Genomic DNA, 72,089 nt, shown 5'->3' on the forward strand with positions numbered 1-72,089 from the left:
GCCAGGCTAGAGGATATAAAACTAGCCCACAGTTCCTTGGCAGCCTTGACTTTGCTCAGGAATTTGTACTAACTCCAAAATAGTTACATTATTAGGCCAGATGGGGGAGGGGAGAATCTCTTGGAACAAGAAGGTATTATAAGTGAGATACTTTCTTATTAAAGGAGTTTCCCACAATCACTTCACTAATAATTACTTTTCTTTCCCAATCACCTTGTACTACCTTGTCTCTCTCATTTGTTCACACACATGTATACCCTTGAGATTTTCTGTATTATTATCTAAAGTGATCCTGTCTATTTTATATAACCATGGCATCAAGAAACTCTATCAATCAGATTTGTTGTGGCTTATTTAAAATTTTCCTCTCCTCTATCCCCAATTTAAAAATAAAAACCTATTCTTTCTGGGCCCAATCAGACCATGTTACCTACTTACAAGATGGTATGTTGGACCAATTGAACCAGCCATGTCCAATTTCATGTTATATCTTCAAATATACACAGATATAGTCTTTGTTCACACAGTTTCTATGGGAAAACCCTCTTCTGTTCAGACTTCCTTACTGTATCTACTTCATGCCAGTGACAAAAAAAATCCCTATTTTGTCACTCATCTGATATTAATGATTACATAATTGTTGAACAAGATTACCTCTGTTATATCTTTCAAGGAATCTTGTATAATTTTGAACACAAACAAAAAGCACATACATACAAACAAAAAAGCACAGGGGAATTTTGTATTTTCCACATCTTACAGTCACTTTTGTGATAGTAAACATATAGCCTACTGTGGAATTGCTTATGAAATCCTATAATTCCTCTAAAATAAAAAACTATATTGAATAAATGGAAAAATATTAAAAAGCAATCATGAAAAATAGAAAAGGACCCACATGAACAAAAATATTTGTAGTAACTCTCATTATGATGACTAAGAATTGGAAATTGAGGGGATGCCCATTAACTGCACATTGTCTGAACAAATTGTGGTATATAAATGTAATGGAATATTATTCTACAAGAAATGATGAACAAGCAGATTTCAGAAAAACCTGGAAATACTCACATGAACTTATGTTGAGTGAACTGAAAAGAATCAGAAAAGCAGTAACAGTAACACTGAATGGATGATCAACTTTGATGGACTTTGCTCCTCAGCAATACAATCATCTAAGATAATTCTAAAAAGAGCCATGATAGAAATGTTATCCACTTCCAGAAAAAGAATAATGGAATCTGAATGCATATTGAAGCATATTATTTTCATTTTTTGTTAACGCCTTTTCTTTCTTGTGATTTTTCCTTTTTGTTCTGATTGTTCTTTTACAGCATAATTAATGCAGAAATCTGTTTAATATGATTGTGTGTATATATATATATATATATATATATATAATCTACATCAGATAGCTTGCTATCTTGGAGAGAGGTGAAGAAAGGGAAGGAGAAAAAAATTGAAATTAAAATCTAATAAAAGTAAATGTCAAAAACTAATAATTTTTTTAAAGAAAAAAAAAAGAAATATATTAAGTGGTAATGATAGCCAGGGACTGTTAAGTGCTGGTTTAAGCAAATACAAGCAAGCAATTCAGTCCTTGCCCTCAAGGAGCTTATGTTTTAATGATGAAAGACAGCACAGAAATTTAAAAAGGGAAGGGAAACTATATATACATTGACACAATTTGGAAATGATCAAAGGGTGGTATCTGGGCTATGAACAAGACTAAGAGCTCATCAAAATCTAGGATTTCAGGATGGTATCCAGCTTCTCAGAAAAGATGACTGGAATGGAGACAGAATGATTTGGAGATGAGAGGAAGTATATGGTGAACTAGGTTCTAGGAAAGGTAAAACAAAAATTCACCTATCAAACCTTAGAGAGAGTCCAACTTCTGGGAAGAGGAGTCTGAGAAGGATGATGAGGAAAAGTGGCATGAATATGAAATATTCATGAATATGAAATATCACCACCAGCCCTTGTAACAAAGAAACATAGTTTGCCACAAAGATTTTCCTGATTAACAAAAACTAATCTTCTTTCCTCTGAATTCTTGTAGTATTAAAAAAAAAAAAAAAAAAAAAAAACCCTATGGTGTCAGAGCAGCTAGATGGTGCGATGAATAGAGCACTGACCCTGAGTTCCAGTCCAGCCTCAGATCCAATCCAATCACACTAGCTATGTGACCCTAGTTGGGTCATTTAACTCCAATTCACACACACACACACACACACACACACACACACACACACACACACACACAAAACCTATGGAGTGAGCTTATATACTAAAAAGATAGTATTTGATTATATGGTCTTTTAGTATCCTACAGGGTTTTTTTTTTCCATGTGTTGATAGCATCATATAGTTAGAAGAAATCTTAAAGATTAGTTAAAAGTTATTTGATCTAAACCCTCATTTTACAGATGAGAAACCAAATCCTAACTTGCCTAAGAGTTCATAAGTAGTTCAAAGCTAGAATTGCACCTCTTACTCCAAATCCATTATTCTTTCCACTATACATACCCCTTGTTATTCCTAATAAACTTCGTGCAAGCTCCTGAAAACAGAAAACTTTTGTCCACACAGCCAATGCTTAGTAAATGTATCTATTTCTTGAGACCTGAATTCTGCATATGAAATCATATCAGGACTGGTAGGATTTCCTGTAATAAAATTCTGAGCTCTATAGAAAAAGAGTTTTGTGACTGTGCAGATCTTTATATCAATGTGAGGGACAAGAATGGTGCCTTTCCAAACAGGTTTCTGCTGGAAAAATCCAGAAAAAATTGAACTTTTTGACAGCAGGAATTATTCATTTTTCTTTACATTTCCACCTAGCAGAATATAAAATCAGTAATCTGGTTTCTAATGAGAGAAAAGATCGGGGACTTTCCAAGTTGGGAGGAGGAAAATGAACAGATGCATTCCCCGAAATCAGAAAAAGAGATGTCCCATTCACCCCAAATGTCTGTCAAAGGAACATGAAAGTGATAACATTAAAATAAATTAGTACAGGGACAGTTTTCAGATAAAACATATGGGTTGTTTTAGATGTATAAAATTGTGAAAAACTACTTGTAACAATCTGTCTAGGGGCATAACCTAGATCCTTAGTTATGAGTTTCTAAGCAGCAGGTAAAGGTAGTACAGCTTCCTAACTACACAGGGGAAGATTCAAACAGTGCAATAAAGTTGTTTTGTTTTGTTGTTTTTGCACAACTCCAACAATTGAATAAAGTTTTCTCATAAGACAGAAAGTAGACTAGACCCATAATTCAATAAAAAGGAAATTGAACTAGCTCCAGAATTGAGTCACAAGATAGAGTCAGCATAATTCACTCAATTCCTACTATCACTGTTTTCATCCTCTCAGTTCTACTGGTCTTAATGTGGACGTCTGGAACCTAACTGAGGCTTACTGACCTCAGGGAGTTAACTGGACCAAAAGGTCCTTATAAACAGCCTAGAAGATTTCTCCTGATTTAGCCTCAAGATGTGATTTTTAGTTTACTTTAAAAAGTTTACAACAAACTGTCATGTTCCTTTGATCTGGAGCAATCTTTAATCTGTAAGTGACTTCCAGATTCCCTTTCGCAATCTTACTATCTGGTATTGTTATTTCATTCTGCCTACTTATATACTTACTATACTAACTATTGGAGGGGGCAAATCAGGGGCACCAGAGCAAGATATAATTTAACAATTAAATACTACCATTCAGTAACTTCTAAATTTTCTAATTAAGATAGTCTCCAAAGTACCATTGATGAATTTTTAAAAAGACATTGGGAAGGAAATTTCAAAGTTCATCTAGTTGAACTTCTCCCCTTAATTTTTACAAATAAAGAAAATGAGTCCCAGATAGCTTGCCCAAGGTCATGCAGATAATGGATGGGAGGGTCAAGATTTGAAACACAGATTCCTTTACTTTAAATGTGGTGCTCTTTTTACTGTATTGTTTTGCTTCCTTTCTGTCAAATTTGAAAAAGTCTACTGATGTTAATGCTTTTATATTACAAAAGAAATAAGATGATGATGATGATTGTAATAACAAAACTGTTTTGCAGGAGTCTTGTTAGGGAATTAATCAAATAGAATTATAGATATTTAGTAACTTTTAAAAAATAATAGCTTTTCAGCTACACCCAAAGAAAGAACACTGGGAAACGAATGTGAACTATCTTCATTTTTGTTTTTCTTCCCGGGTTATTTATACCTTCTGAATCCAATTCTCCCTATGCAACAAGAGAACTGTTCGGTTCTGCAAATATATATTTTATCTAGGATATACTGCAACATATCAAACATATAAAGGACTGCTTGCCATCTAGGGGAGGGGGTGGAGGGAGGGAGGGGAAAAAAATTGGAACAGAAATGAGTGCAAAGGATAATGTTGTAAAAAAAAAAAAAAATTACCCTAGCATGGATTCTGTCAATATAAAGTAATTATTAAATAAAAATTAAAAAAAAAAAAACAAGAGAAAGAAATTAAACACTCAAAAAAATAGCTTTTTATTTTTAAATTACATGCAAAAATTGTTTTCAGCATTCACCCTTGCAAACCTTGTGTTCTAAATTTTTTCTCTTTCCCTTCCCCCATCCCTCCACTAGACAGCAAATAATTCAATATATATTAAACATATGCAATTCTTATATAAATATTTCCACATTTATCATGCTGCAAGAAAAATCAGCTCAAAAAACATAAGAAAACAAAAAGCAAGCAAACAAGAAAAAGGTGAAAATACTATGTTGTGATCCACATTCAGTCCCCAAAGTCCTCTTTCTGTATGCAGATGACTCTCTCCATCACAAGTCTATTGGAATTGACCTAAATCACCTCATTGTTGAAAAGAGCCAAGCCCACCTTTTGATCCAGTAGTGTTTCTACTGGGCTTATACCCCAAAGAGATACTAAAGAAAGGAAAGGGACCTGTATGTGCCAAAATGTTTGTGGCAGCCCTGTTTGTAGTGGCTAGAAGCTGGAAAATGAAAGGATGTCCATCAATTGGAGAATGGCTGGGTAAATTGTGGTAAATGAACGTTATGGAATATTATTGTTCTGTAAGGAACGACCAGCAGGATGAATACAGAGAGGACTGGCGAGACTTACACGAACTGATGCTGCGTGAAATGAGAAAATGAGCAGAACCAGGAGATCATTATATACCTCAACAACGATACTGTTTGAGGATGTATTCTGATGGAAGTGGATCTCTTCGATAAAGAGAGCCTTAATTGATCAAAGATGGACAGAAGCAGCTACACCCAGAGAAAGAACACTGGGAAATGAATATAAACTGCTTGCATTTTTGTTTTTCTTCCCGAGTTATTTATACCTTCTGAATCCAATTCTCCCTGTGCAACAAGAAAACTGTTTGGTTCTGCACATATATATTGTATCTAGGATATACTGCAACACATTCAACATGTAAAGGACTGCTTGCCATCTGGGGGAGGGGGTGGAGAGAGGAAGGGGAAAAATCGGAACAGAAGTGAATGCAAGGGAGAATGCTGTAAAAAATTACCCTGGCATGCGTTCTATCAATAAAAAGTTATTTAAAAAAAAAGAGCCAAGCCCATTAGGATTTATCATCATGTAATTTTGTTTCTGTGCATAATGATCTCCTAGTTCTATTCACTTCACTTAGCATCATTTCATGTAAGTCTCTCCAAGCCTTTCTGAAATTCTTCTAGTTCCTTGCCACTACAAAAAGGGCTACCACAAACATTTTTGCACATGTCAGTTCTTTTCCCTTTTTTATGATCTTTTTGGAATTTATTAATGTTTTTAAAGAGGAAATCTGGAGTTTTTAATTTAATTTAATATTATGAGAATCTGTGAATTTATTGCAATGGACAGCCCCACCATTGATATAGACAATCTGACTTTATGTCTTGATATACTATTTCTAAAGTTTCAAGCCATTAATCGAATTATTGCTGCCCTGTTGATGAGCCTCCTCAAACTCAATGAGACTGGTCTTGACATAATATGTATACAGTCTGTTATAGGATGAATACTCAAAATTTTTCTACCTTGGAAGGACCTACCACATGAAGAACCTTCATGAGCTGTTGCGTCCATGCCATGATGAGATATAAGAATGGAAGTCTAGTTAAGGCCTGGAAAAAACTAAAATGACTAAATGCCTTAAAAAGAATAGAATAAAAACAACGTATGGATTTGAGAATGGCTATACAAATCTCGATATATGAATAGAATGGATTATCACTGTGCTGTTAAGAAATTACTAATATGAAAAGCATGGAAGGATTTACATGATCTAATGCAGAGCAAATTAAGCAGAACCAAGAAAACAAGATACACAGTAACTATAACAACTATAAACAATCAAAAGTGAATGCTGCAGAATTATAAATAAAAAGCATGACTCCAAAGAAGAGAAATGAGAGAATTCCCCATCACTTCACTCCTTTACAGATGTGGGAGATCCATAGTTGTGATGAATTGCAAATATTTTCAGACTTTTTCAATGTATTTGATGAGTTTTGCTGATTTTTTCCCTCTTTTTCTTTCTTTTTTTTTCCTTCTTAAAAAATGATTGTTATATGAGATAGCTTTTTATGAAAAAGAAAAGGAGGGAGGGCTTCAAAGGGGAAAATTGTGAAGTTAAAAACAAAAGATACCTATAAATTTATTTTTTAAAAAAAAAGAAAGAAAAATGAGATAAGTTCAATGGCTCATCATCTAATACCTTACCTTACCAATTAGAATTCAAGTTTACTATAAAAGTCATACTTATTATATATGGCTGGCCCTTAGGCAAAACTCTGAAATAAGCAATCATCTTTCTTTTCATTGTGGTCTCCAAACCTACCCACCAAATTGCCTACTCTATTCACATTAACTTGTACCTTAAATGTACTACAGCATATACATGTGTGTACATATTACAATATAACAACATACATATATACATATATATGTATGTATTATATTGTATACACATATCCCAAAACCTTATGGAACAATGAGATTTTTAATGTTATCCATTGCAAAGGAGTACTGGTTTGAAACCTTTGTCTCAAAACTTTGAGGACCTGTAGATAAAGATTTTTGTTTTGTTTTTTTAGAAAGACTTAGTTCACAAATCCCTCTATATATGAATTTTATAGCATGCCAGATTACTCCTTTATTCTCAGTATTATATCTTTAGACTATACAGAGCTGTTTCTACCTTTTTAATAAGTTAAGAGAAAAGAGGTCTAATTCAACCAAAAATAGTGACACGAACAGTTATCATTCAAACTTTTAGAAGGTTTTTAGTAAAATGCTTTTAAGTTGAGTTGTCCAATGTGAGTGAATCAGTCAGGAGCTGTTTGGATCTTTTCAGAAGCAGCAAAAACATGCCCTTCCTCATTTCCATTTTTTCCTGCAGTTTGCTTTAGCCCTACGAGGATCCTTCCATTATGTGCCTCCTATTTACTAGGGCATCTGGCAACATATAACTGATGACAGGAAACAAATTCTTTTAAAAGCAAGTTATTAATCACTGTAGCAGACCTTTGGCATGGATCAGTGGCTGACTTGGGAGAGAAACCTGGCAGCACACTCTAATGGCTAAGCTTGTAGAACCAGAGCCATAAAGAACCCCCCAGATTACTGTTAATAATCAGCTACCCAAAAGAGCTTAATTAATACATAGCTCTGAAATTCTGGACTCAGTTATATCACTTAAGAACATAAATTTGCCTTAAATAAAATAAACATTGGTCTTTGTGCAGTAAAAACTAGAGATCTCTGCACAGAAATTGGAGCAAAGGGTAGATGTGTCATTGTGATCATGGTGGTGATATTAAATCACCTAGTAGTACTCTCTAAGGGATAGAAAATGCCTCTGAAACAATACCAGCATTCCACATTGGGAGGAAAGGGTGGGCAGAAAAGCAAGTGCCTCCAAAATGTTTCTGTTTGTACCCTTTAAATTTTCCATTATTAGGTCAAAATGGCAATCAGTCCAACTTAAGTTTAGCTCTGGCCGTGTACAAGTATGAAAGACCAGCTACTGAAAGTTTTAAGCACATTTTTTTTTTTTTAAACCAGGTAAACATCCAACTTACAATATGTTACAGACTGTGATTACAACTGACTAACATTGCACCTGTTTACTGTGGCACTGCCAGTTTGTATAATCTCCAAATTGGTCATAGTAATGGATCACACTCTTCAATTCAGTTCAGTTCAATTCAGTTAGGAAACTGGAGAAACCAAATCAAAAATGAATTAGTTCCTGTTTTCAATGATATGATATTTTGCTGGATGTTAGAAAACCTCTGGAAGAAGTATTTGTCTCTACCATATTATTGCATTCACGTGTTTTCTCATCTAGCTCCTTCCATATCATCCTCCTTTCTCGCCTCAAAAAAGTCCCTGCCTATAGATTCCTATTACAACAAGGAACCAACCTCCAGCCCATTTGTGCATAGTAAAGCTTAGAGAGCTTTTTTCCTCTCTTTATAATCCACCTCACCTGACTCTGGAGCTATTTCCCTAAATCTTTTAGCCTAGTTTTAAGTATTAAACTATATTTGCTTGCTATTATTATCTTTGACTCAGAAATCTTTCTAACTTTTTGCACAGCAAATACCCCTCTTCTGTGACTGAATGATCTTGACTTAGTGCCAAATAATTAGCCCAAAAAAATCCCTGAAAAATTGAAATTTTTCACTGGGAGGCAGAGGGGAGAGGGGAAAGTATTATTTGAAGGAGGAAGAGCAATGGGAAAAATGTTCCTTATAACTTCCTTTAAGTCATAGGCTCTGTTATCAAAATTTACATCCTTGCCTCCAAACCAGTTCTTGCTCAGATCTATCTTGTTCCTTTAGGCCCTTCAACCAGTTTAACCTCTTGATTGTCATCTAAATGTAGTAGACACTCCTCTGTTCTATTAATTCTTTTCTGTTATTCTTAATAGTAGTACCCATTTTCTGATGCTGATAGAAGTTTGAACCTGTGGACACTCTCAAAGTATATAGCTTAGAGAAATGCCTAATTTTAAAATGCTTTGGAGGAAGAATAGATGAACCATAATTCTTATAGATTCTGAATACTAAAAAAAAAAAACAAATAAAAACAAGGTAATGTGGCATTTCTTTTTTTTAATTTAAAATGTTTTATTATTCTGAACATTGGCAAACATGATCAAAAGAGTGTGTTTGTATGAAATTACAAGTTTAATTGCATAAGCCTGGGTTATTTTGCTATTGTAAGTATATGCTAAATTCAATGTGTTACTTCTAAAAGCTGTTCCACTTATCAGTGTTTTCCCTCTGAATTCCTTTTTGTTCTTTTCTGTACATTTAAAAATATTTTATATTTATTGTTTCCTTCCATCCTTTCTTTCTTCCTCCCTAATTCCCTTCCTTCATTCCTTTCTTTCCTTCCTTCCTTTTTTGACATTTGCATCTCTAAACTTTTTTCCCCACCAATTTTCCCAACTTCACCCACAATAAACTTTCCTTGTAGCAAGTTAGCATAGTCATGCACAGCAGATCCACATATTCTTCATTTACACAAAAATGTGCCCTGTTCTATACCTCTAAACCTGTTCTTTGTTTAAGAGGTAGGATGAATTCTTTATTATCAGTCTTCTACAATCATAAGTCTGTCCATCAATAAGAATTCTAAAATTTTCAAAGTTGTTTTTCTTTATGTAAAGATGTACTCCCTTTAGATTTCAGTAACTATAGTGAAGTCAACTGTTGAGTGCAGTGCCTTGAGAGGAGCCAAAGTAGAGGCACTCATTGATCACCAACACTAAGCCTTGTCCATCAGAGACCTTCATGGGAACTCTTCAGAAAAAGAAAGGACATCAAAGTCGTGCTGTTCCAGTTGTGAGCTGATTTGGCCATGGGTATTGTCTACATATATACCTCACTATCATTATACTTTAAGTTCATACCCACTATCATTCTCTAGACTCTTTATAACAAGATTTTGGAGGGAAATACTTTATAACTATTGTTTTTTTTTTTTTTTATAACTTTTTATTGACAGAGTCCATGCCTGGGTAATTTTTTTTTTTTACAACATTATCCCTTGCATTCACTTCTGTTCCGACTTTTCCCCTCCCTCCCTCCACCCCCTCCCCCAGATGGCAAGCAGTCCTATACAAGTTAAATATGTCTTAGTGTATCCTAGATACAATATATGTGTGCAGAACCAAACAGTTCTCTTATTGCACAGGGAGAATTGGATTCAGAAGGTATAAATAACCTGGGAAGAAAGACAAAAATGCAAGCAGTTTACATTCATTTCCCAGTGTTCTTTCTTTGGGTGTAGCTGCTTCTGTCCATCTTTGATCAATTGAAACTGAGTTAGATCTTCTCTTTATGGAAGAAATCTACTTCCATCAGAATACATCCTCAAACAGTATCGTTGTTGAAGTACATAATGATCTCCTGGTTCTGCTCATTTCACTTCCTCTCTGTATTCATCCTGCTGGTCATTTACTACAGAACAATAATATTTCATAACGTTCATATACCACAATTTACCCAGCCATTCTCCAATTGATGGGCATCCACTCAGTTTCCAGTTTCTAGCCACTACAAACAGGGCTGCCACAAACATTTTGGCACATACAGGTCCCTTTCCTTTCTTTAGTATCTCTTTGGGGTATAAGCCCAGTAGAAACACTGCTGGATCAAAGGGTATGCACAGTTTGATCACTTTTTGAGCATAGTTCCAAATTGCTCTCCGGAATGGCTGGATGTATTCACAATTCCACCAACAATGTAGCAGTGTCCCTGTTTTCCTCCAACATTCCGCATTATCTTTCCCTGTCATTCTAGCCAGTTTGACAGGTGTGTAGTGGTATCTCAGAGTTGTCTTAATTTGCATTTCTCTGATTAATAATGACTTGGAGCATATTTTCATATGGCTAGAAATAATAACTATTGTTTTTATATAACATTTGAGTAAATGTCTTTTCTAGAAATCAATTCAGGTTACTAATTTATTGTTAAGGAAAAGCACACTGTTGGGACTCAGGAGTTAAGAGTGTTAAAAGTAACAGACCATAGGGTCCTCCGCATGACCTTAGGAAACAATTGCCTCTCTAGGTACCTGAGCTATTAGCAGCATCACAAGGCAGGTTATAAGCCCAGAAAAGGAGATATATTTATAGTGTTTAAGTCTTTGTATGAAAAGTTTTCATCAAGTCAAGTCAATAAGCATTTGCCAGGCACTATGCTAAGAGCAGAGGATATAGAGGAAAGCAAAATACAAAGAAACAACAACAAAAAAAAAGACCGTGGCATTAGAGATACTTATAATCTAATGGAAGAGACAACATTAAAACAATATACAAATAAGATAGAGACAAGATAAACTGAAAATAATCTCAGAGGGAAGGCACTAGCAGTAAGAGGGTTTGGAAAAAATATTTCTTGGAGAAGGTAAGAGTTTAGCTGGTAGCTAAAGAAAATCAGTAAGGTCAGAAGGCAAATGTGAGGAAAATGAAAATTCCAGGCATGGAGTTATAGCCAGTGAAAATGCACGAAAGAAAAAAAAAAAAAAAAAAGAAAATGCACAAAGGCAGGAGATGGAGTATCTTCTGCCAGAACAGCAAGGAAGCCAATATCATTGGATTTGTGAAGGAGAAAACTTTTAAAAAGGTGAAAGGGTAGGAAGGAGCCAAGTTATGAAGGATCTTAAAACAGAAAATTCTTATTTCATCCTGGAATTGATAAAAAGTTATTGGATTTTTTTTAATTGGAGCTGGAGCAGTGACAGCATTAGACCTGCCCTTTAGAAAGGTCACTTTGGCAATTGAGGGAAGATGGAGTGGATAGGGAAGAGTCAAGGATTCAAAGAGGTGAGAGCCACCAGCAGATTGTCCTGGCATGAAGTGATAAGGGCTTGCACCAGGGTGGCAGCAATACCAGCAGAGAGGAAGGCATATGCTCAAGGTAGATATCCCCCAGGGCTTTATTCTGGGCCTCTTCTTTTGCTCCTCAGTACTATTTCAATTAGTGATCTCATTAGCTACCATGATGATTCTCAGATATAGTTATCCAACCCTAATCTCTCTCCTAACTTCTAGATCTGCATCTCCAAATGCCTCTTAGATTTGAGTGTACATGTATAACCTATATTAGATTGTCTTGGGGGGGATAAAAAAGAGAAGGAGAAAAAAATTGGAACTTAAAATTTTACAAAAGTCAATGTTGAAAACCATTTCACTTATAACTGGAAAAATAATATGCCAACAAAATAAAAATTTTTAATAAATAATTGGGTTCTTCTTGGACAAATTGAACTGCAGAAATCTTAAGCTTAACAAATTATACAAAGACCACAATAATGGGAAAATAAACAATTTTGAATGACTCAATGACTCTGATCACATTAACCAATTCTGACTCTAGAATGCTATACCAATGATGAAGCACACTTCCTACCTTTTAAAGCAATGTGCTCACCTATAATTACAAAATAGGATATGTATTTTCAGACACAGCCAATAGATAGGTTTGTTTTGTTTGACCATACTTACTTCCTAGAAAGGATAGCTTTTGGGGGGAGAATGGGTGATAGCAAGAGAGGAGGACTAATGACAATGGTGTGAAGAAAAGAACGTCAGTGAAAGATTTATTTTAAATGCACAGAAGACATTGGAAGGAATTTTAGAGGGAGACGGACAAGCAAAACAGCTTTATGACTAACAATTTGAATTTAATGTATATATTTTAAAAATCTAGACCTAATACAAGTTTGTGGTTTTTATATTTCTGTTCCTATTCTTTTTATGTGGAAATGTTCACATTTGACAAGTTCATAAAATCACTTGAATAATAAAGTGAGGGGTTTGATCTTTAGGATCCCTTATTCCTCTCAGATTCTGTGAGCTTTGGAATATAGACCACAGCAATAGCTGCAACAGAAGCAAAGATACATAAAGACCTGCTAAAAAGGAAACAAGAGTCCAGAAAAATCAAGTGGAAGACCCATTTGTTATTAATCTGTCTGTCCTTAGTAGATGTGAAATGTCAAATACCTAATAAGCAGCTTTGTTACCAGTGACCCAATAAGACAGGAAACCTAAGCTCTTGATCAACTATAATTATTCTATCATTCTTTATAGAAATTGGATGCAGGGATAGAATTAAAGCCTTGAGGACAAAATTCCTCTATTGGAGACAACTATAAGCAATGATTCCAGGGCAAATCAGGGGAGTAGGTAAAGGTCAAAGACTAGTGAAGGTTTTGGCTAGCAGTAATGCTAACCTTATAATTCTCCTCACTACAATTACAAATAAGTCTTAGATTAATTTAGTAGCTGTTCTTTTGGCCAACACCCTCTACATTTCCGTCTTTTTTCTCCACTGTATTTACTATGAGAACATAGGCTCAACTCAATCTTTTGCTCAAGGACAACGGTTGTAAAATTGTGTAATGATATTGTTAGTTATTCTACTATCTAATGTGGGTGAAGACAAACATCTGGGCCCCCACCCTCACGTATAGCTATGAATCATTAACAATGCAGCCTAATATTGGAGACAAATGCATCCTGTGCAATAATTTATATTGCTTGTGAGCTTCCTACAGGAGAAAATTTATGATAACCTCAAAGTGAAATCTGGTTTCAACAGCTCCAATGATTCCCAGTCCTAATTTGTTTTCTACATATTTTCCTACTTCTGAAATGCTGCATGGAATACTTTTTTCTTTTTCTTTTTCTTTTCTTTTCTTTTTAGAAATTATTGCTATGAGGAAGGGCAGTGCCAAGATGACAAAGTAAAGGCAGGAACTTGCCCAACCTCTCCCCCAAACTGCTCCAAATTCCTTTAAATAATGACTCTAAACAAATTTTAGAGCATCAAAACACCCCAAAAGATGGAGTAGAATATTTTTCAACCAAAGGCAAACTTAGAAGCTCACAGAAAAGGGGGGAGTCCAGTGTACAGCCCCGACCAGGCCCGACCTCTGAAACAGAGGCAGTACTGGTGGCTTTCAGACCTCTTAGCCTAGAGGCACCAAACAGGAGCTGGAAGGTCAGCAGAAAGGGTTTGTGCAGCCAGACTGGGAACCCAATGCAAAATTACCACAGGCCCCGCCTGGCCCCCAGGGTCAATGAGGAGAAAATCTCTGAATCAGCAGCAGTAATGGAGGTTTCTGAACCTCTCAGCCCAGCACAACACGGAGGACTCAGAAGGTCAGTGGAGAGGGTTTGTGGGAACAGGAAGAGAGTCTGGTGTGCAGTCCCAGGGCAGCCCAGGACAACACACTAGATCTTACAGCTGGCAGAGGGGCAGCACATCTAACATCTCCAGGGCAGAAAACAGTGCTTGTGGTCAGATTCCTAGAAGGATTTCTGAAAAGAACTGCACAAAATCCCAGAAGCTTGGGACAGGGTACCCTCTACCCTAGAAAAAGAGCTACTTTAATAAAAAGTTAAAAGCCAAGTAATATGGTAGGAAAATGAACAGAAAACAAAAAAAAAAAGTTTCTGACCATTGAAAGCTATTATGGTAAAACACACTCAGAAGATGATAACAAATTGAAGCTCCTATACTCAAAGCCTCCAAGAAAAATAAGAATTGGGCTCAGGCCATGGAAGAGCTCAAAAGGAACTTTGAAAATCAAGAGAGTGAGAGAAGAAAAATTAGGGAAAGAATTGAGAGAGGTGCAAAAGGAAATACAAAAAACTAATGAGGAGAAGAATGCCTTAAAAAGCAAAAGTGGCCAATAAGGAAAGAAGGTACAAAAACTCACTGAGGAAAATGATTTCTTAAAAAATAGAACTGAGCAAATGGAAGCTAATATGGAATGCAAAAGGAAATACAAAAAGCTAATGAGGAAAAGAATGCCTTAAAAAGCAAAATTGGCCATTTGGGAAAGGAGGTACAAAAGCTCACTGAAGAAAATAATTCCTTGTTATGAGCCAGAACTCTGTACTTAAAACGAGGATTTTTACAAAGTGTTGATAAGACAATAGTTATCTAGTTTAGCATGGTGCTTAATAGTTCTCTAGTTCAATACATGTACTTAGTATTTAATATAATTTCACCAGATTGACACCTATTCTACAAGATTCACACTTATGATAATGTAATTAGAATAGAGCATATAAGCTGGGACAAACTCAGCCAGGGTGGGACTCAGAGACAGATTCACTCCATCTCACACCACCGTGGTAGCTGGCCTCCTGCACTTCTCCACTGGAACCAAGACTCTGGAAGGCTTCCAAGAAAGCTGGCCGGGCCTCCAGGCAAGGAGATAATAAAAGATTTGGACTTTAACACCTGGCTATTCTTGTAGTGATTACTTTGCTGAAACAAAGGCTGGTCCAGAGACCTCCAGAAAACCACCAGGAACACTACAATTCCTTAAAAAATAGAATTGAACAAATGGAAGTTAATCACTTTATGAAAAATCAAGATACAATAAAGCAAAACCAAAAAAAATTTTAAAAATAGAAAAAACGTGAAATATCTCACTGGAAAAACAATTGATCTGGAAAGTAGATCCAGGAGAGATAATTTAAAACTTATTGGTTTGCCTGAAAGTCATGATCAAAAAAAAAAAAAAAAAAGAGGCTGCACATCATCTTTCAAGAAATTATCAAGGAAAACTGTCTTTCTATTCTAGAACCATAGGATAAAATAGAAATTGGAAGAACCAAAATCACTTCTTGAAAGAGATCCCAAAATAAAAACTCAGGAATATTATAGTCAAATTCCAGAACTCCCCGTTCAAGGAGAAAATATTGCAAGCATCCATAAAGAAACAGTTCAAGTACAGTGGAGCTACAGTCAGGATAACACAAGATCTAGCAGCTTCTACATTAAAGTACCAGAGTGCTTTGAAATATGATATTCCAGAGAAACAAAGTAATAGCAATGTTCTGGGATGATCAGCTGTAAATTACTATGTTATTCTCAATAGCAAAATCATCCACAATTAAATTTACCCAGAGAAGGAACTGATGGCTTCAGAATACAGATCAAAGCATTCTCTATTTCTCTCTCTCTTCATTTTTAACTTAATTTTTTTGAGGTGAGAGATCCGTTTTCTTTCACAAGTTGTGACTTTTACATAACTTCACATGTGGTTTTTTAATTATGGGTGGGAATAAGGGAGAGAACCTAGAACTCAAAAATCTTAAAAATAAATGAAAAAATGTTTTGAATGTTACTGCGGGAAAATATTAAATAAATAAAAAGGGGGGGGAGAAAATTTTGATATCTTTTGTTTATATATCACCTTTATTTCCATATGTATCCTTTTGCCTTCCCAACCTAGAGCCAAATGCCTGTTGAAGAAGAAGGAGGAGGACAGGGAAGAGGAAGAAAAATTTTAAAAGCAGTTTGAAAAAAATGTACCAATATAACTACCAGGGCTGACAGTTCCTCATTCATAGGCTCTACCTCTGTAAAGAAGAGAGGGAAGTATATCTTCTCTTTTTTTCTTTGAAACAAAATTTGTTTATTATAATCACATAGAATTCTGATTTGATGTTTCAATTTATATTGTTATAGTCATAATAATTTAGTTTTAAGATTGAAATGAATAGCATTTAATTTGTCTTAGAAATGTCATGATCTTGACTGATATTGAGGACACTTGGAATAGGACAAATCTGCTCTATTGGCTCTGTCTCTATCACTTTCTCAAGTCTAGACAATCAACAAAACAATAAATCAAGCCCTGTTTTGTAGCATTTGCTCAGGTGTAAATGCTCAACTGAAAATTGAACAATGGGCCCTTTTCATCTGTAGGAGTTAGCTCTAAACCAGCTCTGTCCCAGTTCCTGATTTAAAGTGCAGGTTTTCTAAGTTGGAGACATTTATAGAATAGCACAAAGCAAAGGACTCTCACCAGAATTAAATTTTGTTTGAAATATGAGTAAATACCGATCTAAGCTATCAACTTGTTTGCTTCTTGGACAGAATACACTTAGTTAATAAAGAATTACCATTTAGAATGAAAACAGATCCTAACTTGACTGAGTTGAATTGAATAAATGGAAGAACTCTGTGATCAGCCAATTATGGGAAGAAATACCTAACAGAAACTATTTGACTTATATGTTAAGATTAGGATATTGCTTGCTTTTACTTTATCTTCTTTTGATAGACGTGGATAGTCGAGTAGTTAGAACTAGTAACATAGTTTTGTTGTGTTGTGTAATTGTTTTAATCATATTTTGCTTGCTACTTATCAGAAGTTGGGGTGGGGGGAATGTGCCATGGAATGGAAACCAACTTTTAGCCGCTCTAACCAGTTTCTATGAGTCATAGCAGTAGAAACTCAGAAAATATAACACATCCAAGGCCTACAACTTACTGCAAGAGATTAGTTAATTATGAGAATATTGTAAAATCTAAGAAGAAAGGAAATAAAACTGTTGAGCTGCTGTCAAAAATATAGGTCACATTTTTTTCAATAGTCTCTTTTTTGATGTAAAGGTGGGAACTGAGAATGTTTCCTTCTTTCATTATTCTCTCCACCTTGTCCAAGTAGCTTAAGACCTTTCCAGAGTGGTCAGTTAGTTATTCCTAAGAATAGTTTCATGCTGAATGTGAATATATAGCCAATCTCAATATGACTTCCCCTCTAGATCATATTCTTAGTTGCAAATAGAGCAAGGCTTCATTTCTGAATCTATGTTGATACAAGCTATGATACACAATGCATGAATCAACAGGTTTTTCTAGTTTTAAAGGATACATTTTAAAATATATTTTAAAAAATAATCTTTTTTATTTTTTAAAAAGTCATGTGATGTTTAGGTGGTAGATATTTCTGCATGGTGCTAATTCTGGTGACCTTAACATAAATTAGGTTCACTTAAAGTATTGTAATAACTAAATTGTGGATTTGTGATGATTTCAGATTAAACCAAATTTACCAAATTGACAAAAAAGAAAAGAAAAAGATGTTTTCTGAGCAGACTAAGTGTAATTAACTAAGTATAAATCACATGGGGGGGAGGGGGCACTGTCTAACCTACAAAAATAAAAGAACAATTTTCAAGTTATAATTAGCAATGTTGATACCTAAATCAAGAAGATGAAGGTGTAACCTGGTCAAGCTCACCAGGGCTATGCTCCCAGGGAGGAAAATCAGTCCAAAGATCTAAAAGTTTCTAAGCTGCTGAAGAGGAAGAGAAGGTAGAGAAATACATTAGAAAAATCACTAGATTCTGAAATCAAGCTATTTAGAGTCAATTCCAAGTTCTTCCTATGTGACATTGGACAAGTTACTTAATTTCCCTAGGAATTTTTGTAAAATAATGGTTTGGAATTACATAGTCTCTAATATTTTCCTACTGTGGCCAGCAACAATACTTCTGCTATAGAAGTTATTGTGAAACTCCCTAAATTTCCTGATAATATGCTAATTGAACCTACTACAAATTTATGCAAGCAGAAATCCAGACCCATCTGGATTTACCCAATTCACCCAAAATGGAAGCATCCTTGAGGGGACTTTGGAGGGGACTTTCAGATTATCTAACACAAAGGCCTCTACATCACCTACCATATGAATTTGGATGGTCTTCTTGGATTAGTTGGCTGAAATTTTAAAACTGGCAACACTGGGCCAGTCATTCTTTTTCTGTTATGCTTGTTTCTGTCATTTTTTATTTGTTGCATCGAAACAATGAGGCTCCATCACAGCATCCATGGCATGTTGCCATGAATTAAATTGGTCACTGCCCTCTCACTTTACTGTGGCTCCAAGAAGAACCTGTTTTTTCTTGTTTCTGTTGTTTATTTCTCTTCTGTGTTGTTTTATCCTGTTGAGTTTCAGGTGCTTAAAGGTGATCCTTGTGGGACCAGGAGTTCAAGCCACAGAAATGACCTCGGACCTGGAATTGCAAGTAAGATGGTGCAGTCATGGAAACCATGAGAAGCCCCGGTACTTGGGATTCAAAAGTAAGACCCAAGAGAGTTAATTTTTTCTCTACTAGGAATTGAGAATATGCTCTAGAGGAACTAAGCTGAGCTGTGAATCTTAACCTCTTCCCCTCTCCAGATATTGAAGTAGTTCAAGTGTATGTGTGGGGAAGTAAGTTTGTACAATTGTGATTATACCTTTTCAAGTAAATATTTCTTAGTTTAAAGAAATCCAAATATTAGTGGTTAAATGGAATTCAGGTATGTCGATTTGGGGAAATGCTATAAAAATGAGAGAGAGACACAAAGATAAAATAAAGGTCAAGAAGAGAATTTATTATATAAAAAGGGGGGGGTAGTAATCATGATTTCAGACAAAGTTCAAAGTAAAATAAATCAAAAGAAAAATAGGGAAACTACAGTGTATCAGCAATATTATTTAATATTGTTTTAGACCATTTAAAATAACTAGACAATATAAAAAATTTATACCTGCCAAAACAGACACAGGAACTGTATGAACACAAACACAAACATAAACATAAAATGCTTTTTATACAAATAAAATCAGACCTAAATGATTTAAACAATATTTATTATTCATTGGTAGGTAAAGCCAATATAATAAAAAATGATAATTTTATCTAACAAATCTATTTATTCAATGCCATCCCAATTAAATTACTAAAAACTTATCTTACTGAGTTAGAAAAAATTACAAAGTTCATATGGAAGAACAAAAAGGCAGGAAGTTGAAGGAAACCAGGAAAAAAAAGATGTAAAGAAGAATGAGCTATATCAGATTATAAGGTAAGAGTATTATTGAAGTATAAAATGGATAGTTTTGATTATTTTAAATTAAAGTTTTCTTGCATAAATAAAACCTATGCAGTCAAGAATAGAAGGAAAGCAGAAAATTGGGGTGGGTAGGTGAGAGGAGAACTTTCATAAATAATTAATTAGCTAGTATATGGTTGAGTTGGAATATTGCTGTGTTACAGGAAATGAGCTGGTTGATTTAGAAAAACATAAGAAGCCTTGAACTTATGAAGGAAGGTGATATCTATCTTCAGCAAAGAGATGATAAGAGTAAATAAGCATACTACAGTCTTACATATATGTGTATGAGTGTATATATGTTTATAGCCATCTATCTATATGTGTATATATAATATATATATATATATACACACACACACACACACACACACACACACACATATATATATATATATATATGTTTATACATCTGTGTTTAATCGTATACTTCTTGTAGACTGGGAGTGGAGTAGAAAATAAAGTAAAAAGTACACCACAGCGAATGAAAGAAAACCAAAAGGAAGCAAAAATAATAATAATAACCCCAACAAACTGGACAACTTTGAAAACAATGTATAGTGTTTATTATATAGATTTTCTGGGAATGGAAATTTATTGTTTTATATTGAATCCTCTCTCATGTTCTGTGTTGTACATGGAAATGTTTTTTCTTTTTCTTTTCTCATTTGTAGTGAAGCTTAAAATAAATAATAAAATTTGCCCCAAAAAGGTGGAATTCAGGTGCAAGGAGACCACCCCATACAAGTGAGGGAACAACTTCATTGGGGGCTGGCGCTATTTGCAGAGTCTAGCTATCCCTGATCCCCTTAAGGATATTGGACAATCCTGGGGGAATGCTGAAATTAATTTATTTTTTAAAATTGAAAGTATTGGAGGTAAATTAGATTTTCTTGATTACATTAAAGTAAATTATATAAAACAAATTAGTTATACACCAACTTACACACGCAAAATTATGCATAATTAAAAGAAAAAGAAAACCATTAGATTAGGGCAAAATATTGATAGTGCATATTCCAAATAAAAGATTAACCTGTTAAAACATCACATCAATTTGTCAAGGACCCGAGGTTTTGTTTGTGTAGGGAATTCCTCTTTGAATTAAATTCACAACCTTCAAATCTCAGAGTTGCCTGAGATGCAGAAGGGAAGTATGGAATTCTTTATTACATAGCTAGTAAAACACAGAGATAGGAGATAGACATAGAAACATACACACACACACACACACACACACACACACACACACAAACCTTAACCTTAAAAGGCTAAATTCTTCCATTGAATCCAGGACCATTTCCAGTCATCGTGATCTATATCTGGCCACTGGACCCAGATGGCTCTGGAAGGAAAAGTGAGGCAGGGTGACCTTGCACAGACCTCTCTCACTTAAATCCAATTAACTTGCATGTCATGTCATCACCTCCCTGATATCATGATCCTCTTCAAGAATGAAGGACAAACGTACATATATGTGTACATGTACAATCCACAAACATATATTTGTATATATACATATACTCATGTGTATATGTATACATGGAGTTCTTAAAATATGAAGAAAATTTTTATACGTATCAAGAATATGAATAGACACTTAAATAGTAACCATAAACAGGAATAGACATTTAAAAATAGAAGAGAAACAGACAAACAAACAAAGAACCCTTGAGGAGCAACAGTCTAGAACCAGGTAGGGTTCAGACAGATTGGAAGTAGTTGTTGATCCTGCCATCAAAGGATGCCAAGTTGGTGGGTAGGACTTCCACGAGTAGAAGTTTGGTTTTTTCCACCCTCCCATCACTCCTGTATTGGTACTCTGGCACAAAGCTGTAGACCTCCCCTATTACAGGTTTTATCTTTTTTTTTTTTTTTTCTGTGAACTCACCTTCCTTGACTTTATACAGCATTTCACAATGTCACCTGCCCTTCCTTCTTAAATCATTCTCCCTTGACTTCCTTGACAACATGTTATTTGCTCTCTTTCTGCTTCTCAGAATGCTCTTCTTTTTTTTACAGCTTCTTTCTCAAAAAGATAGTGGGTTTCTCTTCAGTTGAAATCTTAAAAAAAAAAAAAAATGACTGGATGAAGATTTGTAAAATATGTTGCATTAAGGATTCTTAGTCAGATATAGATTGGACTATGTGGTCAATGAAGTTGCTTCTAACTCTGAAATTCTGCAAATTCAAATATTTTTTAAGCAAGGATCAATCTGGGCTAGGTATCCCTCTTTTTTGTGTATGTGTGTTGCTGTTGTTGGTAGTAGAGCTACAGCAAATCATCTCTGTGCCAAAAGCAAGATTCTATTTAAAACTTTCTTCCCCGTTTAAAAATTTCACCATTTTTGGTTCAGTGGATAGGGTGCTGGGACTGGAGTCAGGAAGACTGCATTTCAAATCCAGCTTCACCCTGAGCAAGCCACTTAACCTCTGTTTGTCTTAATCTGCAGGAGAGGAAAATGGCAAACCTGTCCACTGTCTTTGCCAAGAAAATCCTGTGGACAATATGGAAGACTTGGACACAGGACACAACTGAACAGAAATAGTAAAGATTAAGGTAAGAATTAGTCCTAAATTAAAAAAAAAAACTTAACTGATGTACAAAAAGTTACCTACCTCCAAATAGGTAGGTGAAAGATTCAAGAGACTGCAGAGCATGAAATTTTTTTTGGATAGGGCCAATGTGGCAGTTTGTCTTGCTTAACTACACCTATTTATACCAGAGTTGGGGTTTTTTTTTAAACATTTAAAAATTTTTTTAATTTCATCATTCCTATTTGTTCTAGTCTTCACTTCTGTTATGAGGGCTTGCTGAGCTTTTTTCATCAGGTCTGCTCATACAATTGTCACCCAACTCTTACCTGTGGTTCCAAGAAGTTGTAACAAATATAACCGCCATACCCCAGCAAAATCATCTTGGAATATGGACTGAATATGGCTGAGGTAACCAACCTGCCTCAAACCTATTGGTGAGTTAAGGGTTGACTACCCCAAAACTGTAAAGACTCCCCCCAGTAGATGAGAACAATCTGTTCCAAAGGCCACAAAGATGGCTGAAGCAGATGTTGTGAGCACTTCACTTAAAGCTTGATCAGGCATTAAAGATGTCAAGGATATCCACTGCTTTCTTTTGTATTGCCATAATACTTTTATGACGCTGGAAGGGAGAGAAAGGCTAATGACTCTGTATAACTGTGCTTCACTTAAATCCAATTCACACACAAGTCAAGACATCATCCATGATGTTATTGGATCTCTTCAAAAACAGAAGACAGTCTTCCAAGTCATCCAGAAGCATTAGCTCTTCAGTATAACACATGCAATTTGACTTACCACAAAATTAATACATAATTGCTTTAAAGATTGACATTGTCTGGCATTTTAAATAAATTCATTTATTAAATGTATTAACCAGATTTTCAGCCCAGTCTGGGGCATTTTGCACGTTATAGTATATGTGGAAGAAGATATGACTCCAGAAGATTGAAGAGAAATTTGAAAAGTTGCATAAGGGATTTTACAAAGATGGTATCAAAGCTTCTTTGGGAGAAAGATGAGGTGAGAAGCAGTAGACATATAGAGAATCATCTTTTTGTTTCTAACTTGCCTCCCTAGAGACTCCTGGAATAGACTTCCTTAGCTAAGATTGGGTTCTCTTGTTTTAAACGAGGTTTCATAGCAGCTCCAGCTAAAGAATTCATTCACTCTTGTATATTTTCTGGGATACACTAATCTGTAAAACTTTTTCAATTTCTCTTGGTTGCTTTGCTTGGATAAGAGTTTACTTAATATTTATTATTGGCGATGAGCTTGTGTGTAACCACCATTTAGTGGGAAAGAACTATTTCAAGGAATACCTTTTCCATTAAGAGTGATCAGGAATCTTCTTTCACAATGTGACTTATATGGAAATATGTTTAACATGATTGTACACATAAAATCTTTTTTTATTAAGACTTTTTATTTTCAAAACATATGCATGGATAATTTTCAACATTCATCCTTGTATAACCTTGGCATACATATAATATAAAAAATGAAATTTTAAAAAGAGTGATCAGGAAAGTGGCTTTCTTATTTAACTCATAAACATCACACCCTTAGCTAAAGATATGCAGGGATAGGTAGATATAATTCTAGCTGGATGGCCCTCTCAGTGACAGAGAAAAGAGCACACAGCCTCAAGAGCTTCTAAGCTCTACTTGCTCCTCTCTATAGCTAACATGCTGGAGGTAGAGGGGGCGTCTCAGCTTTGCTCCTCCCTGCATAGGTGGGCTAAGATCAGATCATATCTGTCCATATCATTCGAGAGTGCCATTTATACATTTAGGTAATTCATACAGATACTACCTATCTTACATGGTCACATATTTTACAAATATAATATAAAGTGCTATTCCCCTGCTTTGTCTACTCAAGTCTTAGATTAGGTAGATAGTGAGAATGTGCTGAGCTCCTATTGGCCATGGAAGAAATCACTGATGTTGCTTTCTACTCCATACTGCCCTCTGACCATCATTCCCAAAGTATACTAGGGCCCAAAGCTTCACTAGTTGATTTTGTTTATTTGTTTTAAGGTATAAGACCTCTCTGTCCCTAAGCCAGAAACATAATTATCTAGGATTTTCTCATTGCCACACTCAAAAACAATACTTTAAAAAAACAGTCAAATATTAAGTAAATTTAGTAGCAGATCTTTTTCCTGGAAAAGACATGAGAAAGCACCTCCCTATTTTGGGGAGGGAGAGACAGAGATAGGGAATGTTGCATATATTGTCAGTTGAGATCATTGTGTTTCATTCTACTGAACTGTTTTTCTTTGTTACAAGGGAGAGCTCATTTGGCAGTGGAAGATATATACAGAAATGACTATGATGGAAAAACAAAAAGCATCAGCAAAAATTCATTTACAAAACCAAAACAGAACAAAATATAGTGAACTAAGTTCTCATCAGTGTCATAAGAAATCATCCAGGTTGAGTTTATGTGAGGCTACAGAATCAAAAATTTGTCTATAGCTTTCTCCCCTTCTACCACCCCTTCCCACATCAGTAGTGTATTTCAGTATCAGTAGTAATATTATCTATTCATTAGTATTCTTGAACTAATGTGTTTTCCTAAGCATCTAACTGCTCACCATCTTAGACAATGTAGAAACTAGAATGCCTAAAAACTGAATATGGAAATAGGTTTAATTTAAGCACTAGTTCTGAAAAGCTGCTCATATGACCTCTTTATTGAAAAAAAAAGTCTCTGAGAGAATATTAAACATTCTTCACTAGTGACATTGTTCTTATATAATGTTCATGAGTTGCCCTCGATTCTGCATTTAGCCCATTACCTCTGATTCTCCAATTCATAGTATAACAAGTAAATTGTAGAATAGAAACCAAAATGACTTTGGTTGAAGATCAACAACAACCAAAAAAAAAAAAAAATCTTTCAAATAGAGTCAAGTCTTTCTTAACTTATAGAACATTGTTAGAAAATTTCTCCATTTTTCAAAAACAACGCTATCATTTTCTCTTTCCAGAACAAGACTAAGAAAGTTGCTGGAAGAAATTATAGAGATGTTTTACAGAAGAATGTAAAGAAAATTATTTCTGTATAGAAATTATGAATATGTACCTAGGGCATCAAAGGCATGCAAATACAATATCATGCGTGAGCAATAACAGTGATAAAGAAGATTTTTGGTGCCATCAAACACCTTTCTTTTGAACTTGTTACCTTGTGGGTTGTATCTCTTTTTTGTAGGTAAAGGAGAAGATTGCTCCTCTGGGTATTTTTTTCTGTTTCCCATTAGATTTCATGCCTCTGTCCTAGCAGATCCTCAGCTATTCAGTTATCTTCAGAATCATTTTTTGTTTATTTGGCCTCTACTGAGAGAGAGTGCTGCAGTTATTAAGTATTTCCCTCAAAGGGAGAGTTACAATTATGACCATTTCCATCATCCACTAAGGAGTGGATGCTCCCCAATAGGAAGAGTTATAGCTTTTTTAGTCCATATCTCAAGTCTCTGACTTGAGAGTTGAAACATTATCCTCAGTGTCCTCCATGTCATGAAAATGCTATGATTAGTAAGCCTCTCATCATTATTATCAATAAGCATTTATTAAGTATCTATTATGTGTTAGGCACTCTGCTAACACGAGAAAAAAGTCAATCCCTACCCTCAAGAAGCTCATAATCTTCCCCAAAAGAAAAGTCTTATAGCTCTCCCCATTCGGTTTTCAGCCAGTAATTATGTTGTTCTCTTTTCTCAATTTACCTTCTCTGACAATAAATTCTCTTTCAACCTGGCTTCATTAGAAAGTAAAAGAAATTGAGTTAAGAATAGGTCTATTATTTGAATTCTTCTTAGAAATTCTCTGGTTAATTCTTCTCTTTTCTGAACATGTTGACACTTCTAAACTCTTTATTCTCTATTAGTCTCCCCAGAGTATCTCAATAACATGATCAGAAAACTATTATGATTCTTAGCTTTTATAAGCAAATATCCTAAATTTGAGCCTACTTGCTCAAATAGAAAAAGAGCTACATTATACTGTGGTGAGAAAACTATTTTTAACTCCTTGTCTATTCTATTGTGTTTCTTCTGTTCTTTGCAGAAAGCGAAGGCCAGGTTGGCTAATGAAGGTTGAAGTGTGATGATCTTTGTTTAACATCCCCCTCTTACTCATGGTCTGCTCTCTCCCACATAACTCTACATCTAGACCATTTAATATTAACTATTAATAGTATGAACTATTAGGCTAATAAGATCTAACCATTAGCCTTTTAGACATAATTGCTGCCAGACCATGCCAATTAGTTTAGATCAATTAGCAATAGCAAATATAAAACAATTTACTCTGTCTCTGCTGGAGTTTAAAAAAAAAAAATTTCGGTGCCCCTGGCCTAGATTGATTATTTCTAAGGTCTCTTTCAGTTCTTACATTCTATGATTCATTACAGTAGAGGAGCAAAATTATGTTCATTTTACGGTACTCCATAAGATATATCTCCTTTATCATACACATATGAAAGCATGCTTATAACATAGAAATGTTTCCTGAATGAACAATTAAAAAGAAATAAAAGTTAACAGAATTTTGCTGCTCAAAACCTGATGACTACAACCATTAAAAAGCCAATTACCTAACATTAAAGATTTTAAAAATTCATTTTAAAATTCTAATCAATAATTTTCTTAAGTAGTACTTTTTTTTTTAATTTAATTTTATTTAATAATAACTTTGTATTGACAGAATCCATGCCAGGATAATTTTTACACAGCATTATCCCTTGCAATCACTTATGTTTCGTTTTTTTCCCCTCCCTCCCCCCCCCCCCAAGATGGCAAGCAGTCCTATATATGTTAAATATGTTGCAGTATATCCTAGATACAATACATATTTGCAGAACCGAACAGTTCTCCCGCTGCACAGGGAGAATTGGATTCAGAAGGTAAAAATAACTCAGGAAGAAAATCAAAAATCAAATAGTTCACATTCATTTCCCAGTGTTCCTTCTTTGGGTGTAGCTGTTTCTGTCCATCATTTATCCAATGAAACTCAGTTAAGTCTCTTTGTCAGAGAAATCCTTAAGTAGTACTTTTGATAGATTTCAAAGGGTTTCTCTTTGTCTTATTTTCAATTTTTTGTTAGAAAAACCTCTGAAAAAATTGTCAGATAATCTGCTCCCTAGTTTACATTGCTTGCTTTATAAAGTAATAATAATAAAGTTTCAATTAATTTTCTTTGATAAAACCACTATTATATATGCACATATACATATGTGTACATATATATGCAACCACACACACGCATAATGTCTCAAGTCTTAGTGCAGTTTCAAAATGCACAAGATTTTTGGGTCAGCTTTTATATGTTCATATCTATGCATTTATTGATAGAAGAAATTGCTGTTGTGGAAATCCACTCTATCATTAGATATCTATATTTTGTAACTTCCGGGCCTTGAGGCCCTGGAAGGTTCGACAATTTGGCAAGTGCCACCCATCCAGGATGGATCAGAAGCCATTTTGAAGGTATTCCTAACTTTAAGGTTGATTCTCTACACACTAGGTAGAAATTATTTGTTTTTTCAGAAGAGAAAATTAAAAGTCCAGAACAGTTTGCCCCCAATCACACTAGCTGTAACTGTTACTGAAATCTACATTGGGTAACTCTCAAGTTCAATGTTTTATCATACTAGAGTGCCTCCCATCAAGAATCCAGGTGCTAAGTTCCTAATACACATTTAGTTTCTAAAAATAAAGAAAACAACAACAAAAAAAATGGCTCTACCACCAGTAATACTGTCAACAGAAATAGTATCAAGGCTATCCCAAATTAAGTTGTGTAAGGAACCTGAATAACTTCTTATAAGTATAATCAATATTGTCTACTTCTAAAATCAATCAGATAGTTGATCCCTTTTATTACTTTGGGAATTTCCTACTAGTAAGACCTATTTGTCTCCTTACTTTTATTCACCCCATTATTAGTATCATAAGGTCAGAGGATTTAGAGATGGAAAGGACCTTAGAAGTCACCAGTTTCACAGATGAGGAAACTATAGTCTGGGAAGGTTAAATAGTATGTCTGAGGTTGCAGAGTAGAAAAACATTTCAAATGATGGAAAGAAAGAAAATAATTTATAACATTGAAATTTGCTAAAACTGATTTGGAATTTTTACGGTGAAATTTTGGGGGCAGAGATGTTTGGAAAGTGGAGAATGCTTTGTAAATCAAGAGAAGATATAATTCGTCTCATATCTAGAAAAGTTGGATCTTTCCCCCAAAATACCACAAAACTATTAATCTAAATGCTTCCCCACCATAACAAAAAAAAAAAAAAATACTTAAGAACCACAAACAAAATGTATAAATTCCTTCTCATATCTAGAAAAGTTGGATCTTTCCCCCAAAATGCCACAAAACTATTAATCTAAATGCTTCCCCACCATAACAACAACAACAACAAAAAATACTTAAGAACCACAAACAAAATGTATAAATTCCTTTTCTTATAAAGTTCAGTGGAACTTAGTCTGCTGAGTATAATCACTAATTACTACACTATGTTGTATATTTAGATGCATGGCAGTTATCTTTGAAGCTGTGTTTAGTCACTGTTCTTTAACTGATTACAGCTTTCTGAAATTAACAACTTTAATTTTTTTAAATTATAGGACTTCACGTAAAAGCATGACAGAAAGACAGGCATTTAGTACATCTATTTATTTATTATTAAAATAAAAATGTAGCTTAACTGAGATAAAGAAAAACATGTATATGTACTTTTAATAATAACATGAATATGTATCATGTAGCATTTCAAGTTTCAAATCCAAAAATTATTTCTAAAGGGGGGGAAATTTGTTCAATTTTGACAAATGCTGATCAAGTCATCAAACATTTATTAGGCATGTATTATATATAAGAGACTACAATGCACGTAAGAATATAAAATCAAAAAGGAAAAAGTCCTTGTGTTCAGGGAACACATTCTAATGGAGCTGATCCAATGTGTATACAAATAAGTACAATATGAGTGTAACAGGTATCTGGGGCAAATACAGAGCACTTGGAATGGCTTCTCTCCATGTGAGGAGTCTAGGAAGCCTACATCCTGAGAATCATGATGACATGGAAGTGAAGTGCCTTGTAGAGAAGGCAGAACATGGATAGACATCTGGTAACTTGTTCTTATGCCCTAAGTGATAAAAAGAATCATTTTTTTTTTTTACTTTGAAAACCTTTTTAAAAGGCCTGTCAGGCTCATGTATTTCTTCTTCTTCTTCTTTTTTTTTTTTTTTCCATTTCATTAGATGTCTCCTTAGCTTATAGCATCTGATAAAGGACCTTGATGACCTTAAAAGTTTCCACTGAGAAATAGAACCACAGGAATTTTGAGAAAAGTTCAAGTTGGATTTCATAACCAACATAGTACTTACTAATATCTCCAAGGAAAAAGGAAAAACTTAAAGTTAGCTTGAAAGAAAATAAGGATTCTGGAAGGCAGAGTTAAGGAGGAAGTACATTGCCTATGAGGAGCCCTATATGAATTCACAGAAGTAGATGATAGCATCTTCAGGTTAGTGTATGTCTAAAAGTCCAGTCTTGCTTAGAGAGAGAGTGCATAAATGGTACTAATGTGGAAAAAAAAAAAAAGGTGGGGAAAGGCCAACAAAATATTAATTTTTATAATATTTTTCTTAATGTATGGTCTTTTTCTACCCCAATTTATCATTATTATCAATAGGAATTTGTTTCTTAGAATTTTGAAATCGCGAGTGCTGTCCTTCGTTCTTAAGAATGTAAATAAATATAACTTGCTATAGGATATACATATATACATTAATATATTTATGCATATCTATATCAATAGGTTAGATCTTTATTCTTATTAGGTTCTTTGTATATTCGAATTTTGTCCCCTCTCTTTTATACAATCTGAATTAATATTTCACACAGAGAATTCCAAGGAAGGCAAAAATATAAAACAAATGCATTTCTATAGTGCCTTGGATTTCTCTTACAAAAATAATTCAAGGTCATCCTCCTGGCATTTAACAGATATTATGTGAGACAAACAATTCCATAAAACTGTAAATAAAAGTTTCCATGTCTTTGTTAGTTAACTTTCTGTAAATCTGGAAACATTCTATTTTCATACTCTCCTCATTCTCAACTAATTATTATATTTAAAGATCCCAAAATATTGATCTGAAAGAGAATGTAACAGCTAATAACACCTTGCTCCCTGTCAGTCACCATTCCAAAAGGAGAGAACATCTCTGATATATAACAGAACTGGGGCTTCCCTTATGGAAAAAGGGAAAACTGGGAAATCATCTTTAGAATTACCATATTACCTCAAAGTAAAGTATTGTCTTAACTTTGCCCCAATCTACATGCATCCTACTGAATTCTACTTCTAGTTCCATCCTATGAATATCTTATTTTCTTTTTTTTTACTTGATCGATAGTATTTTATTTTTCCAACTACGTATAAAGACAATATTCAGCATTCAGTTTTTAAAAGATTTTGATTTCCAAATTTTTCTACTCTTCCCTCTCCCCAAGCAATCTGCTATGTGTTATATATGTGCAATCGTGTATTTCCATATCATGGATACCCTTTATTAAATTTTCTTTTAATATGTCAAAATTTTTGCATGATTTCCCTTTTTTTCTCTTCTTATTGTTTCCTCTTTGATGGAGGGTTACTATATAATCATTAATGTTAAGAGAATTTGCTGCCAAATTACAGAATTGAAATGAGCAAGAGAAACTAACTAATCAAGGCTCATTTTTAAACTACTTGACATCAAAGGGCTCTCATTATTTTTGCTGAAGTAAGAGGTGCTAATTTATGAAGGCAGGAAGGAAGATTGTTGTTAGTTTATGGAAGCATAAAAACAGAGAAAAGAGTTTCAATTGATTATAAAGCTAACAGAACACTCGTGACAATTTTGAATGGTAAAGTTTTTTACTGTTGGAAAAAGAATAAGAAATTTCTTACTGAACCAGGCAAATGATCCTAGATGAGATCAGTTGCTGTATAAGTGGAAAAAAAAAAGTTGATATGATACTGAAGATACAATAACAGTGTAAAACAAATTTGAAAGCTGTAGGAACTATGATCAATACAATGACCGTTCATGTTTACAGGACTGATGATAAAAATGTTACCGAAATGCAACAAACTTAGGATGCAGAATGAGACACACACATGCATACAGAGAAAGAGAGAGAGAGAAAATATGTTTATTTCAGAAATTTATTTTGCTTCATTCTATATTTGTTACAATAAATTTATTTTTCTTTCCTCCAATGGGGTCGAAGTAGGAAGGAAGGAAAATATATTTTTATTAATTTTTAAGGGAATGCTTCAGATATGAAGTGTTGACATCATTCATTATATTATTAGTTTTACTTAAGTGATTAAGAGTTTGTTACAAGAGAAAAGTAGGGGGTCATTGGTGATCATGCAGAGAACAATTTTAATAGAATACTGAGGGCAGAAATTAAATTTCAAAAAGTTGAAGAGTGAATGATAAGACGGGGAGACAGTTAGTATAAATTATTCTTTAGAGAAGTTTAGCAATAAAAATAAAGGAGAGATGACTTTGATGATAGCTTGAAAGGATGGCAGGATCAGAGCAAGATTTTTTTTTTTAATTTTTATAGGTTTTGTTTTTACATCATCTGTTTTCCCCAATGTAATTCTCCTTTTCTTTATCACTATCCCAGACAGACATTCCTTAAAATAAAGTATTAAAAAATGATTTTTAAAAAGTCTGAGATCATTTGCAATATCTGATATCTGATCTAAGAAATGGTACTCCATTTCTTCAAAAGAGCAGGGGAAGATATCTTCTTATAGTTTTTCTTGGAGAGATATTTGGACAACTTCCTGTTGTCATGGTCCTCTTCAACAATAAAGGCAAACTTCTGTGAGGAGTAGTAACTGAACCATTGGGGACTCAACTGGAATGGCCAGTTTAGGCAACACAGCTCCTTCTTCCCTTCTTTCCTCTCTCCTCTCCTTTTCCCTTCCTCCTTTCTTTAGTTCCTCCCTCCCTTCTTCTCTCCCTTCCTTCTTGCTTTCTTTCTTCCTTCTTTCTTTCCCTTTCCTTTCCTCTGCTACATAGGATATCATGTCCCTGTTCTGCCTAAAGGAAACCTCACAAGATATTTTGAGATGGCTAGATTTCTTTCTTAAGAACCATGTCTTGAACACAAATAACAGTGGCTCATTGATTGGCCAACAAAGGTCCCAAGTGCTTTGATTTGGTCATCATTTTAGTTCTTATTGACTCAGAGTGAATATAAAGAGGAGTTGTTTCTATTTTGGCCAGAAACCTAGACAATCTTCCTCTCTCAAATTTTATATATATATATATATATGTATATGTATATGTATGTGTATATATATATATGTGTGTGTGTGTGTGTGTGTGTGTGTGTGTGTGTGTGTATTCTAACTGAATGGACATTGCCTCAGTGAAACTGAGATCTATTAAACATCTTAGCTTAAAAAAAGTCCAAGACCTTCCACTGCATCTAAGACTATCTCCAGTCATCCTGATCTACTAGCGGAGAAAGTGAAGCTGGTGACTTTGCACAGCCTTCCCCCACTTAAATACAATTTACTTTCATGTCATAGCATCGCCTTCCTAATGTCATGATCCTCTTTGAAAATGAAGGACAAACAACAAAAACATCTGGTCGTTTTTTTCCCCTAAATATTTAGTTTTGATTTTTCTTCTTTTTTTCCCACTTACATTGTTTTCCTAGTTCTGCTTATTTTTTATTTTACATCAGTTTACATACATTGATATACATCTCTGTACTTATCACTTCCATCATTCCCAACAGTTTACTGGCATTCTGTATTCCTGTATCTCTGTTTTTATCCATTCCCCAGATGATGAACATGTTTGTTCCTTGCTATCTCAAAAAGGGCTGCTATAAATATTTTGGTATTTGAGGCCTTTCTTTTTATCACTGACCTCCTGAATCTCTAAGTCAATGGTTTTAAATATTTTAGTCACTTTCTTTGTATATTTTCATATTGTTTTTGAGAGTGGTTGTTCTAATTCACAGCTCTATAAACCAAGCTTTTATGTGCCCTTTTTCCTACAACTCCTTAAACGTTGACCATTCGAAGGAAAAGGTTATTAAGATAAAGAGAGATCCAAGCATGTCTATAGCCATGATCTAGCAGACAGAAAGAGAATGAAGAATATAAGAATGAGGGCAGTGTATTATGAGAGGGGATAGGAACAGTACAAACAAATGGATTAGACTTAGCAAGGGAAAGGATTTCCTTGGAAATGAGAACAAAAGAATAAAAGATAAGTGAAGATATATTGGAATTTGGAGATGCAAAGAAGGAGAGATGAAAGGCCTTATGAAAATGAACATCATTTCCTCAGAAAAAATTGATGTGAACATCATCTGCAAAGAGAGACTCCAGTGTGGCACTGAAGGTTTAAAGAAAGAAAAAAGTTTAGAATAACCACGCAAGAAAATATGATATACAGCTAATGGGAGGTGAATTGATGTATATATAGTAATGAGGGCCCAGATGAAGTTAAATAATATGAATTAAAGTAGAACCAGCTAATTCAATTTTGCAATTTTCTTGATCTTCAAGGTGGAACAATTCTGATCGGTGATAAATTCTAAAGTGTAAACATGAGTGGTGAAGGGAGCCAAAGGGTTTGATATTCAAAGGCTATGAACAGTCTACCTTGGCATCTCGTTAAAATGTGTGGCACTTACCTACACCACTTACTGTTATGTGTCCTTTTCTTTCAAGGACATGTTTTTACTAGTTAATATGAGTAGTAATGAATTAAGTAGATCAAATATAGTCGTTGTACTAACTGGTTAATATGTTACTCCATTCCAAATAACAGCATGCCTTATTGATTTTAATGAGATGCCGAGGTAAAATGTTCATGGACTACTAGAGGCTGGCATGTAGGGGGAAATAAAATATGGAGAAGCCTCCAAATTAAATTCAGCAAACATTTTTTTTAAATACCTATGTGTAAGAGGTTATGCCTGCCTTTGGCATAACAAAAAAATGAAAAACAAAAATAACTCCTGACTTTCATACAGCTTATAGAGAAGACATATAGATATATATAAATAACTGGGATGCCATGTTGTGGGCCAAGACCAATACAGGCTGATGTAGTTTGGGCTTGATTTCAAAACAATATGAGGCATTCCTAGTTAATTCAACATGAAACAGACTTATTTAGCAACAGCATAGAAATGATAGTAAGTGAGGAGACAGCATTTAAGACTGGAGTAACCATCCTATTTCAGTTCTAGAGGGAATCCTCTGGCATGAAGAGTGGTGATTGTAAGCCTGTGAATCAGGAAGCTGCCTGTCAACTCCAAGAGGATTTGAACTTTAGCCCCTTAGGACAATTAAGCTTTGGGGATAGTAAACTATTAGAAGTAGTAGAAGCTAGTAGAAGATAATGAATTTGGATCATCTGTGGAACAATATCAGGGTGCCAAGAGAAGCTGGCATATGTGTAGCTTGTCCATTTATTTTCTTGAATTGTTTGCCTGGAGAGAAGGAAGAAGAAGAAGAAGAAAGTATAGAAGATGGAGAGAGAACTATACAGAGACACCCAGAGAAAGACTGTTGAATCAATTTCTAGTGATACCTCCTCCCCCTCATTTGGGGTCTTGTGATCTCTGATTTTCAAGGAGATAGAAGTGACAAGATAGAATGAATGAGTAATGTGTATACTTTGTAGATTTCTCTATTCATTTTCTATCTTCCTGTTATTCTCTCTGATACAGCAGCTTATGACTGGTGATTATTTGGAGAGGTGCTGACACCAAAACCCCATAACCGGTATCAACCACAAAATGAGGTGACATGAGGAGAGCTTCCATGAGTAAAAGAGAGAGAGCAATTGAAAGAAAGCCAGTACAGTTGCAAGAAGAAATGGTAGAAATTAAGACTATCCATTATTATGAATTCCATATAATTGATGGAGAAGTCATTTTTATCCTAATCTATAATCCTGAGGCAAAGAGAAGATTGCTTTGGCAAAGAAAAGGGCCATATCCTCATGTGAGAAAGGTTGACGAAGGTGGCAAAAGGCATCTAGTGGATATAAGATGAAGAGGAAAGAGGGACCTCTCAGCAAATGGCCTACATTTTTTTCTTCAGTAAAATATAAAGCAAGTTTTTCTTCTGAGAGGGTGAAGGAAAGAGAACTGTGGAAGATTTGAGAAGGTTCTGAAAAGCTCTGTTATGTAGGATCATGAGTCAATTAAGGTGTGAAAGTATTGCCTCATCATAATGAAGACTCAGTTACGCTTATGTGACATAAATTTATAATGAATCCATTCAACTGGATTTCAGATTTTTTCCATCCTCATTCAGTAACATCCATGTAGGAGTAAAGGCAATGAATGGAGGGAGTCATCCAAGACTGAGACTTGGCAGGCAAGATCAATGATATGAAAAGGGAGCAAAGAGAATCAAGAAAAGAGGCCAGTGTATATAGTTGAACTGATTCACCACGGGGTCAAGATGAGGAAAAAAGGATGATGTCCTGGGACAAAACTGAGGGGTTGAGGGATTGTAGGTGAGGATGTGGACAAAAATCAGGTATTTATTATTGGAAGGCAGAGGGAGAGGTGAAATGACAATAGACTGTAATCAGATAAAGGAATTTCAGTTTATTAACATGGATGTGGTACATTTGTGGGTGGTGATAAAACCAACATGAAGAAGTTTGTGTGTGGCTGAGGTGGGGTGGAAAAGTAGGTCTGGTGAAATGGACCGATTGAGCAATTGCAAGATTTTGGTGTTTGAGGGAGAATCAATATTGATTTTGAGTTCCCCTATAGAGAGTAGGAGTTGGGGAGAAAAAAATCAGCTGCTGACTCATTGGACCTTAAAAAGGGAGTCCTGCCCATGTCTTTTTCCTTCAAGTTTTATTTGGGGCATTCATATTATAGCTAGAGGATTGGCTTTCTCCTTCATGGCCACTCCTTACATGACTTCCTTACACATGGCAGCTGAAGTAGGTGCTCAGTTGGTGAACTAAGCTTGAGCATTAGGGTCTTGACTCTTTTCCCACTTGTACTTCTTTGCCAGACAATAGGCGCCTGAGCAGTAATCATGAATGAATGTATCCAACATTGGAGGCAACCTTCAGAATTCCTGTATTTCTCAATAGGTGTGGCAGCCGATGTCCTCTGCTTCCAACTACATGCTTCTTAGAGGAACATCAACAGGAGAATAGACCTCGGCCCTAGCCTGGATATTCAGAAGTCATAGATATGGAAGAGATTGTACAGCATAGAACTGAGAGGAAATGTAAAACCATTCCAAGGTCCCACAAACTGCATTGTGTCTCTGATGTTTTGAGAACCTTATCAGAAGAACATAATAGGAGTTACACCCTTGCTTGGAGGCTCACTGGGTCTGGAGTCAGAAGACCTGAATTCCTATCTGGCCTCTCATTAAATGGACAAATCCCTTAACCTCTGCTTACCTCAATCCACTGGATGATGAAATGACAAACCACTCCAGTATCTTTGCCAAGAAAACTGAATTGTGATGAATAGTCTATATTTTCTCAAATCAAGACTATTCATTGCAATTCCTCTAAATCTAGCTATCTTTAGTTGTGGTTTTCATTTAAATTACTGTAGTCAAGATGTATATATTATTTGGTTGTCTGTATTACTTCATATAAGAAACATGGAAAGGCTACTTCATATATTAACCTTTTCATGTTTCTTAATACTTCCTAATGTCACATCTATAACATTTTTCCCCGTACAGTAATATTTTGTTATATTCATAAATTATAACTTATTCAACCATTTCTCAGTGAATAGGGACTCACAGTGTTCACTGTTTTGCTATCACAAAAATTTTACTTGCATTCAAAAATTTAAAAACCTAACCTTATGAATTAGGCTTCCCAACTCTTGATACAGGGGATGGACCAGAGGTACAAAGTAGGACAGATATTTTTGACATGGGCCCATGTGTGGACTTGCTTTGTTTGATTTTGCATTTTGTTGTTGTTGTTCTTAGAGTAAGAAAGGGTGAATGAAGCAGGATTTGAGGGTAATGTGGGAAGTTAGTAATAATGATGCAAAAAAAAAAAAAAAAGACCATTGAAACAGTTGTTTCTCTCCTCTTCCCCCACCCACATATACGGGAGAATATGGAAATAAAGCTTTGAAGTTAATGATGAATTTTTATATACTTAAAAAACAAGCTCCACATGATAAGAGATTTATAGTTTCATATTGTGGAATCTTCTTTTCTGTTTATGTTTATTGGTCAAATTCAGAATAAGAAAAATTATTGAAGCACTATATCTAAATGTATATATAAAAGTAAGTTGGGGTACATAGAGTTTTCAGGGAGCACTAGCACCTCTGGTAGGAGAGCTTGCTGAATCCTTTTCCAGGATTGCTCATTCACTTTATTCTTACCTGTGGCTCCAATAAACTGTTGCATTTATAGTTAGCCATACCCCATTAAACTCACCAGTAGCCTACCAGCAGATGGTCTAAACTTGATTGAGAGTGAAGTAGCAGGCTTCAAATTTATTGGTGAGTTAGGGGGCTGTCTAGCCCAAGCACATGGAGATTTTCCTAGCTGAATGGGCAGATGAGACCAATTTGTTCAAACGTTCATGAAACAGACTGAGGCAAGTGCTGGCAATGCTAATGAACTTGGTCACACAAAGACCACAAGGTCATATGCTACATCCTGGGCTATCACTAGTTGTCTTGATTTTTGACGTGTCACTAGACTTGGATGATTTAGGATGAGAACATGAGGGTGAGGACTGTACAACTCTGTCTTACTTCAGTCCAATTAATGCACAAGTCAGAACATCACCAGTGATGTCATTAGTTCTCTTCAAAAGTAAAAGATGAACAATAACAAAAAATTTCTTTTTTGTGGTAAAAGGGCTACCATGAGGTTTCTATTCCCAGAGGCATTTCCAAATATCTCAACCTATACCTCTGTTTTTTAGAGTTGTACTATCAATAACTAATAATGGTTCAAATTGTTTTTTCTCAATGGTATTTGCATTTTAATCAGTACTTCTTGCGTTAAACCAGGATTTCTTAACCTTTTATGTGCTCTGGATCCTTTTGATAGTCTAATGAAACCTCTGCTCAGAATAATGTATTTAAATTCACAAAATAAAATACATGATATTACAAAAAAAATAATTACATTGAAATACAGTTGTCAAAATATTTTTTGGTTAAAAACTCCTGCTTTAAACTAGTTTCTTAATTCTCTTGTCTTTGTATATCAAAATTGTTTTTGGTTGTTGTTGAGAATTGTTAAAAATTGTTAAAAGCTGTTAAAAGAAAAAAGAAAATTAAAAAGAACCTAATCTAGCTATGCAGAAACAGATAATAGGTAGCTTTTATGTAGCCTTTTAAACCTTACAAAGCACTTCATATATGTTAATAAATTGTCATTATGTTATGTTACTCCACTAGACAAAAAACAGCATGCAGCTTCTTCCTCTTACAGGCAAGCCAGAACATGCTTGGGTAGCATATAAACATTTCCTGTAGGGCCAACAGCATATGCTCTGAAAATGATTCAAAATTAGAAATGTTTTATTGCTCAAAAATTATGGTGACCACAAGAGCAGCATCCAACTACCAAATCAAAAAGAACAGTAATTCAGACGATACAGCATTTTCCTTGTTTCGTTAATATCAGCTAGTATTTGCCCTTTTTAAAATACAAAATCAATTGTTGCTTTCCTTAAAAAAAAAAAAAAAAAAAAAAGAGTTCTTCACCAATGTAGCAGTTAGCAATTGTTTATCCCTTAATCCTAAATGGTGATAAAAGTGAGTGTTTTAGTGCAACTGTTTCAAATTTTGGTTTCTTTTATTTTTAAATAGTTACTCATTCTTTGGATCAAGGATCCAGATCAAGGAAACCAAGGTTCACAAAATATACATTTTGACCTGACGATATAGTTCAGTAAATTCTAATTTTCTGCTCCCTCAGATATATTACCTTAGGCAAATATATTCATTTATACTAGTCCTTAGAGAATGCCTGATTCATCATTCACTTTGATAGCAAGTGACCTTATAGCTGGAAAATATTCATGATGGGTTTGTTTTTTTTTCCCCCTCTAGTATTCATTCACTACAAGTGTGGGGGAAAATATCAATTATTTCAACACTAAAAAGTTTATGGTAGGGGGCAGCTAGGTGGTACAGTGGATAGAGCACTAGCCTTAAAGTCAGGAGGACCGGAGTTCAAATCTGGCCTCAGACATTTAACACTAGCTGTGTGGCCCTGGGCAAGTCACTTAACTCCAATTGCCTCAGCCAAAAAAAAAAAGTTTATGGTAATTCTATATTCTAGATTATCTAAAGTATCAGTGCATCCTGATGAAAAACTATGGGGAGAAAAAAGCAATCCTTGCTAATCCCTCCATAATTTCTATTGAAATTATTTGTCTATCATGTAATAATTATGAATATCTTACATATGCAAAGGGTGCTTTTATTATCTATATAGATTTTCCCAATCAATGAAAGATAATTAGGATTCTAAATGATCCAGAACTATAGTGTGTTTTGTACTTTGTGGAAAAGCTTTCTAGGTCATTGTTCTAGGAGAGTGAGGAAGAAGGCACTTCTATTTATGTACATTTTAAAGTATAATTTAGGAATTCAACATAATGTTCTAAGATTGGTCTCAAAGGAATTCATTTAGATGTTTAGGTCTTTGTTTATTGTAGGAGAAATGTCCATGCTGATACTATGTATAGAACCTCAAGTACAAGGTATTATTTCCTGCTCTACAACTAGTAAATGTCTTTAGAAAAAAATTAACATCATTACTCAATGGTTATATACAGTCCATTAATGTAGGCCTAGCTTATTCATTATCACAGAAATAAAATAAAATCCTGGACTATATTTTATCCTACATTAAATATTACATTAGTGCCTTATCCATTTCTACTAAATCTAAGTTCCTCCCAAAATATGTTTATTTTCCTTTCTATTTTTTAAATGAAAAAGGAAATGGAAATCCACATGCCTTTGCTTTAAGGATTTTACTTTTGTTTTCATGATTCTTACAGGATTATATTTTTGCTTTCTGTTCCTTTATTCTCTAATGGAAATGTATAACCTATTGTTACAAAATGTAATAGATATGCTTTGATTTGTCCTGGTTGTTCAACCTCTGGACAAGTCCCCTAACCCCTCAGTGATCTATCTTGCTTTTCCTTTTAAGTATCTAAGTTCAAACTGTAACCTTCAAAGTTGTACTGCTTGTGTTATTTCTTTCTGGCCTTCCTTCAGTTCTCTTCCATGTATTTTTAAAATGTTTCAATGGATTTTTGTTTCTTTTCTTTTTGACAACCCAATTAGAACTCTTTTCACCTTCCCCATTAAAAAGAGAAAAGAAAAAAAAAAAAACAAAAAAAAACCCTTGTTTCAAATGTGCCCAATCAAGCAAAATAAATTCTCACATTGTCTGTATATGAAAATGTATGTCTCATTCTGTACCTTTAGTCCATGATCTTTCTGTTAGGACATGAGTAACTTGCTTTATGACGAGACTTCTGGAGTTATGGTTGGTCATTGCATTGATCAGAGTTCTCAAGTCTAAAAGCAAAAATTTCATAAAGGATTGCCTTTGTTAATCACACATAATAAAGTGAAATTAGAATTATAATGGAATTTAGCAATCATATAATCCTCCCTCTTGATTACTTTGAAGAGTTTTTTTTTAAACTATATTCCTAATAGATAGATATCTTGTTTTTGCTTACAAGACATACAGCTTTCTCATTCACAGAATAAAAGATTTCCTTTTGATTTTCAGTGGTTTAGTTTATCTTCATTTTTCAAAATTTCTTTGTATGTCAAAAAGTCTTTTCAACATGCTGCTAAAATCTTTATCTTCCTTCTTGTTTATATTTAAACTTGCCCATTTCTAGTAAAGGAAAATCAAATGATGTATAATTAATGCCTTGATGTTTGGGTCTTTTAACCTTTCAGCTAATTTTCCTGTTAAGTGTTTAGCTACTATTATCCTTGGGTAGCCCAGAAGCAATGCTGCATTCAGATATGAAATTGGTAGAATGAATAATTTGTAGCAACTACTTTAAGTCTGAACCTAATCTTCCCAGGAATCACAATGATATAAAGCAGAGTGTGTCTCTTGTGAGGGATAAGGTAATGTATTTGTACTTTTGGTTCTTGGTTGTATTTTCTCAATAAATATACCCATGTATTGAAGTACACTATTTTCACCTTTTTTTCTTTTTTTTTTTCTTTTTTTTTATTTTTATTTAATAATAACTTTGTATTGACAAAATCCATGCCAGGATAATTTTTACACAGCATTATCCCTTGCAATCACTTATGTTTCGTTTTTTCTCCTCCCTCCTTCCTCCCCCCCCTCCAAGATGGCAAGCAGTCCTATATATGTTAAATATGTAGCAGTATATCCTAGATACAATACATATTTGCAGAACCGAACAGTTCTCCCACTGCACAGGGAGAGTTGAATTCATCAGAATACATCCTCATACAATATCGTTGTCGAAGTGTATAATGATCTCCTGGTTCTGCTCATCTCACTTAGCATCAGTTCATGTAGGTCTCTCCAAGCCTCTCTGTATTCATCCTGCTGGTCATTCCTTACAGAACAATAATATTCCATAACATTCATATACCACAATTTACCCAGCCATTCTCCAATTGATGGGCATCCATTCATTTTCCAGTTTCTAGCCACTACAAACAAGGCTGCTACAAACATTTTGGCACATACCGGTCCCTTTCCCTTTTTTAGTATCTCTTTGGGGTATAAGCCCAATGGAAACACTGCTGGATCAAAGGGTATGCACAGTTTGATAACTTTTTGGGCATAATTCCAGATTGCTCTCCAGACCTTTTTTTCCCCTTGACTTTCTCCCCCCCTTTCTCGTGGTTTTCTCTTTTCTTCTGATTTTACTCTTCCAATATGATTCATATGAAAATATGTTTTTAAAATAAATGTACATATATAACCTTAAAAATATAATTTAAAATAAAAAAAAGAGAAAAGAAAATATCTAGGGAATGAAGAATGCCACAGTCTAAGCTGTGATATACACAGCTGGATTACAATTTGCTAAGGGTCAGTCCATTAATATATAGACAGACACTATAACAATTAATTGGAGTCAGAATTGAACATAAGGAAGAGAACGAACTGGATTGTCTTTGGTAAACTACAAAGTTCTTTTAATAACCTCACACTTCTCCCTGAAAGAAAGGTTCTTTAGGGGAAAAAATAAATATCCCAATGTAAAAGCTAATTGATGTTAATCAGTTAAATGATACTGAGGTACTGATTATTGGGACAAATGACACAAAGGAGTTATTAGCTATAACTGATTGTTGATATTAAAGAGAACACATTGGAATAAGGGATGATTATGACAAACTCCCAACCTCTCAGGAAGTAGCCTTACTACCCCCCCAAGGATGTTACCACCATCTGGGAACCTAACTTACTAGGGAGAGTATGAGATAAGATTCCTCATCTTGAGCTTATATAGGATAAATTATCTAATGTGTCCTATTCTATAACAAGAAGCATTATAATACCCATGAAAGAGGTGAAAAAGAAAAAGAAAAAAATCACAATGGGGTGTTTTTTTCAAGCTACAGACTGGGGAAATCAAGGAACTTAAAATAAGCTCAGCAATTGACTAATTTTGTAAACTTAAGCATATCACTAAATGTCAAGTTGAATCCTAAAATATTTACTAAGCACTTAACTATATGCCAGGTATTACAATGTTAGGGAAATGAATAAAAGCAAAAACACTGTCCATGCCCTCAAAAGACTTACCTTTTCTTGAGGTAGGGGTGGAGAGACAATACATAAAAGGAAGATGAAAAGTAGGGGTGTGGGGGAAACTTTCATAGGAGGCATGGTAGCAAAGTTCAGTTTGAGAATTTCCTCAAATGCACTAATGGGAAAAGGGTCAGAGGGAGAAGGCAGCTGAAGCATAGAGGTGAATGTACTTTGTATCATGAGATAGTTAAGCAACTATGATCCCTGAAGTTCTGCCCAACTTTATAATTTCACAATTTTATAAATTTCTTCACTCCTTTTTCACTTTTCCTAGATATTTTAACTTTTAAATGGGGGAAGAGTGGAAAAGGGGACTAGCATCTGAATTCTGGTCCATTGATCTTTAAGGTGATCACTTTTAATATCAACAGTGACAAAACTTAGCCAGTACCAAATTTAATTAGAATCTAGGTTTTTTTTTTTTTATTACAGATTTTTATTTTCAAAACATATGCATGGATAATTTTTCAATATTGATCCTTACAAAAACCTTATGTTCCAATTTCTCCCCCTCCCCCAATCTCCTTGCCTACATGGCAAGTAATTCAATATATGTTAAACATGGTAAAAATATATGTTAAATCCAATATATATTTATACAATTATTTTGCTGCACACACACAAAAAAAATAGATCAAAAGGGAAAATAAAATGCAGGCAAATAACAGCAAAAAGAGTAAAAATGCTATATTATGATCCCAATTCACCTCCCACAGTCCTCTCTCTGGGCGTATATCACAAGGTCATTGGAACTGGCCTGAATTATCTTATTGTTGAAAAGAGCCATGTCCATCAGAACTGATTGTTCTATAATCTTGTTGTGGCATGTACCATGATCTCCTGGTCCTGCTCATTTCACTCAGCATCAGTTCATATAAATCTCTCCAGGCCTTTCTGAAATCATCCTGCTGTTCATTTCTTATAGAGCAATAATAGTCCATAACATTCAGACACTATAACTTATTTAGACATTCTTTAATTGAAGGGTATCTACTCGGTTTCCAGTTTCTGGCCACTACAACAAGGGCTGCCACAAACATTTTTGCACATGTGGGTCCTTTTCCCTCCTTTAAAATCTCTTTGGGATATGAGTCCAATAGTAACACTGCTGGATCAAAGGGTATACACAGTTTAATAACCCTTTGGGCATAGTTCCAAATTGCTTTCCAGAATAGTTGGATCAGTTCACAACTCTACCAACAATGTATTAGTATCTCACATTCTCTCTAACATTCATCATTATCTTTTCCTGTCATTTTCCTGTCAATCTGAGAGATGTATAGTGGTTCATTAGAGTTGTCTTAATTTGCATTTCTCTGATCTATAGTTATTTGGAGCATCTTTCATATAACTAGAAATAGTTTCAATTTCTTCATCTGAAAATTGTTTTAGAACCTAGGTTTTCTAAAATTATCCAAAGTCACAAACAATTTCTAGTTAGATGTTTAAAAAGTCATCTAGTTTAATCCAAATCTGAACAAATATCCCCTCTACTAAATATTTGAGAGATGGTCATATAGCCTTTGCTCAGAAACCTCTTATTAGAGAAAGGCCTGATAGCATCACTCAGTTAATTTGGATTCCGTTTCAGGATGAAATGAGGCACTTGTAAATCATCAAAATTTACTTAGAGGTTACTTAGCCCTACATAGCAAAGATATGCAGTAAGAATACAAAGGATACACAGATACTTATCCTTGATGAACTCTGCCCCTTTTCCCCCTTTTCTCTGCCAGTCTCCATCTGGAAATGTTCCTGGTAAGCAGGGCAGGATAGGTGACTCATTTTTTTTTTTTATGATGCCATTTTAAAATAGATTTCATTCTCTAGGACAGGAATTGTATTTTCACTTGTTTACAATTCTGATAAAGTAAAATATTGTTCACTTCTCTCCCTCTGCACACATTCAAGCATTCAGAACACGCAGATTTACAAGCAGCTTAAATATCACTTTTGAACTGCCACTGCTTTGGCTACAAATTTGAACCCTTCAATTTTTTAGAAGCTTCATGAAATGCTCTCTCTCTTGATATGTTTAGACAATCTCTTCAATGAGTAATCCAGAAGAAGCAGTTCTGGATGAGGCTGTTCCACCACTTGGGAATCCTCTGGGTATCTCCTGCACTCTGGTACAGTTTAGGAAGGATTACATCGCAGAACTTCTTCAGTTCTTTCTACTCAGATTCTCTCTTCTTAATAGTCTGGTTCTTATCTAGTCAGCCAATTATTTTGTTACATTTGTCATGGATCTTCTTTTTCTCTTCATAGACAATTTTCCCTTAGAGTTTCTTAATCCTCTATTGTATACTTAGGGCTGAAAGCTCAAGATGCAAGAAACCTTCTGTTTCTGCTTCTCATCTTTATCTTATAATTCTCAGCTTCCTAGACATGTTCAAAGGTGTCTTTTCTCAAGCAATCTTTGTCACTGATGATGGTGACCCCATTCTCTTTGCCTGTGCTTTTATCCATATTAGATACTCTGTGGATGTCTTTTATATAAATTGCAAAGATTACTTCAGCTTGAGGAACACTTAGAAACAAGAAAAATTCCTGTGACCTCAAACTGGCCAAGCAGGTTGTTATCCTTCATCATTGTTCTCTCACTTTCAGAAGCCTAAGTAAGCACACCAAGCTGGTTTGAGTAGATGGTAAATGTCTGCTTGGTAAGAATGGTGGTATTACATTGGATCAGAACATTGCTATCATTTACTCCCATCCTTCCTCTAAGGCCAAAATAATTCTCAGATGACCTGACTGTGGGGCTCTTTCCCACACTTATCACTTGGAACTAAGATTTTAAAATGAAGCAGGAAAGTCCTGTCCTCCATTTGGAGGATGCTTGGTCACCATTCCTGGTTCTAGGTCACCCTGTTGAAGTTTAGGGCTGAGGAGCAGGAGGATTACTTTCAGTGAAAAAAGATTCAGGTTATCATCTCAAAAAGCTGGCTCTTTAAATTGACAATCCATTAATTGGCTGCTGAGCTGGGAGAGCTGATGACTCAGTGGACGTACAAAAGTAAGCTACCAGTCTTTACCCCTCTTTCTTCCTTTCTGGCCAAGAAGCATGCGAACTATTTCAAGCTGCATTCAGAGAGCCCTGTGGGGTAAGGAACAATCGTTCCTGTCTCCCCCTCGATTTGCATGTATCCATAGCCAAATGTCTTTCCTAGGCAAGATTTTGTGGATATCTCTGGCTGCCTTTGCTTTTTTGTATGTGTCCTTTCCTTAAGTGAAAGAATATCTTGTTCTGTATGTGCTCTGTACTTCCGAGTTCAAAAAGTGTAAAAGACTGTTTGGGAGAGGTTGACCACTGACAAAAGGCGTGGTACAAACCTGCAGTTTTAGTAAGAGGAGGTGAAATGCAAAATGCTTAATTAGCAGCTCTGCAAACTGCTTTACATTTTGATGAAGTTTACATATTAGCTTCCCAGAAGATGCTAAGAGTAGTAATAAATTGTGACTATATTCTGTTGTGATCATTTGTCAGAATGCATTCTGTGATTCTTTTATGTTTAGCATTCCCTTTTGTATAGGAATAAATGATTTATTCTATAACTATATTCCTACTGTACTTCAAATACTTCTTACTCCTCTTTGGAGAGACCTAAACACATTAAAACATATTTTCTATAATTAAAATTGTCTTCTATACTTGGTGGGACTTAATGAACCAGTAAATATGAGAAAAGGGAGACTACTTGTTGATAAAGTCAAGCTTCTAAGGATTATCATCCAAACCAGTCCTCAAACTTTTTAAATAGGGGGCCAGTTCACTGTCCCTCAGAGTGTTGGAGGGCCAGACTATAGTAAAAACAAAAACTTTGTTTTGTGGGCCTTTAAATAAAGAAACTTCATAGCCCTGGGTGAGGGGAATACAAGTCCTCAGCTGCTGCATCTGGCCCACGGGCTTTAGTTTGAGGACCCCTGATTTTTTTCATCATATGACTAAACACAGGATTGGGAGAGGTAATGGCCCAGGTCTCTGTGGGCTCAGCCAAATGGTGCCTCAATGCTAGGGGGGAAAAATATCAGCAAAATTAACCAATTAACCAATACACTGATTTTGAGTATGAAAGAATTGGGTTTTTAAGTTTAACTTTATGACCTTGTGCAAATCATTAAACTTCACAATGCCCCCAGGCAACTATCCAAAACATTAAGTGTCAGAGCAGCTAGTTGGTGCAGTGTTTAGCGCACCAGCCCTGAAGTCAGAAGGACCCAAGTTCAAATCTGGCTTCAGACACTTTACACTTCCTAGCTGTGTGACCCTGGGCAAGTCACTTAACCCAATTGCCTCAGCAAAAATAAATAAATAAATGAATAAATGGAATAAAACAATAAATGTCATATCCTCATTGGTAGAAAAAGAATCTTGTTGGAGTTCCCTATATCAATGAAGTCACAGGCCTAGTCAAAACACAACAAAAATGATCCAAACAGTTATTTATACCACATAAAATGGAATTGTCTTTAAAGTTTAAAAATTAAAGATTCTAAGGATATGGTGACACATTTTTTGAAACTCTTAGGGATGACCAAGCAGCTGCTTTCAGTCATGTGGTGGCCTAGCATTGAAAGGACCTTTGTTTCAGAAGGACATGATAAACGCAAGTGGTCTCTTGATCCTCCTCATTGTAGGGAGAAGGGTGGTAGACTATATCATCTCTGAAATTCATCTCTTGGCAGTAGCTTTTCCACAATGCAGTTTGTGCTCTTACCTGCTTTAAGTGGGATTGGGAGGTGGAGATGGGCATGAACACTGTTTATTCCCTCACCCCTTCAGCAGACCCTTGGCCCAAGTAGGTGAATTTTCGCCTGGGCCTCTGCTGGCTTTTTCTGCTTTGTCTTTCCTTTCCTGAGCAAGTGACTGAACATTAACCTCAGGGAGAAGAGTTTCCAGGATTGCAAGCAACCTTTTGAATTTGCAGGACCTAGTGCTCCTGTGTCTGATTAGAAGAGATGACCACTATAGCATTCAGCTGACAGATAAAGGAGCAATTGACTGCTGAAGCAACCAAGCATGAAGTTCAGAGAAATGATGAGATAATATAGAACCAAGATGGAATATAAAATGCCTAATTAGCAATTCTGAAAATTTCTTTATGTTTTGATGAAGTTTTAGCACTAGCACTAGTATGGTGAATACTGTAAAGAAGTATTTCATAGTATTTTAAAGGAGGAAGCAACCTTGGAGATCATCTATTATAATTATATAATATGAAGTATTTAAAAGCAATCATTATTCTAAAAAGTTAATATGTCACATTAATAGACTATTATAAAGATACTGAGACTTTTTAATAATGAGTACAATTGAATTAGTTAATTGTGGCAATTAATCCAAAAGGATTTTATTTTGACAGGCAAGAAGTAAAATTTTGTATAGTGTGATATAGAGAAATCTTAGGTTTTTCTTTTATGTATGTTAAAAGACATAAAGCAGAACACAATTGGCTATTTTATAAGAGACTTAATCAAGAGAAAAATCTGTGCTTATCCATAAACTTGCCTAAGTAACAGTAGAGAGGAATGGAAGTTAATTAAACAGGTTAAAAATGACAGATAGCTATATTAAAAAGAACATTGCTCACTTTTTATATGTGGAAATATTGCAAATAGTATCTTAATCACCAAAAAACTTCTTTTTTAAAAAAACTCTCAGGAAATTTTAAATTTCCTCTTTCCTACCTTCAATATTTTTGTTAGCTTAAAAAGAAATGTAATAGTCAACAATCATATCCAAACCAGTATCTGATACTCTAAAAACAGCTAATGTAAATATAAGGAAACATTTTATCAATTTTAATGAAGTAAAATAAAAATTCTAAAAAAAGTTGTCATAATCAGCTATAAGACATTTCTGCTATGTCTCTAATATTCAAATTTTTTCTTTTATGTAATTTCAAAATTTTAAATTGGCCACATTCAAAATTTTTCTAGGATCCCAAGGATCAGCTGGTAGATTATTTCAGATTTTAATCTTTTGCCAACCTCTCACCTGAGCTGGGTTCCTGACATTCCAAATATCTGCTAGAGCAAAGGTTCTGTGATAGTACACATAGCATCTCCATTGGCTTTTCTCATTTCCTTCTTAGCAAGACCCAATGGGAATGCTCATCTAACATCTGTCAACTCAATTAGCCTCTGCCCTACTCTACACACATAAACTTGCTAAAGACCTCTTTCTGGATGTCCTCCTACCACCTCAGATTAAATACCTTAAAATCATATTCATTTTCTTCCTTTTCAAAATTTGCCTTTTCTCTTAATATCCCTATCTTTGACGATGGCAACACTATGCTTCCAGTCACTTAGTCTCAAGATTTTGGAAATTTCTGCTTCCCATCCCTCTGTTGCCAAGGCTTGTTGATCCCTAATCTCTCTCAAACGCACCACATTGACTCTTGCAATCCTAATTTAGGCCTTGGTACTTTCTAAGTAGTTTTCTTATTTACAGACCACCCCCCTCTAATTCATTCTTTCCAGAGCTGCTAAAATAATTTTCTTGATGTCTAGATCTGATTATGTCACTTCCCTACTCAAAAACTTTTCAGTGTCTTCCTGTTGCACATAGGATCAAGGTTAAATGAGATATTTGTTAAGGAGAGGGAGGAAGAGGTGAGGAGAGAGAGAATGCTAGAGCAAGCTCCTGGCACAGTGACTGACACATAGTAGGTACTATTTAAAGCATTCTGCCAATAAAAGTTTACCTATTATGTGTCAAGAACTGAGCTAAGCACAAGAGGCAAAAGATAGTCCCTGCCCTAAAAGGGCACAATATAAATGCTTGTTTCCAACTTCCCTCTCCTAAACTCCTTAGCCTGCTTTCAAGATCCTTCATAAGATGCTTCCAACCTAATTCTCCAAATTTATTTCATAATATTCATTTTTGTACATTATATTGCTGTCAAATTAAATTATTATCAATTACCTGACTTCAGAAGTAGCACAGCGGCATCAAAAGGCATTAGATGAAGAGTTAATAGGTCTATTTTTTTTATCTTAGTTTTTCTACTGACTAGTTGAACTTTGACAAATTAAATTATTTCTATGGGCTTTAGTTTTTTTCATTGGTAAAATGAAAATTAGATTAATTTGTCAGAGTCTCTCTCACCTCCATGTGTTGAATAGACACTCATGTCTACTTTGGGAATTTCTTCTTTTCTTTTAAGGCCTAAATCAGTTGTTTCTTCTTACAGTAAGTTGTTCCTGGCCTTAGTTCCCAGAAATAATACCTCTCTGATTTCTCTTCCTTCTGCATTACTTTTCTGTGTTTTTGTCACATTTTAACTAGGAGATTTAGAGACAGAAGAGACCAATTTTCATTTCATCACACATTTTTAAACCATTTGTTACATGATCTCAGTCCATATCCCACTTTCTACAAGAGATTTTCCTGCAAGTTTCCCTCTTTAGTTGTTTCCTTCTGAGATTACCTCTTTCTATTCTGTATACGACCCACATGTGCCTCACTGTTTCTATGTTGTTTTCTCCATTAGATGTAAGCTCCTTTTGGATTGAACCTTTTTAAAAACAAAAAACAAAAAACAAAAACAAAAAAAAAAAAACTTTTTTGTTAGTGATTAACATAATTGCAAGGAAAAGTCTGTAACATTCTGACATTTAGGTTTGTGGATATTTAATACATATCAATTTCCTTAATAATCAATTTATCTTTCTCTCTCATTAAGGAAATGGGGGGAGGGAAACATCATTAAAGATTGAGATAGAGGTGACACGAATTGTCCAGAGTCACAAAGTAGCAGAACCAGCATTTGAACCTAGTTAGATAATCTGACTCCAAATGCAGCATTCTGTCCACAGAATCATCTGGCATTATTTGTGTAGCTGTCTTATCCTTGATTAGACTACATATAACTTAAGGCAAAAATTATAAATATAATATATAATAATATAAATTTTATATATAATATATATGATATAAAATATAAAATAATATTTAAAAAATCAGAGGACCCAGGTTCAAATCCTGGTTCTGCTATTATGTGACTCTGGATACCTCTCTGGGTTTCAGCTGTACCTTCTGTAAAATGAGAGGTTTGGATGAGGAAATCTCCAAAGTCCTTTTCTGATCCAAGTATATAATCTTGGGAACATGCCTTTTTTCATTTTTATATACCTTGCATCTGCCACAGTACAGGGTGCCCAATGAGTACTTGCTAAGATATGTTGAAGTAAGGTTGACTTTACCTAGAATCCCACTGATTACATTTTATTAGATTGATAGAGGCTCTCACAGTATCTGGCACATACATTTATAAAATAAGTGATTGAATGCCCATCTTCTCCTTGGGGGATGATTTATTATTATGGAATTATTATTATTGGATTTATATGATTTTTGGAATTTTTTTTTGAATTTTTGGATTTTTGTAATTATCACATATGCTTTATACAATGCCATATGTAATTCACTGTATCATGAGAAATTCAATCTCCAGTTCTCAGATTGTCCCACACAATAGAGTTTATGAAAGATTTATAAGCTATCTTAAGAAAATATGGTTGGAGTGCTTCTGATAAAGGCCTCATTTCTAAAATATATAGAGAAATTACTCAAATTTATAAGAACATAAGTCATTCCCCAATTGATAAATGGTTAAAGAATATGAACAGGTAATTTCAGATGAAGAAATTAAAACCATTTCTAATCATATGAAAAATGCTCTAAATCAATATTGATTAGAGAAATGCAAATTAAGACAACTCTAAGATACCCTTCACACCTCTCAGATTAGAAAAGATGATAGAAAAAGATAATGACAAATTTTGGAGGGGATGTGGAAAAACTGAAACACTAATGCATAGTTGGTGGAATTGTGAAATGATCCAAACATTAGGAGAGCAATTTGGAGTCCAAAGGGCTATACAACTCTGCATTTCTTTTGATCCAGCAGTGTCTTTATTGGGTCTGTATCCCAAAGAGAGCATAAAAGAGAGAAAAGAACCCACATATACAAAAATTTTTGTAGCAACCCTTTTTATAGTGCAAGGAACTATATATAGTTCCCAGGAACTGGCTGCCCAGGAACTGGCTGAATAAGTTCTGGCACATTAATGTAATGGAATATTATTGTTCTATAAGAAACAACCAGCAGGATGACTTCAGAAAAGCCTGGAAAGACTTACATGAACTGATGCTAAGTGAAGTGAGCAGAACCAAGCGAGCATTGTACAGAGCAAAAACAAGGTTATATGATGATCAGCTGTAATAGATTTAACTTTTCTCAACAATGCAGTGATTCAAGGCAATTCCAATAGACTTGATGCAAAATGCCATCCACATGCAGAGAGAACTATGGATATTGAATGTGGATCAAATTATAGCATTTTCACTTTTTTTGCTTGCTTTTTCCCCGCCTTTCTTGTGGTTTTTCACTTTTGATCCTATTTTTCATGCTCAACAAGAAAAATGTGGAAATGTTTTTAAAAATTGCACATATTTATATCCCAAAGAGATACTAAACAAGGGAAAGGGACCTGTATGTGCCAAAATGTTTGTGGCAGCCCTGTTTGTAGTGGCTAGAAGCTGGAAAATGAATGGATACCCAATTGGAGAATGGTTGGGTAAATTGTGGTATATGAACGTTATGGAATATTATTGTTCTGTAAGGAATGACCAGCAGGTGAATACAGAGAAGACTGGCGAGAGTTACATGAACTGATGCTGAGTGAAATGAGCAGAACCAGGAGATCATTATACACTTCAACAACGATACTGTTTGAGGATGTATTCTGATGGAAGTGGATTTCTTGGATAAAGAGAGTTAATTCAGATCAAAGATGGCCAGAAGCAGCTACACCCAGAGAAAGAACACTGGGAAATGAATGTGAACTATTTGCATTTTTGTTTTTCTTCCCGGGTTATTTTTACCTTCTGAATCCAATTCTCCTTGTGCAACAAGAGAACTGTTCGGTTCTGCACACATATATTGTATTTAGGATATACTGTAACCTATTTAATATGTAAAGAACTGCTTGCCATCTGGGGGAGGGGGTGGAGGGAGGGAGGGAAAAATCGGAACAGAAGTGAGTGCAAGGGATAATGCTATAAAAAAATTACCCTGGCATGGGTTCTGTCAATAAAAAGTTATTTTTTTTAAAAAATTGCACGTATTTAATCTTTATCAGATTGCTTGCTGTCTTGGGGAGAGAGAAGGAGGGGAGAGAGGGAGAAAAGTTTGGAACACAAAGTTTTTGCAAAGGTGAATGTTGAAAATTATTTTTGTATGTATTTGGAAAAATACTATTTGGTAAAAAATAAAATAAAATAAAATAAAGTATGTCTGGATAGACCAACATCTCACATCATAAAACTGAAATAAGGTTGAAATGAGTTGATGATTTATATGATACAATAAACAAATTAGGAGACAAGGAATAGTTTGTCCATCAGATCTATGGAGAGTGTAGGAATTTATGACCGAACAAGAAATAGAGAACATTATGAGATTAAAATGGATAATTTAAATTACATTAAATAAGAAAGTTTTTGCACAAAACTGATGCAGGGAAAAGTAGAAGGGAAGTCGAAAAATGATAAACAATTCTTACACCAAGTTTTTTTAAAAAAAATACCTGTTTTCTAAAACATAAGAGATCTATTGTAAAGTACAGGCTAGCTCCCTGAAAGGCCTCAGGGTCAGCCAGAGTCAGGATAAATTAAAGTCCTTGGTCTTTAGGGGGAGAAGTGAAGCAGGCAGGCAAACTGCCACATGGATTGCCAAAGCTATATCCTGGATTCTGGAGTCCACAGTCTCCCACCTCTCTCCTCCTCCTCATCCTGCCACCAAGTGACTCTGGCTTCTCTCCCCTTGCCCTCCAATCTTTGCCTACGATTATCTCAATACCAAACAATCAGCAAGCACCAATGGTCAGGAGAGCCACCATATCACCATCTCATCTAAATATGTATATAGAGCCATTGTCTCACATCGATTAGGTAATTAGCTTTAAGTGCTTGGTTGTCTGATTCAAGCATATCTTTTTGGAGTTTCAGCCCTCTACAATCTATAGGCAACTGGAAAAAATTATCTAAATCACTACTGATTAGTGAAATACAAATTAAAACAATTCTGAGGTACCACCCCACATTTATCAGATTGGCTAAAATGACAATAAACGAAATGTAAATGTTGGAGTGGCTATGGAAAAACTGAGAAACTAATGCATTATTGGTGGAGTTGTAAATTAATCTAACCATTCAGCAATTTGGAACTTTGCCCACAAGGCTATAAAATTATGCATACCCTTTGATCCAGCAATATCACAACTATGTCTGTATCTCAAAGACATCATAAAAATGGGAAGAGGGCCCACATGTTCAAAAATATTTGTAGAAGTCCTTTTTTTGTGATGGCAAAGAATTGGAAATTGATGGGATGCTCATCCATTGAGGAATGGCTGAACAAGTATATAAATACAATGAAATACTATTGTACTATAAGAAATGGTAAGCAGACAGATTGAAGAAAAACCTGGAAAGACTTACATGAACTGATGCTGAGTGAAGTGAGCAGAACCAGGAGAACATTGTACACAGTAACAGCAATATTGTGTGGATGACCAACTTTAATAAACTTAACTTTTCTCAGTAATACAGAGATCCAAGACAATTCTAATATGCCGTCAAAGAAAAAAAAGCAGACTATGGAGACAATGCAGATCAAACTATAACATTTTCTTTTTCTTTTTCCTTTCTTGTGGTTTTTCCTTTTTTTTTTTTTGTTTTGATTTTTCTTTCATAATATGACTAATATGGAAATATATTTAACATGACTATAACTCATATCAGATTGCTTACAGTCTTGAGGAAGAGGAAAAAAATCTTACAAATCAATCTTACAAAAATGAATGTTGAAAACCATCTTTACATGCAAATGGAGGAAAAAGGTAAATGTTATTTAGTTGGGGGGAAGGGAGAAAGCATGACTAGCATTCATCAACCTGAAAGAAATTTCACTATTAAACGAGATACTAACGGCAGAGTTTTGGCATATCTGACAAGTTAAAAAAAATTCCTATGCTAAAGCCTGCTAGACTAGTACAGTGGGGGAATGGAACAGCCTCATCATCATTCCTGTTTTTCAGCTTCTTTTTGTGTGTTTTCTTCCCACACATTAGATTGTGAACTCCTTAAGGTCAGAAGATTGTCTTTTGCCTTTTTTTATATCTAAAGAACTTAAAATAGTGTCTGGCATAGAGTATACATTTAATAAATATTTATCGAGTGGCTGATTTATTCACAGTGGTTTTTTGTTTTTATAAAGAAGTTTACTAGCTATTTGTGATGGGTCTTTTTTATGAATAGTATTTGGTAGGAAAGGTTTAAGATAGCAAATGTAAGCTATCAATTACTCTGTCCCACTTGAGATAGAGGAAACAACTTACATTCTAGACTCAGACTTATATCCCCAAAGATATTTGTGAGGTAGCAGCTATAATATTCTGTAGAGAGCCACAGATAGTGGTGGAACTCTGAGTGAGGTATAGGACCCTTCAGCCCAGAGGAAACCTTCTAAAAATATCTGGTTTGGCTCCCCATTTTTCCCTTTGGATTTTTTCACCTCCCTTCCTGAGAAGTCAGGGAGGATGTGACCACCTGTGTTCTACTTGAAGCAAGGATACTTAACAGCAGGGTGCTTACAGTTAGCACTTAGTGTGACTGATGAGAATGATTCTCTAGTTCACATATACTTAGTGTGATATAATTATGTAATCTGAGGTATTTAAGGGCTACAGAGGACTGGGAACTCAGACTGAGACTCAGGCTCAGACACAGAGGAGGACTCAGACACAGAGGAGAAACAGAAGATGGAGACAGAAACAGAGATCCTCCTGATGGCTCTCCTGCCTTCATCACTCCTTCACCTAAGACCAAGGCTCATCCAGAGATCCTCCAGAAAGCTAGTCCGGATATTACAATATTCTACTTCCAAACCCTTCTTGGAGATAGCAGGAGAGTTTGCCCAGTCTCTGTAGTGTTGGACCCGACTGCCACTTTTATTCCTTCCCTCCACCCCCCCCAGGTGTGCTGATGGTACAATCATGGCCCACCTCCTATTCTCTGCAATGGTACACCTCAGATCCTTGTCATGAGGATATTAGTCATGAGGATATGAGGGTTTGAAATGAAATCTCCTCTTCTGATTGCTCTCAAAGAGAAAAAACTCTTAGTTCATACTTGCTAGCTCAGCTTCTGAGACAGTGTGAGTAATTCAGGCCAACCTCTCAGTGCCCTGGGCATCTCTGTAAGCCTACAAGGGGCAGAGAAGAGGCTGGTCTGTATTTGTAGAGGTATTGTCCTTATCCATCTTATCCTTATTTACACCAATGATGTTAAGACTACAATCCTATACATGATGAGAAAAAAAGAGGCTTTCCTTTCACATTATTTTCTTCTAAAGGGGGAAAAAAAGATAAATGTACAACTGTCACAGATGAGCAGCGCTGAGATTCTACAATTTAATAAAATTTAACTCACTCTACTGTGAAATTCAATTTCATTCAGTTTAGTTCAATTATTTAATTCAGCATTTATTAAGATTTTATTATGTGAAAGACACTGTGCTACATTCTGGGAACACACAAATGAAAAATCATTCAGTCTTTACCCTCAAGGAACTTAAATCAAATAAGTTTGAAAATCTGATTTATTATGTATCTATATGTTACAAGGTACTGTGTTAGATGCTGGACACATAAAGACAAAGACAAGGACAAAACAGTCGCTACCCTCAAGGAACTTGTATTCTCTTGGAAGATGGATAGCTTAAGCTGCAGTAACATTTTTAGAATAATTTGTATTACATGAAATGTGTTAAAGAAGAGATAGAGACAGAGTTCCTGAAGTGAAATCTGAGGAAAGAAAGAATATTTGAGGATTGGGGGAGAGAATTGGAAAAAAAGCTTATAGAGAAGATAGCAACTCAGCTGAACCTTGAAGAAAGAAAAGGGTTTCAGTAGGAGTGGTGAGGGCCTGAACTAAGACAGTAACTGCTGTGAAGAGAAAGAAGAGGATTGTTCTAGGAGCAATATCTTAATTCTTCCCCTTAGTTTTTTTCTTAAAAGGAATTGAGCCATTCCTTAAGATTTGGTTGGCTCAGGGACTAAGAACTCTATCACTTCCTCATAGTCCGAGTACCACACAACCAGCCCAACAGGTTGAAGGGTCTATCTGATGCCTATCTAATGAATCACAGCATGAATCTTGATGAATTTAAATCAGTTTAAGGAGTTCTCAAAGCCTATTCTTTTTAAATCTTTCACCAAGACTAATTAAATCTCCTTTTGCTAACTGGTTAACTGTTAAATGATCTACAACTGCCTCTTTTTTTTTTTCCAATATCCACTCTGGCCTTGGTCAGTCTAGAATAAATGATGTGATATTGTAGATTTGGAATGGATGGGACTTGCTAGCTGAATGAACTATTACTAGGGAAACAAAATAATATCCACTCACCTTTGAAGTTCCTGATCTCAAGTTCACGCATTAAGCCTCTTTGAAGCTATCTTTTTTTCTTCAGAGAAGGTAAAGGGACTCAGGAAATACCTAATTCAGTTAATCAGTCTGTAAATAGATGAGTACAGGGAGTTTTCTTTTAGGTAGAACCACTTGCTTTTATTTGGTCACTGGAGGGTAGAAAGGCAAACAGACCGTGTCCACTGGTTTCCCTTGGGTGGAAATGTACTAGTTAATGATTGCAATCTCTTTATAAAGCATCAGGTGACCACGGACCACAGATTGAGCTTGAGGTAAAAGCCTAGGCAGTGCAAAAATGGATAGTTGTATCCTGCGAGTTTGGGAGTAAATTTCTGCTCTCCAGAAAAGCGGCCTCTGAGACCAAAGGTTTGTTAAAATGGACACTGACCCTGATTGTATTCTATTCTCTTCCATACCAGCAATGAGATTAAAGTTTAAAGAGTCCTCTACTATCTTAGAGATATCCTGTCTCACTAAGATATTTGATAAGAGAAATAAAAAAAAAAAAAAATTAAAAGAGAAAACATCCCACCGAACCTCTCTGGCAACTTCTGGGCCCCCCAGAGTTAACACTTCCCCCCTGAATCACCTAACATTCTGTACCGATTTAATTACTTCATCTCTCCAATAAGGAAAATGGCTATCACCTGATAAGAACCTTTATATAAATAGTCTCCCTCAGCTAGCCACCTGGCAACTGCCCATCAGCTGATACTAATTAAAATCTTTTATCTTCAAACCTTGCCTTACCATTTGGTTTATAGACCTCCAGGCAAAGATGGGAGGAATTACTCTCTTAGGATGTCTGATTTGAAGAATTTCACAATAGCATTCTACCTACATACACTTAGACCATCTTTCTGGATCTCTGCACATACACTGGATGATGTTCCCAGCCTCTTAGCCTTCGGCTTGGGTTCACTTTCCTCCTTTCTCTGTTTCTTCCTGAACGAGATAAGGTGAGATCTTTCAAGACAGTTCTGAAAATCAGTAAGGCTTCATCTATTTCAAAGTTTGAGTAGGCCTGAAGGACTTTAAGCATTAAGTCAAGGGCATACTTAAAGTGTCTCCTCCCTGCTATTCTCCTAAGGACATACTTAAAGTCTCCTCCCTGCAATCTTCTTAAGGACAATAAAGTCTCCTCCCTGCTATCTTCCTAAGGGCATACTTAAGTCCCCTTCTTGTTATCCTTTCTATTTCCACCAAATATGGACAACTATGTACTTATTGGTCAAGTTCAATTTCTTGGGTAGTTCCCGCATTTAGAATGTAAGATCCTCAGCCAATAAGGATAAGGGTCAGTGGTGGGAGGGGGAATTTGCGTTAGAGATTAAAAGCCTTGACCCTGCCCCCTATGGGGCTTCCTCCTTCGATCGTCTGTGGGAGGCCCGATTCTCCTAAGAACAAGAATTTGCTTTGCTTCTAGAGATCTATCCAGTCTTTTTATATTAATGGTTTCTGACCCACACATTCCTCTTTCTTGTCTCCTTATCTTGACCAGGCTTAGAAGTTCAGTGACCATCCATTGGTCAATTCTACTACTGAATGGCCTGGAAATTTTGACTTGGTATATTTTTGACATAAGGCACTTTGTCCTTCTTGGCCAGCTTTGTGGCACCCAAACCCTTCCACTATATTCCTGGGGGCTCACCATATTGGTGCTAAACTTAGTATAGGCACCCCAATCAACTTTAGTTCTCCTGCAACTCAGAATTTCCCAACTCAAGCAATTCACCATCCTCAGCCTACCCTGTAGCAAAGACTATACTGCCATTTAGAGCTCATTCAATAGTACTAGCATAAATGTAACTAAATTGGCTCAATTTCCTCTATTAAGATTCTTAGACCCTTCTCAGATTTATACGATTCAAAGGAAAAAATACATCATAATTTAAAATATTTTTACTAACTGGATTAAGAAATAAAAAGGTACAAACTTAAAATTCTAAATTATAACTGCTCAAATAGAAGTGTGAAATTTCAATTTCATTCCTCTCAAGCTTCAGCCAAATGTTTCCAGATATATAAAAGTGACCTTTTAGAGAAACCCTTTGAAAAGAATGAATGAAGAAGCATTTATTAATAAAAGTTACACATGCCCCAGGCAGTGTCCTAAGTGATATTGATGGGGTTCTAATGGCAGTCAGGGAATTGTGGAAATTCCCTTTTGGTCGGGGTAGGTCCTTTGTGAAAGAATTCACAAACCTGAAGAGTTTAAAGTGGCAAAAATGGATGAGAAGTCAGCTTTTCTAAATTAAAAAAAAAAAAGACTTTTTCAGTGTCAAAGACCTAGTAGGGAAATGGAGGCTGGCACTGAGAAAAGAGTGTCTTCTCAGCGGACAGGAATGCTGGAAGGCAGCTATGCCCTACCAGACTTCTGCAAAGAAATGAGACAGCAGAAACCTATTTTATGAGTGGATGTTGGAGAGGAGGAAATGGAAGCAGAAGGGGTGGCCTGGGGGCAGTTTGAATTGATCAAACCAGAGTCTCCCAACTGAAATTACTTTGAAGCCTTTTTCAGCCTGAATTTGAATGGAGATCTGCCTATCAATGGAAGTGATTTGTATTAGAAATGACCCAGTGTGAGAAGCCCTCTCATAGACTCCACAGGCCTGGAAGGCCAGGAATCAAAGGGGACAGAATTTCAGAGTCTTAATTTTACAGATCAAAAGGGAACACAGTTTCACACCCTCATCAATATGGCTATAAATGCAAGTAAATAAGAGAGACCCTGACCTCAGTGAGTTTATATTCTAATAAGAGAAGATAGCATATAAAGAGTGTGAGAGGGAAGAGAAGAAAAGACAAATAGTGGGTAGCAGAGACTAGAACTGCATGAAGCTTGGCTCTGGAGGAGAAAGCAAAGGCCCCACTGATCAGAGTTTAGTTTCCCAGGAGCATAATTCATGATGAAAGGGAATTTTTTTTTTGTTTGTCAAAGAAAAACATATTAATATTGTATCCTGCATTTTAGCACAAATCCTCCAGAAACAATTTTTACTTAATTCAACATCATTCTAAAATCATGCATTTATCTCCTACTGAGAGAAATGTCCAAATGGGAATAATTCTCTACCATGGGGACTTGGACATCCTTTTGAACAAGATAAGGTGAGATCTTTCAAGACAGTTGTGAAAATCGAGTAAGGCTTCATCTATTTCAAAGTTTGAGTAGGCCTGAAGGACTTTAAGCATTAAGTCAAGGGCATACTTAGTGTCTCCTCCCTGTTATTCCCCTAAGGGCATACTTAAGTCCCCTTCTTGTTATCCTCCCTATTTCAGCCAAATATGGACAACTATGTACTTATTGGTCAAGTTCAATTTCTTGAACAGTTCCCGCATTTAGAATGTAAGATCCTCAGCCAATAAGGATGAGGGTCAGTGGTGGGAGGGGAATTTGCTTTAGGGATTAAAAGCCTTGACCCTGCCCCCTATGGTGCTTCCTCCCTTCGATTGTCTTGGGACGCCCGATTCTCTTGAGAATGTATAATAAACTTTGCTTTGCTTCTAGAGATCTCTCCAGTCTTTTTTTATTAATGGTTTCTGATCCACACACTTTTACTTCACCATGATCTGAGGTAGCATTTATAGGAATCTTAAGCAAGGGAAAGATCTTATATTAAAATATAATTTGAGGTTAACATTCTAGACTAGTTGCTGCTCAGTTCCTTTTGTATGGGACAGTAACCACTAACCCAAAATAATTCAAATAAATGTTTCTCAGAGCCAGAGCAGAAACCAGTTTATTCAATTCCTGCAGGAAAGGGATGTCACCTTCACCACTATAATCTAATGAAGGGAGGCAAAGAACAGGCAACAGAGCATGGGTTTTTATATCCTGAAACAATTTTTTACCCCATCTTGAGTCCCAAATGTCTCTGACTTAATATCAAGGCTCATAGTTTGTCTTAGGAACCCTCTCTACTTTCAGGATACAAGAATAGGGGGACTAAAAATTATCAAGTGGTTTGTGCAAAATTAAGCAAGGATATAAGCAAGAGATTTTCCTGGAGCTGTGGCCCTAAACTATGGCAGGGGCCAATTTTCTGAGAAGGCCTCATCTCCATCTAGGTCTATTCTCTTCTACAAGTAAAATGGGTTTACTCTCTATGATCAACATGAGGTTATTATTCATCCTTCATTCTCTAAGAGGACATCAGGAAGGAGCCATTTTGACTTTGAAGTGAACTAGGTTTAAGTGAGAGAGGATTATGCAAAGTCATCAGCCTCACTCTCTCCTCCAGAACTTGAAGATGGCCTGGGATGCAGTGAGAGAGAACCTTTTAAAGCTAAAGTCCCAGTGTTAACTGAGGCAACAATCTATTCATCAATGATCAAGGCTAGGTAAAAATGAGGCGAAGAATGGCCTCTTTTATCTAGTCAAAAAAAGAAAGAAAGAAAAAGGGAGAAAGAAAAAAAGGAGGGAGGAAGGAATAAAAAAAGAAAGAAATCAATCTGGAAAGAGAAGCATCAAGGTTTCTCTGGCCAAAAGAGAAGCAATTGCTATTTATACTCTCAGCCAACAGAATCCAAACAATGATCAAAAGTTTACTCCTTATAAGCAATTTCAGAACTTTGAAATCAAAAGAACACATTGAATTGGTGGGTCAGGACACTAATAAATTCAAATGAGTGGAGATAGATAATGATCCTTTTTCAATGACTTAACTTTGGTGATCAACCTTAATTCATTTCCCTGAGAAAGATTTTAATTGGGTAAGGGTTTTTTTCTACTCACTTTCCAATAGAGAAAATTCTGGATTTTTAGACTAGAGAAATATCTAATATTTTCCCAGGAGGCTTCTATTTGTTTTTGCTATCTTATTAAACAGGGATTCAAGATCAGGAGCCATTTTGTTCTTCTGTCATGGGTAGTCACTACTTGTCACTGTTCCCTTTGTGCACAATTCTTTGTGACCCCATTTTGGAAGATTTTCTTGGCAAAGATACTAGAGGTGTGCCATTTTCTTTTCCAGCTCATTTTTCCAGATAAGGAAACTGAGGCAGACAGAATTAAGTGACTTGTTAAAAGTCACACAGCTAGTAAGTGTTTAAGGTCAGATTTGAAATAAAAGATTAATCTTCCTGATTCTGATGAGGTTTAGCCACCAAATAGTGGGCTATAGCAGCCAATGATGGGATGCAAATCCCCCAAATATAATGGCATTTCAAGGCTCCCATACAGGCCACCAAATGGGGTTTCCCACCAAATGATGGGATATGGGTGATACTCCAAAAGTATACTGGGGCTACGGGCCAGTATCGTGAGGTGTTTCAAAAGAATTTGTAGTCTTAGAATTCCAAATCAAGAAGCAAAGATTTTATTATGCTGGTAAGAGTGGGCTAAATGCATAAGAGTTTTTATCGAGGAAAAGGGTTTTTAACAATTAACAAGTGAAAAACAGCTAAATTCCCTAGGAACTCATAATTTACCAGGGGAAAGATGCCATTAAAACAAAGGGGGATTATGCCGTTGACTGGCTAGGCTAATGCTAAAAAGGAGTTAGTTGTAATGGGCATTATTAGCAAGTTAGTGAGGTATAGATACATTCTTTTATAGGAGAAATTACCTGAAGGGGAAAGGGACACAGGCTGATATTCTAACTTGACTTTCTGATTGGATATAGGGTCATAAAGATTTTTATCAACGTGAGATATTTGACAAGGGACAAAAGATCTACTTATGAACCAAAGGCCCCCTTAAGGCCCAGCTGATCCAATCTGAGCTCCTCCAACCTTGCCTCCAAGAGTAGCTACCTTTCCAGATTTATTTATTATAATTCAGGCTATCTTGCTCCAAACAAAGACATGGGGGTTTCCACCCTCAACAATTACAAATGCAAAGCTTTACACTGCCATATACCTCTTATTCAAACTGGAATACCTATTTAGCACATTGTACAAACTCTTTGCCTTCTGCTTTTGCTGGGTTGCACTAGAGTTGGGTTGCCATCTTGAGAGTTCTAGTCTCACTGTTGTTTTTTGTCCATAACATCAGGGAGACATACAAGTAAACTGTATTTAAGTGAGAGAGGGCTATGCAAAGTTACCAGCCTTATTTTCTGTTCCAGTGCCATCTAAGTCTAGTGGCAAGATACAGATCAGGTTGACTAGAGATGGAGATGTTTGCAATGGAGACCTGGCCCTTTTTAAGCTAAGGTTTTTCCTAGATCTCAGACTGAGGCAACATCCATTCAGTGATTAAAGGTAGATAATTGTTTGCCAAAACCAAAACAATTCCCAATTACATTCAGGACCCAAAAAATGACCAATTGGGGCTTCGCCTGAGCCAGATAGTTGGCCATTCAATGAAAGCCAGAGTAATTTGAGTTCTTAAAAATAAATCTAGTCAGTAAACTCCAAAATATCTTGGGAGGTTTTAGTATTAAAAAAATTATATTCCTTTTGGCAGAACATCCATAGGTAAGGGTATGATACCATATGTGGACAGAAGGAAGGGAAAGAAAGAAAGAAAAGAAGGGAAAGAAAAAGGAGAGGGAAGGGAAGGGAGTAAGAAGGTATAGGAAGGGGAAAGGAAAGGCAAGGGAAAGGAAAAGAGAAGAGAAGAAAAGGGGAAAGAAAAGGGAAGAGGAGATGGGAAAGAAATCTCACAGAGGTTATTATTTATTCTTCATTCTCCAAGAGGATCTAAACATCAGGGAGGTGATGCCCTGACACATAAGTGAATTGGATTTAAGTGAAATAGGGCTGTGCAAAGTTACCAGTCTTACTTTCTTCTCTAGAACTGTCTGCATGTGGTAGCAAGATACAGATCAGGAGAACTACAGATGACTCTGGATGCAGTGGGAAACTTTGGCCTTTTTAAGCTAAGTTCTTTCCCAGGTCTCAGTTTTCCTCATCTCACTAGCTGCTCAAAAACTGCCGTAGCCAACCTAGAAATATTTAGGGAGGGTTTCCCTATTTCATAGACAGAATGACCTCCACTTAGTATCCTCAGAAAGGCTCATTGTTCATTCTGCATTTCTCTCTAACATTTGTTACTTTTCTTTCTTTTTTTTTTTTTTTTAATAATAGTGGGTTTTTTTACTTTTCAAAATATATGCAAAGATAATTTTCAACATTCATCCTTGCAAAACCTTGTGTTCCAAATTTCTCTCCCCACCAATCTCCTTGCACCTCCCCTAGACAGCAAGTAATCCAATATAGGTTAAATATATGCAATTCTTCTAAACATATTTCTACATTTATCTTCCCACTCAAGAAAAATCAGATCAAAGAGGAAAAAAAACAAGCAAATAAACAATAACAAAAAAGATGAAAACTCTTATGTTTTTATCCATATTCAATCTCCATAGTTCTCTCTCTGGATTTGAATGGCACTTTTCATCACATCCTTGGAATTGCTTTGAATCATCTCATTGTGGAAGAGCCAACTCCATCACAGTTGGTCATCACTTAGTCTTCTTGTTGCTGTGTACAATATTCTCTTAGTTCTGTTCACTTAATTTAGCATCAGTTCATGTAAGTCTCTCCAGGCCTCTCTGATCATCGTGCTGATTGTTTCTTATAGAATAATAACATTCTATTACATCCATATACCATAACTTAGTCATTCCCCAACTGATATGCATCCACTCAGTATCTAGTTCCTTGCCACTACAAAAAGGGTTACTATAGACATTTTTGTACATGTGGATTCTTTTTCCTTTTTTATGATCTCTTTGGGATCCAGACCCAGTAGAGACACTGCTGGATGAAAGGATATGCACAGTTTTATAGCCCTTTGGGCATAGTTCCAAATTGTTCTCCAGAAAGCATGGATCAGTTCACAACTCTATCAACAAAGTGTGTATCTCAGTGTTCCTACATCTCCTCCAACATTTATGATTATCTTTTCCTATCATCTTAGCCAATCTGAGAGGTGTATAGTGGTACCTCAGAGTTGTCTTAATTTGCATTTCTCTAACCAACAGCAGTTTAGAGCATTTTTTCATACAATTATATATGGCTTAATTTTGTCATCTGAAAATCGTCTATTCATATTCTTTGACCATTTATCAATTGGAAAATGGCTTGTATTATAAATTTGAGTCAATACTCCATACATTTTAGAAATGAGGCCTTTATCAGAAACAATCGATATAAATTTTTTTTTTTTGCAGTTTTCTGTTTCCCTTCTAATCTTGGCTGCAGTGGCTTTGTTTGTACAAAACCTTTTTAATTTAATATAATCAAAATTATCCATTTTACATTTTCTAATGTTCTCTAGTTCTTCTCTGGCCATAAATCCCTCCCTTCTCTTCAGATCCAAGAGATAAATAGACCATCCCTTGTTCTCCTAATTTGTTAAATATTATATATATGTATGTACACACACAAAAAAACACAATACACACATATATATATATATTTGATATATAGTATCACCCTTTATGTATAAATCATGAACCCATTTCAGTTACCCAGTATAAGGTCTCTAACATTTGTCTGCAGCAATTACTGTAAAGTAGGCATATGTCTGTTTTATAAAAGTTCCTTTCAGCATGACATCATCTTTTCACAATTTTCTTACTTTACCATTATAGATAATTAATCTCCAGACTTTCTGCATTTTTTTTTTTTACCCTTGTGTATTTAATACCTAAATGATACAAGGAAATTTTAAAGTCAAGAACCTAAACTGCTTTAAAACACAGGTTATATATATTAGAAGACTGAGTACCTATTATCGTTCCCCATCTGGAAAACTTCATGTAAGAATGCTAAGACCCAGAGTCATGCCCAGTATTATTCAGTCTCTAACTGGGTCAGGAAACAACTGTTTCCAAAACTGTCCAAAATTTCATATTCCATCTTATCACAGGTAAGACTGATGAGGTCCTGAGTAACTAAGTGGGGTTGTCAGAGAAAGCCAGAAAAACTGATTACTCCCTGAGTCAAGTAGAGAAAAAGCACTGATGGGGATCAGTTAAAGCTTACAGTCCCATCTCTCTCTCAGGGAGTCCACAGTGGTGAATGCAGCATCCTCAACCACCCTGTCCTACCCCTCAATAACTGCCAAAATTGCCCCTTTCTTTTTCATTCTTTCTTGCACAAAGAAAAACCTCCACAGACTGTGTGCCTCTCATTCCTTTGGATCCTTAGCCTAAATTACAGATGACTTTTTGAGATAGAAACCTCTTAGAATTCCTTGTCTCTTTTAAAGTTCAATCAGAGAACCACCATGAAGCCTTTCCTGATTCCCCCCCCAGCTGCTGCTACTTCCTCTTCCTTTCCTCCTTCAATTATCTTGTAATATACTACATAATCATATAACGACATGTAACATTAAATATATTATATCTAGTACAATGTCTGGTACCAAGTGGATGCTTAACGAATCCTGATTGATCAATGAAGGGAGACTTAAAAGGTGTGAGGAAGGAGGCAGAAATCTGGGGCAACATAGTTGAGGCGAACACTAGGGCTTTCTAAGACCTACTTGGGAGCAGCTAAGTGACACAGTGGATAGAGCACTGGGCTTAGAATCAGAAAGACTCATCTTCAGGAGCTGAAATCTGGCCTCAGATACTTATTAGTTGTGTGACTCTGGGCAAATCACCTAACCTTGTTCAACTCAGTTTCTCATCTGGAAAATGAGTATGAAATGGCAAGAAAACCCCAAATGTGGTTATGAAGAGACAGACATGGATAAACAATGACTGAAAATACCTGTTTGAGGAAAGCTGAAGGTGAAGATATTTGGGTCAATTTCCATCAGCATTTTTAAACTCTGCTCTGACTAGCCCATACGTCTCCATAGTGACACTTAACAGACAGAATAGGATGGTAAAAAGGGTTCTCAGAAAGCTGCTGTGGCAGCTTGGGTTTTCCCCTCCCATTCTTCTTGGTATTGTGGCTGTACTTCCACTGAAAGAGGTGGGAACTCCTGTGGCTTGTCACTGTAATCTATACTCAGCACTGGTGTTACTCAAGAGCCAGGAAAGATGACATCCTTTTGTTCTCAATTCAGGGATGAGTGTGTGTGTGTGTGTGTGTGTGTGTGTGTGTGTGTGTGTGTGTGTTTGCTGACTGAACAAAATAAATTTAAACAAGTGATTACAAAAGATCTGAGTGGTGATATTCTCTAGAAATCCACATGTATTTACTGAACTTAACATATCATCAATGGAAAAAGTTACCTAATGGTAGCCAAGTGCAAGGTTTTTGTAATCTTGAGCAGACAAACCCTCTACATGAACAAGGTTGTCACTTCTTCACTTCTCTCCTGGCTCCTCTCCTACCTTTCCAGACTTCTCCATCCTTCTCTAGTGGCCTTCTCACCTTGGAAGATATCTCCAATCTTCATTGCCTCTTTCTTAGATTGGTGGCTTACTCTTCAGCATTTTCATTTGAAGAAATTTCTGAATTAGCCATGTTTATGCCTTTCATCCAGACTTTTAGGACTTCACCTTTCCTAGATTGGTTGCCTCCCCAACTCTCCTTCCCCTCCCTTTCTAGCTTTTTTGTTTGTTTGTACAGTGAATTTTATAAAGCCATAAAACACTTGCATGTATTCTAACTCAGTTGATATTATTAGGGGACACTTCAAGCATAACATTAATTTTGATTTGGTCATGCAGAATTTCATCTATGAGAAATGGCAAGAATATAGAAAGTTGCAGAAAAAAGGGCAAAAGGGAAATAAGCCGTACCCATTCATCCCATTCTGGGGTCATCAGGTCTCCTTTAGATTTCACATAATCTTCCTCCTAGCACTTCACAATAAGTCACAAGCAAAGATCACTTCCAAAAGCAAATTTCAGATCTTCTTCAAGATTTAGACATATCTATTTTATGTTTTCTAGTACAATAGGTGCTGTGGGCTAGTAGGACTAGTCTAAACCTATGCACTGAGTTTCTATCCCTACCTTTTCTCATGGTTCAGCCCTAGATTTTTCCCAGACTGGTGATCCACTTAGGCTGACCTCTCACCTGTAGCTGTTTGTCAACTTTGCTGGCTTGGAACCTGTGGAAACCAAAATGCTGTCATTACTAATTATAGTTTTTATGTATTTCTTAATCATTTGACATGTAACTGTGTTACTATTTTTATTAGGTTCCTAACTCCTTTTTCTCCATAAGCCCTATGATTTTTATTATATAATTTTGTAGTCTGCTGATTTTTAGTAAAGAAGAGAAATAATATTTATTAAGTGTCTACTATGTGCCTGCCATGGTGCTAAGCACTTTACAAATATTATCTCATTTGATCCTCAAAAAACTCTATAAGTTAAGTGATATTATTCCCATTTTATAGTTGAGAAGACAGGTTAAATGACTTGCCTAGATTCACATAGCTAGAGTCCGAGGCTAGATTTAAACTCCTGTCTTCCTGACTTCAGGCCAAGTATTCTATCTACTATGCAACCATGCTGCCTTTTAGGAGAACATATGTCCTATTAGCAGCCTTAGACACTAATTGTGTAACTCTGGGCAAGTCATTTCCCTTTTTTTTGCCTCAATTTCCTTATTTGGAAAATGAGCTGGAGAAGGAAGGGACAAACCTTCAGTATTTTTGCCAAGAAAATCCCAATTGAGGTCATGAAGAGTTAGAAATGATAAAAAACAATGGAACAATGAAAATATCCTGCTATACCAGGCCTATTTACATTCTCAGTTTTTAGGGACATTGCTTGATATGCATTAAGTTCTTAATAAGTGGTTTATCTTTGAATCTATTTAGTTGACAGTAAGCATTTACTAAGTGCCTACTATGTGCTAGGCATTATTTACTGTTATAAACCAAAAATATGGGAACAGCATTTTACCAGTGGTTTGAAAAAGGCTTAGCTGAAATGTACATCCCAGATTCTATGACTCCTCATAGCTCAAAAACCTCAAATTCCCTAGTTGGTAGGACCTGGGCCAAACACATAGCTTTTTGGATTAGGTCCTAAAATGATACTCTGTGCTTTAAATTGAGGGATGAGATTTGAAAGTAGAGATATGAAGCCAAATTCACCCACTGATGCCCAGATACAGGAAGATAGTTCAGGAATATTAAGGACAAGGAATAGGGTAAAAGCTTTTTTGGATTGAGGGTGCTCTAAGTAAAATGCCAATATTCTTCTAGGGATTAAAGGAAGCTGTAAGCTATTCATACCTGAGTGAATGAATCTGTTTGTGAAAATGTTTTTTCTAACATCCAGCAAATTTTTACATTAAGGAAATGCCAGTTTAGTGGTGTTTGGATGCAAGAGAATGGACTTTTAAAATGTCTTTTATCCCAAAGAGATCACAAAAAAGGGGAAAGGATCCACATGTACAACTCTTGTTTTTGTTTTTATGTTTTTATTTATGTTCTGTTTATGTTTTTGTTTTGGTTATGTTTATGTATTTATAGCAACTCTTTTTGTGATGGCAAAGGATTGCAAAATGAAAGAATGCCCATTAATTGGAATGGCTGAACAAATTGTAGTATATGAATGTAATGGAATACTATTATGCTATGAAATGATAAATGGACAGATTTCAGAAAAGCCTGGACTTACATGAACTAATGCTGAGTGAAGTGAGCAGAACTAGGAGAATACTGTACATAGTCACAGGAACACCGTTCAGTTATCAACTTTAACAGACTCAGCTTTTCTCAGCAATACAATGTTCTAAGACAATTCCAAAATGCCCAGAGAAAGTACTATGGAATCTGAAGGTAGATTGAAGCATTCTTTTTTTCACTTTTTTTTCCTTTCTTTACTTTTTCCCTTTTGTTTTGACTAATGTAGAAATATTTAATGTGATTGTACATGTATAACAGATTGCTTGTCATCTTGGGGGGGGGGGAAGAGGGAGAAAAAAATTGGAATTCAAAATCTCAGAGAGATGAATGTTGAAAGCCATCTTTACATATAATTGGAAAAAAATAAAATATTTATAAAGTAGGAGAAAATAACATTCTGGTTGGCTTCTTTGTTTCAAATCTTTTCCTGATTCAATCCATCCTCCACTCAACTATCAGAGTAATTTTTCTAAAATTCATATCAGACTGAGTTTCTCCTTGAGTCAGTAAAGTCCAGTGGTTCCCAATTGCTTCCAGGATGAAATATAAAATCTTCTGTTTGACCTTTAAGACCATCAAAACCTAGTCTCTTCCTGACTTTCTAGTCTTCTTATAGCTTACTTTGTTTCATTTATCCTATGATCTATTCTATCCTCCTTGCTGTTTTGCAGAAGACACTTCTGACTGCATTTTCACTAGCTGTCCCTCATGTCCATAATGTAATCCTCTTTACTGCCATCTTCTGGCTTCCTTCAAGTCTCAACTAAAATCCTCACTTTTTTTTCCCAGGAAGCCTTTTTCCAGCCTTCTCTTCCCCGCCCCGTCCCCATCTTTTTGTCTCAAGATTACCTCTAATTTAGCCTGTGTATATCTTGCTCAGTTTTTTGTTTGCTGTCCTTTCCATGAGACTGTGAGCTCCCTGGAGGAAGAGACCTTTTTTTTTTTTTTTTTCTATTTCTTTATATCTCTAGTACTTGGTATCATGCCTGATATATAATAAGTCTGAAAAAATGCTGTTGACTTGACCAAAAAGTTTGTCCTTACTTACAGTTTATCTGTAATTTATATCTATTAGTACTGGTTATATCCTTTTGTGGCCACAAAGAATGAAACGATTTCTACTTATGGAAAAAAAAATTTCTCACAATGAATTTATGTTCTAAAGAACTGTAGCTTCAAGGGAAAAGAAACCTGGTACCTTCTGGGAAAAGTTGTTATAATTTTATCCAATATTTTGAAGTATCTTTTTTTTTTTTAATTTGAGCTGCATTGATTTTGTTTAGGCCAACTTTTAAAATTTTAAAAATTTTAAAATTTTGTATGTGCAAAATTGTCTAATTATTGAATCTATTTCTTGTTTGCTTAAGAATACTCAGCTTACCCCAAACTGAGGAAATGTATCCAATTCTATATTCCCTTTTTTTTTTTTAATGATGTATCCAATATTCTAATAGAAATGGATATTTTTGACAATGAGAAGATCCAATTCAGTTCCAATTGATCAGTTGATGGACAGAATCAGCTACATCCAGAGAAAGAACCCTAGGAAATGAATGTGGACTATTTGCATTTTTGTTTTTCTTCTCAGTTTATTTTTACCTTCTGAATCCAATTTTTCTTGTGCAACAAGAAAACTTTAACATCTTTAACATGTATGAGATCGGCTGCCATCTAGGGGAGGGAGGTGGAAGGAGGGAAGGGAAAAGTTGGAACAGAAGTGATTATAAGGGACAATGTTGAAAAATTACCCATACATATGTTCTGTCAATAAAAAGCTATAATAAAATAAATAAATAAATAAATAAAATGATGTATTCATTTATATTTAAGTTACATCCCATTTGGAATTTACTATAATATATGGTGTAAATTGCTGGTAAAGCCTCATTTTCTGCCAGGATAATTTAATTTTCCCACCAGTCTTATCAAATAAGGAATTCT

At 35.4% G+C, this 72,089-nt stretch overlaps 2 long non-coding RNA genes across 2 annotated transcripts; one reads left to right on the plus strand and one right to left on the minus strand.

The window, feature by feature from the left end:
- Nucleotides 1-17,763: 17,763 nt before the first annotated feature.
- Nucleotides 17,764-57,853, minus strand: LOC127539989 (uncharacterized). Its single transcript, XR_007948075.1, has 4 exons — nucleotides 57,626-57,853; nucleotides 40,797-40,895; nucleotides 21,611-21,783; nucleotides 17,764-18,854 (listed from the first exon to the last, which is right to left on the minus strand). It is a non-coding gene; the product is annotated as an uncharacterized LOC127539989 (long non-coding RNA).
- Nucleotides 18,838-23,775, plus strand: LOC127539990 (uncharacterized). Its single transcript, XR_007948076.1, has 3 exons — nucleotides 18,838-18,921; nucleotides 22,173-22,279; nucleotides 22,509-23,775. It is a non-coding gene; the product is annotated as an uncharacterized LOC127539990 (long non-coding RNA).
- Nucleotides 57,854-72,089: the final 14,236 nt, after the last annotated feature.

The sequence above is a fragment of the Antechinus flavipes genome, chromosome 6 (assembly GCF_016432865.1).
Source record: "Antechinus flavipes isolate AdamAnt ecotype Samford, QLD, Australia chromosome 6, AdamAnt_v2, whole genome shotgun sequence".
Classification (NCBI taxonomy): Eukaryota; Metazoa; Chordata; class Mammalia; order Dasyuromorphia; family Dasyuridae; genus Antechinus; species Antechinus flavipes.